This window comes from Lygodium microphyllum, chromosome 13 (genome assembly GCF_053477565.2).
Source record: "Lygodium microphyllum isolate KBCC chromosome 13, Lygodium_microphyllum_v1.1.10, whole genome shotgun sequence".
In the NCBI taxonomy this organism is placed as follows: Eukaryota; Viridiplantae; Streptophyta; class Polypodiopsida; order Schizaeales; family Lygodiaceae; genus Lygodium; species Lygodium microphyllum.
In genome coordinates, this window is record NC_141147.1 from 18,825,130 (window position 1) to 18,897,218 (window position 72,089).

Below are 72,089 nucleotides of genomic sequence, written 5' to 3' on the forward strand. Positions count from 1 at the left end.
TGACTGATTTTTGTTATTTTTGAGGTCTGAATGGTTGATTTTTTATGGATTTAGAGTGATGTATGGTTGATAATGGAAGTATTTGAAAGTTTTTTGGATGATATTGATTATGTTTTGGAAGCTCATAATGATTCTCAGTGGAAATATGAGGCTTTGTGATATTCTGATAGGTTCTAATTGGTTCTGTATAGCTTCTGTTTTGTTCTAATTTTCTTTTGTATGAAGCACGGATTGAAATTGATGAAGGTTGAAATCTTTTGAAAGCTTATTGAATAGTTTTTGATAGTTTGGAATGGTTTTAGTATGAGTTATGAGGATTTGTGGTTCTTTGATGACCTTCTATAACCCTCTGTAAACCTTCTGTAGAGCCTCTATCTCTGCTCTATTCCTATTTTGTTCTGTTCTATAGATCTTTTGTAAGTGTTCTATGGAATGTATGTGTGACTTTGGGAAAGTTTTCTAACTTTTGGAAAGGATGAATCTAAGTTCAAAAGATCTAAAACAAATGGAAGAAGCAGTTGCTGAAGACTGAAGAGAAGATTGGAGTGGCAGAGACAGAAGCGAGATATAAAGGGTTACTATAGTGGCTATGGTGCCCTTTCATACCTCCCATACCTCTTGGGAGGTGCAACTACGACCTAAGAAGGATTATTGAGAATCATTATTGAGTATTGTAGTGAGGAGATGATGTATTATTGATAGAGAGAGAGAGAGAGAGAGAGAGAGAGAGAGAGAGAGAGAGAGAGAGAGTCAGAGATAGCCAATTCTATCAAAACGGTGTATCTGTATATGAGAGATTGAGAGAGAGAACTATGAAGACGTTGAAGATGAATACTATGTGATTGATTTCCATTCAAAAATGGTGTATTCTTTTATGTTCTTTATTCTATTTATGGATTTTATGAAGATGTTGAAGATTATGGTTGATTCTATCAAATTTGTGGGAGATATCTACTATGATGCTGCATGAAGATTTGATGTTTTCCTTGTTTTGGTCATCAAAAGAATGAAATAAAGCTTGTTGATGTTACAATATAGATTTTCTTGCAGTAGAATCCCCTTTTCCTTGGTGTTCCTCTTGGGGCTCCAATAAGAGCCCCTTGGTATCCTCACCTCCTCCTGCCAACTAGAGTTCCCTACAATAAGACCTTTCGTGCCATGATTGGTCTAAACTCGTTAACATGATTGGTCTAAAAAAGAGTTCTATTTTCGAGAACAACTCCCTTGATGGTCTTTTCTCAATGGAGTTTCATGGGTCCATGTGCCCACGATAATTTCAAAAAAAAATCTTGGTTAGTTTTATTACAAAAAGTATTCTTTAACAATTTCATCTCAAGACCTTTTATATACCGAGAATGAGCATTCATGTTTATCCATCAAAGGTTCCCTTAGATCAATACAAATAAAAAAATTTGAGTCTTTTTATGAACACAGTACCTTCATTGTACTCTCGGGTAAGTTACTCATCATGAATATATATGTGCATCACGTGGGTTCAAAATAAGGTATTTTAAAAATACAATTTGTATATATTTTTTACATACAAAAGGGTGTCATATAAAGGGGTTATTTATAGTTTGAATAGAAAAGGGTTATGTTTTATTGAGGAAAAATTCACAAATAAGGATATTTATAAATAGGCCTTGAACACACATGATGTAGAGGATATACATATAGCAACTTCCCTAAGCTTGTACTTCTCCTTGGTACATCTCGTACAAACCCAAATTATCCCTTGGAATTTGTGGTAAAGAATTTCTTTAAAAGATTTTGTGCAGGAGATTTTTAAAAATCTGATTTTACAAATGCATCTTTTTGTTGCCAACTCATAGAATGATGGCTTGCTAGCTATCTTTAATATCAAAATATAGTACTTGGGGATCTACAACAAGTGCTTGGTTGATGGCATTCACACCTTTGTTTGTAATCCTAGTACTTGTCATTCCGTTTGTAGTGGTTGTATCCACAACGTTATTGGCAGCTCCTACCTCTGCGACCTTCATAACTTTCTTCTTCGGGGCCATGGTCTTTAATTATGAGATTGTTGAGGGGATTTTGGCAAAAGAGCTTGGGGGTTGTCACAATATGATTGATGGGGAATGGCGATCACTAGGAATTAAGAAAAATCAAGTAGACGCTTGATTCCACAGGGAAGTGGGGGTAGAAGGGATGGGGGATTTGATTCCAAGAGCCCACGAAGTATCCTCCTTATCTTCGTAACAAGATTTTGCATCCTCGCACTCCTCTTTCCCCACTCCCTCTTGCTCTGTACTCTTGAGAAGAGCCTCTCCTCTTTGATCAAGCTACCCCCCAACAACTCCTCATGCCCCATATTTATAGTTAAATTGAAGAAGAAGGGTTGTGGCCAAGAACAGGAGCTCTTTGTGGAGGGTATCTTGGCAATCCAACAATCTGGAAGCTTTCAAGATGCAATCTGATCTTTGAGTTCCAGAGAGGCTGCCAGAGATGCCATGACTAATTCACCTAGCTCTCGGATGATCTTGCTTCAATCTAGGCCTCTCGTCAAATTGAGAGAAGGGGGAGATTGCTGGAGTCTTCTACTGTGAATTGAGGAGGAGAATTTAGGCTTTGTTTCGTGATTTCAGTATCTCCAATTTTAGGAGGACAGAGAGAGAAAATATGGCATATTTTTTTGTTAAAAAAAGAGGGGGGAGGGGGGATGATGGCCTGTTCGTCGTCTTCTTCTTCCTTAATCTTTTTTTAAAGCTCTAAGCTGTAAACTTAGTCTGTTTTGACTTTCAAGCCATGACTTCCATTTGTATGGTGATTTTTGTGAAGGATGTCTATGGATCTTATCGACCCTGGAAGGTATCAGGTTATGAATTTCAAATTATTTTATTAGAGACTTCTTCTATTTAATGGTCTAGAATTCTCCAAATATAATTACAAGAAGTCAAGAAGATTGAAAATAAAGTCGAAATATCACACCTACCATAGTTATATGCACATTTTCTATTCATAGAGAGAGTGTGTGAGAGAGAGAGACAGAGAGACAGAGAGACTCTCTCTCTCTCTCTCTCTCTCTCTCTCTCTCTCTCTCTCTCTCTCTCTCTCTCTCTCTCTCTCTCTCTCTCTCTCTCTCTCTCTCTCTCTCTCTCTCTCTCTCTCTCTCTCTCTCTCTCTCTCTCTCTCTCTCTCTCTCACAGGCTGCATGAATGTGGTAGAAAGCAAGCGAGCACACTCCCTGAAGCCTTGCACTCACACATATGCATGTGTGTGGGTAAGCACATAGGTTAGACAAGTGTGGCATCAAGCGTGATGATAGGTGTGTAATAGGGCAAGGATTTGAGTTTGATTGCAATGGTAGCAAGAGCCGTAGTGGCTACAAGCAATAGGCTTGGTAGTTGGCAATTGGTAGTTGGCAAGCAATAGGAGTTGAGTGGTGGGCAAGCTGGCTTGGTAGGGGTAAGTGTGCTTAACAGGCGGGTTTTGTAGGTGTGCATAGTGGCTTAACAGATAGCAACTAAGATTTGTGAGCAACCTTGTCGAGAGACAGAGGAGTTGGGCTTGGTGGGTGAGGGATTGGGGAGGGGAGGGGGAGGGGGAAGAGGGGAAGAAGAAGAAGAAGAAGAAATGAAAGTAGAGAGAGGTGGGGAGAGGGAAAAAAATAGGAAGAGAAATCGGAGAGAGAATGGGAAGAAGAAGTGAGAAAGCAAACTTTGCTTCCTTAGCAATGTCTCTTTGTGGCATACTTGTGTATCTCATGCAAGGAATGCTATTAAGTATATTGTGTGCCTATGAGTTGCATTATGCTCATGTACTTAAGACTTTGAAAATATGTATATAAATTTGAACATTTCTTACCCACTGATAATGCAAATTATCCCTTCACTAAAGATGTGATATCTTATATTACCATTATGGTTGTAAATCATAAAATATTGCAAAAGCGTTAATATTAATCCATTGATGTTGGAATGGCATGCACACAAGATCCTAGCATATATAAAAGGGAGTAGAAGACTTAGGTGCATATCACCTCTATGCCCCTTGTGTGAGATGGAGAGTGAAAGTGATTTTGTTTTGTGGGACTATAGGGAGCCTTGGAATCTTTGAAAAGAAACTAATATTGTGGATGATGATGCATATTTGAAAGGATTAGTCTAATTTAAATCCATGCTTCTTAGTGAAAAAGGAAACTTGATTAAGACTCAAGAACCATATGGAATATCATTAGGGCTATTACCATGAAGCAATTCAACTTATTAGGAATGATACTCTTTTTAAGAGAACTTGTAAAAGTCTTTGTTTGATAGACACAGTAGAGGTAATTGAGGAGGTTATGGCTTTGTCAAGTAAAATCAAGGAGGAGAGGCATGCCTATAAGGTTTATTATAGAAAGTTTAGTAAGTTGCAAAGTGATATTTTCCAAGTTTCATCTTCATGAGGATGTACATACCTTAATACAATTCTCCACTTCATAGTAAAGTAAAAAATGTTTGGATTTCTATCAAAAAAGTGAAGGTTTCACAATAAAATATAAGTCTCTTCTTGTTCTATAGCTAACCTACTTCTTGCTGCAATGTTTAAGCATGAATACACAACATATCCATAAACAAATGTCTCACTAGATATTAAACACTCAAATGTCTCTTTGTGTGCCCAAATGCGTATGTATCTACATATCTTTACATAGATGAAAATGCATATGCATGCGAAGTGTTTATTATTCATTAATGCTCATGCGCATAAGTGTGTATAGAAGGGCTAGCTATTTATATTGACAAATAAGTTGCCTTGATTGACACATTTGGTTCCAATGTGTGGTTGCACACATCCATGTGCACGTGTATCAAGAAGGGCCCAACCTTTATATTTGTAAATAACTCACTTAGATGACATATGTGCTTCAACAAACCATTGCACACCCATGTGCGTGTGTATAGAAGGGCACAACCTTTATATTTGTAGATAAAGTATTTAAATTACATGTTTCTTTTGAACGTAGGATTGCATATGTCAATGTGCATGTGTTTAAAGAAGGGCCCATGGGCTTCATGGAAAGTGATCTTCCTTCAAGTCTAAATTTTTAAGGCTTATAACCATAGAAAATATTCTACGCATAAAGTTGTTTTCTATTAAGACCAAGTTATGGTTATGCATATCTATTCAATGTGCTCTATTACATACATGGAGATGCACTACCACATATAGTGTGACATATAAAGACCAAGTTATGGTTATGCACACCTATTCAATCTTTATTACATACATGGATATGCACTACCTTATATTCTGTGACATATTAAGACCAAGTTATGCTTATGCATACCTATCCAATGTGCTTTGTTACATACATGGAGATGCACTACCTTATATAGTGCGACACATTACTTGCCATATTGTATTGTATATTATTAAAGTATACATTACAAAAGTTCCATTAAAGCTTAACGACATATTCTAAGACAAAACATGTGCATCTTGAAGAGTAGGACACCCATGTTTCATAATATACTGTATAAAAGTACTAGAGACATCCATCTTAGGGCCTTTTATGAAGATAATGACGTTCTCATCATATGAAATGGCTAAAGCAAATATTGATAAACTTTTGAAGTATCTTAAATCAACAATATTTTGGTCCACCTATGTTACTCATATTTTATGGATGGATAAACTTTCACAAAAAAACTACAAGTAGAAAAAATTGTCCTTTGTTTTGAATATGAAGACATTACTTACCTTGGCAAAAAATTTAGAGCAAAAGTTTTGAGAAGAACAAACAAATATTACAATGTGTTGAAACACTTCTACATCAAAGCTACATTTATCTATCATCAAAGAAACAATCATCGAAGCTATACGATAACTAAAGGTTGACACATATAGTTGGGAGAAGGCAATGAAGCAAGTGAGGATAAAACTATGTAGATGGTGAAACCTTAAATGCAATAGTCAACATTTGAGCATCATGCATGAGCACATCTATAAGAGGAGTGCATAATAGGAGTGAATTCAATTACTAGAATAAAAGATGCATACCATAAGAGATACAAGTGAAAGGAAACACAACACAAATAAAGATAATAATGAAAACAATTAAAAGATAGAGAAAAAGGAAGTAAACATTTTTTAATATGGAATTGATACAACAACTATAAGAAGGCTTATCCATAATTGATATAATTTTTGAGTGAAGGCTTTAGCAAATTGCGCATTCCTATGAGCTTCAAAGGTGGTGTAGACATATTTTGATATAGGATAGTGAGTATAGGTGTTAGTGCTCAATAAGTATGATATTCTAGAGGATAACATTGCCAAAATGTATAGATAATGTTAGTGGTTAGCTAATTGTATATGCACATGAGCAATTTACCTTGACAACAAGGTCTAGTTGACCTACCAACCACCACCCACATAAATGAGATTGAATAATCTAGGAATACTCAGTATCCTATAAGGCTAGGGCTCTATGCTAGGAGGGCCACTAGCCCCTTCTAGTCCCAATCAAGGCTAAGCCTCAAATTGATGTTGGTAAACATGAGAACTTGCCATCCAATAAGGTACTTTGGAGTGTACTCTATTGCCTTCATTAACTCTTTCCCATTGACCAAACAATCAAGTCCACTTTGAAAATCTTATAACCATCTAGTCTAAAAAGTTAGACTCCTTAGAATGTTTAAAATGGGAACTCTACTAATTTCTGATGAAGTTCCAATGCCTATCATGGCTTCTACTCATTTTGTAGCCTTACTTAGGTGCTTTGTTCATAAGTGAGTAAGTGAGAGTTGGGAATTTGAGTAACCTCCAATACCCACAATTTTCACATAAACCAAACTACTCGTTTAATCCAAATACCAAAGTCACCAAGATAACTTATCACTCCCATATCCTTAGCAAATAACCCAACATATTCACCTATATGTTCTCTCAATGTCTACAACTCCATCCTCAATGGATGCCCATATGTAATGATATCGAATCTCTAAGTTTTGTGCAAGTGTGAAATAAAGGGTCCTTTGCAATATCCATGCAACTTTGGTTGTCACATTTGATGATTGTTGTGAGTCTAAGGGAAACTTCGATGCTTCTCAAAATCCTCCTTAGCCAATCTATTTGATAAGAAACAAAGAATGCTATCTTGTAATCATCCTTTGTTGGAGTAGATGCCACTGCAAGTTTCTTCTTATTGATCCAAGAGAAGACTCTTGATCCTAGTGAAAAGCAATATCTAATAATTTATTTCCTAAAATCAATCTCTTTGCATGATCCAAACCATAACGTCCCAACTAATGTTATGCCCAATCCATAAGGTAATGCCATAGTCTATCGTAACCTTCAAGTACTTCACCACATGCATCCCTACTCTAATTGCTCTCTTGGGGCTTGAATGAGAACCTCCTCATGACTCCACCTACATAACAAACCTTTGGCTTGGTGTAGCATAGAAATATAAGACTTTCCATGAACTTCAACTACTAGTATCTATCTAGAAGTGCATCCTTTGATCATAGCTTTGCGTCCACTCCCACTGGTGAATTGACTGCCTTACACTTGATTATCCTAAATGCATTTATAATCTCCTAAGCATACATTTGTTGAGAAGCAAAGATTTTGCCAAGTTTTTGAGATACCTCAATGCCTAATGAAAAATGCAAAAGCCACAAATTTGTCATTTCAAACTCAAAGTAGCACATCCCTTGTCTTGGGAAGCATATGTTCATGATCTCCTATGATGACCAAGTCATGAGCATATAAGACCACCATTATGGATCCTCCATCCTACCTAAGCACATAAAATCTAGAATCAAAAGCACTTCTAGTAAACTTATTGCTTTTGAAAAACTCATGTATTTTTTGTTACCATGCTCATAGGACCTTTTTCAACCTACACGATGCCTTCTGAAGCTTGCAAACATCTCCAACCTAGTGGTTGGCTCACACATACCTTCTCCTTTAGGTGTCCATTCAAGAATGTAGACATCACATCCATTTGGAATATTAGCCACTTTCTATAGGTAGCCAAGGAAAGTACTAACAGTCAAAGCCTTCTAAATAAAGCAATGTTGAGCAACAAGTCATGCCTTATACTTGTCCAATGACCTATTTGATTTGTACTTGGCCTTCCAAACCCATGTTATACCAATTACTACTTGCATTCTTGCTACAACTAAGTCCTAAGACTGAATCTTGATGATGCTATTATAGTTTAATTCCATAGGAGCTTTTTGGATTACTCATATCTTTATCCAAACTTCCAAGCTCCTTTACTTGCATTATCTTAGCCAACAAGGACATATTGACAATGTGTTCAAAAGCCCCTTTGTGTTCATTATTATCTTTGACCTTTGAAGTCTATCAACAAGTGGTTTCTTCTCAATCGGTGGATCTAGATTCTTCTCATCAAAGAGATGCTTTGCCCACTTGGAAAGTGGACTCCCCTACAGTGCCTAAACTTGAAGTTGTGGATTGAGGAATGCCATCATCTAATATCTCCTTCTCCTCCTCACCCACATATTTCTACTATGGTCATCTTCCCATATAGATTAGTGTACACTAGCTCTATAGGAGTCTTCACTTGATTGCTAGTTTAGTTAGGAAATGACTTTCTCTGTTGCTTTGTCCATCAAACAAGCTTCATAGTTCTGCTCATCTTACCAAATTTAGGTAAGTGTGCAACCAACCTAGCCTTCTACATCTCTTTGAGTGCAATAAAGCCAATGTGAGAGAATTAATCATACTAAAGCATATTGGTATCCTTTCCAATGATGTTGTAGTGGCTTAATCTTGTTGAGAATGAAAGACATTAAGGTGAAGAAATTGTACAATGATTGGGGAGGAGATTTTCATTCTAATTTGTTTGTTGACTACTTGATGGATAACAACATTAAGTGCTAACTCATAACAGCCTGCACACCTAAATAAAACCACATTGAGTGATGCAACCATACTGCATAGAGATGGCATGTGCATGCTAAATGGCAAAGAATTGCCAAATTGTTTTGGGTGGATAGGCAAAACAACAATGTTGTTCATCAATTAGAGCTATACTAAGGCACCATAGGGAAAAGCACCTTAGGAAGCCTTCTTTGGCAAGAAGCCATCTATCACACAATTCAAAACATTTGGATACGAGTATTAAGTTCATGTTCCAAAGGGCCAAGCTAAAAGTCACGAAGAATAAGTTTATCTTTTTTGGGTGCAATTAGGAATCTAAAGTTTACTAGTTGTATTATTTTGAGGCTAAGAAGATTATTGCTAGCCATGATGTGGTATTCAGGCACTAGCTACATGAAGTGCAAGAGAAGGGGTCATCCACACTATCAACAACCAAAGAAGTATGGGGGCTCACTCAAAACGTGTAGGTGGTAAGTTTCCTTGAACCACCTACATTTGTTTATAGTGACTAATGACCCTCACACACAAGGTAAGTATGGAAAAAGACTATTAGGTAGCTTTGAATCAACATATTATCTCCATAAGCAATTTGGGTGCACATGAAGCTCATAAATTTTTGCTATAAAACGGCCACTGTCTTAGAAATGACAAATGAGAATAAGCCATGGGTCCTAAAAAACCAATCTTAGAATTGTAAGACCCTTCAACACACCTTTTCCCCATAGTTTGAGGGGGCTATCATAGTTCAACCAAATCCACTCCAAGTCTTGTCGATCAATGACCACAAGGCAATGGTCAGTTGCTATGGACTAGTGCTTTGTTAGCACATGCAAAGTATTCACCTCAACCCTACCATAGCTTTAATTGTGTGCTCAAGATCAACTATTGGCAATAGTGAAGAGGCCCTGCATTGAAGCTTGCTGTTGGGTTGCCACTGGCCTGCATGAGCTAATAGTTGTGTTGCGCTAGGGGTTATTGGGTTAACAATAAGGTTTTGTTCCCCTCACTAGCATCTTGGTTGCATTGTGCACAGGCTGAGAGAAGAGATTGTTAGGGACATTGACGAAACTAGAGAGAGAGAGAGAGAGAGAGAGAGAGAGAGAGAGAGAGAGAGAGAGGATTGGTGGATGATGGTGACTTGTCTGTTTGCATAGATGGAAAAGAAGAACAACCGTTCATTAGCATTGTAAGCCCGAAGTTAAAACATGGGATTTTTTGCGGTGTTTTTTGGGGGGGGGGGGATTTCCAACGAGTAGTGCTAATCCTTGTTGCGTGTAGGGGCTAATAGGGGGAGGAGTGATCAATATTAGCATTGGGTGAGACCTAGCTCTAAGGGTAGAAGATGGATGTGAATGTTTGCTGGCCGCAAGTTTCTTTTTGTAGGTCAAAGGTGGTGTTTGTAAAACCGCCTGTAAACAATGCGCGGGGTCCAGGGCGGCCGTCGAGAGGACGACATGTGGCAGGGATTCGGAGGCTTTAAATTGGAAAAGACGGAAAAGGAAAATGGGTTTCTAGTTTGTCTTTTTCCTTTTTATTTTTTTCGGCCGGCAGGGGCAGAGGCACTGCATATTACATAAGAAAGAAAAGGAGAGAGCATAGAAGGCGTCAGATTCCTCGTATCGAACAAGAAGAAGGAGGTCTCCCGAATCGTGACAAAAGCCCGTGCGCTGACCCTCGCCATGGTCTATACATATAGAAGGCCAGCCCCCTTCCCTCTCCCATGGCCCCTCCCCCTTCCCAAGGCATCATCAGCTGCTGAGTGCATTCATCCCTCCCAGTGGTCCATTGCATCCTCCAGACAGGATCATCATCACATTGCTATCATCACCATAGCTGGAATTGTTTCAGGGAAAGTCCATCGCTGGAATGGTTTCAGAGAGAGTGGATGGTGGATTGATTCGGTTCAGTCACATTGCTATCATCGTTTCAGAGAGCTGAAATTCATTCAGAGAGAGTTCATCACATTGGTGATCATCTCCATAGCTGGAATGGTTTCCGAGAGAGTGGACGGTGAATTCGTCCGATAGTACATTGATCCAGTCACATTGCCATCTCCATAGCTGGACTTGCTTCTAAACAGAGGGAATATAGCAGGTACATGCAGGTCTCATCTAATTTTTCGCCAATCTAACAGCACGAATTCACTGGTCCAGCAGAGATACAGTACTCTATAAATACATAACAAAATCTCACTGCATATCCCTCGTCAGGGCATTATATCGTACCTCACTGTGAGCTGGTCACCATGCTTCTGCGCTCTACCAGTGTAAATGCAGGATGTGGCTGGAGAAGCCACTGCCGCAAACCTTTGTCCAACGGTGTCGTTACTGAGAATGCTGATCCCAGTCTTGACTTGGACGACAGCTTTGACAGGTCCAATGAAAGCTTTTCTGAGTCGTTCAAGCTTCAAAGATCCAAGTCCAGCAGATGGACCGGTGATCAGGTGGAAGAGGACGCACTGGCAACTGTACTCAGCTCACCAAAGTCTGATTTGAGCTCAGCTGAGCGGCTTGAATGGCTACGCTCACAGATAGTTGGTGATAAGCTTGAGTTTGTGACTCCCTTTGGCCAGCGGCAGCTATTATATGCAGACCATACAGCCTCAGGACGATCAGTGTTGTTCATTGAAAATTTTATTATGCAATATGTGCTCCCATTCTATGGTAAGCACAGCCTGCTCATCAAAATGCTAATAGACTCAAATGGAAAGAGTTGCATACGCAGCTATAACATGAGAAACAAGTTTGTTTGATGTGCAAACCAGCTATAATGAACGTTACTCTATGGTGCAGGTAACACACATACAGATGACAGTTTTGTTGGGAGGAGAGCCAGCAGCATGGTTTACAGGTCCAGTAAGTACATCAAGAGGCGATTGGGAGGAACTAGCAATGATGCTCTCTTGTTCTGTGGATCTGGCTGCACTGGGGCACTGAAACGTCTGCAAGAAGTAATGGGCATAGCAGTTCCATCCACGCTGCGTGCGCGGGTGCTTGAGAAATTAAATGAAGAAGAGAGATGGGTCGTGTTTACAGGTCCTTATGAGCACCACTCTAATCTTCTGTCTTGGCGGCAAAGCTTAGCAGAGGTAAGAGAATTTGGGATTTCCCTACCTTTGTACCCTTATTGTGCATTGAACAGACAATGTGGTTAATACACTTCCCTCTTAACAAGAACTCCAACATTTAGTGCATGTCAGAAAATGTGAATGGGAATCTTTCACAACTACAGTTTTCTCTTTCAGCAATGTCTACCATGCTTTTCTTTTGTAAATGTGCATCTGAATGATACCGATATATGCATTCAACACACTGTAAGCTTCAGTGTATTTCTTAGGTTTGGGTACGCATTGCATCTCTACATGTCTAATTTAGACAAGTTTGTTTTGGTCATTTCAGGTAGTGGAAATTCGTGTAAATGAAGATGGGTTTATTGATTTGGTCGCATTGGAGGCAGCTTTAGAATCTCCCAAGTATAAAAGGCGCCTCAAACTGGGGTCTTTTTCTGCCTGCAGCAATGTCACTGGCCTAATCACTGACACCAGAGCCATTGCTCGTCTGTTGCACAAGCATGGAGCTTTTGCGTGTTTTGACTTTGCTGCAAGGTACTTAGCTCTGTAGTTTTGAAGAAAAATAATCTAGCTTAATCGACAGTTGGGGCTTTGAATGTTTTCTCCTGTAGCTAAAGTTGGTCTTGTTGTTCTTGCAGTGGCCCCCATGTGAATATAGATATGAGGTCAAGTGAGAAGGATGGATATGATGCTGTTGTTTTAAGCCCTCACAAATTTACTGGTGGACCAAGCACACCTGGCATTCTTTTGATGCGGAAGAGCTTGTACATGCTGGGAAAAAACCCTCCCTCTACATGTGGTGGAGGAACCGTTTCATACGTGAATGGGTTCAGTGAGCAGGTTAGTGTTTATGTTCTATGTATATAAGTTGTGTGGTTGCGGGTTTTCATGTACGTTGCAAATTATACAAGTAAGATTCCTTCATATCTGATCATTGCTGTCTTCATGTTTATCAGGATACCTTGTACAATAAGAATATTGAGGAGCGAGAGGATGCCGGTACACCTCCTATTGTCCAGAAAATTAGGTGTGCCCTTGCTTTTTGGGTCAAGGAGTTCATGGGAACTGCTCTGATTGAGCATCGAGAGTCCTTTTTTATAAGCAAAGCAATCAAGCGGCTCTCTAGTAATCCCAACATTGAAATACTGGGTAATACGACAGCCAAACGAGCACCTGTTCTCTCCTTCCTTGTTTACACCACAGAAAGGAAGGAAGATAGCATCAAGATTTCAGGGAAACCATCTATATTGAAGCCCGCTGGCTCCACTGTTCAAGGAAAACCCCTTCATGGTAGATTTGTAGTTAAATTGCTTAATGATTTGTTTGGAATCCAAGCTCGTGGAGGCTGTGCTTGTGCTGGTCCTTACGGGCATACTCTATTGGGTGTTGATCAAAAGCAATCACTGGCAATAAGAGCTGCATTAATCAAGGTACTGATTAATTCCTCTATCTCGATTGCATTTATATGAGTTTCTTTAGTTGAGTACAGCATTTGTTCAGATCTTAACACTAGTTGCAACTATTGTACTTTTTTCACATAAAAAACCCTAGGCTAATTGTTGGATGGCCTTCTTGCAACAGGGGTACATGGGGTTGAAGCCAGGCTGGGCAAGGTTGAGCTTTTCATATGATATGACAGATGAAGAGGTAGAGTATGTGCTAGCAGCAATTGAGATGGTGGCAAAGTATGGACAGCGTTTTCTATCACTCTACGACTTTGACTGGAAGACTGGGGACTGGACATTCAAGCATTGTAATAGTCTCCCACTGGATGACATTGATTTTTCACTCAGTATTCAATGTGGGAATAATATTGAAAATCAGCATGAAAGATTCAGGCACTGCTTGAGGCTGGCGAAGAGCATTGCCCACTTGCTTCCGAAGTTTCCTCCTCCCAGGAGTATGCCAATGGATTTGGATTCAGGAATTCTGCTTTTTCGCGTGTGATTGATACAAAAGCTGGAGGCGGAAAGAGGCTAGAGATGACCTTTCTTCCTAGTGATGTTCCATCAGAATGAGGGTGATATGGCCAATGCTAGGGATGAGCTTTGTTACAAACAAGGTTCCATCCCACTGCAGTCTTGTTGCTGATTGCTGTGGCCAAGGCCCTGCATTCCATTTGACTGTTCAATAGCAGAGGCTGAAACATCCTTAACAGGTGGCTCCATTGGTGATGGTTTTGACCCATTGAGTCAGACTCCTTAGGCGTTTTCTGTTGCAGTGACATACTCAGACTGCACAACAGCCTAAAGGATTCATTTTTGTGATGCTGTGGCCGTGATGTCTAAAGGATATATCCTTCTGATCAATGTCAACAAGCAAGCTGTTACCATAGCTTCAGCTGCTTTCACATTCAGAAATAACAGATTGATTCTGACTGTTCATACATTGGTAAGATTATTAGCACTCCCAAGTACGGTAGAAAAAAGCACAAACCAAGGGAGCTGCATCTCTGTTTCCCACTCCCCACAAATTTCTTTATTCTTTTACCTGGATTTTGGAAAAATCCCTCGGAGGATTTGTTGCCCATGCCATTGAGAACCATTGGCCACATTTTGGCTCCTGTATATGCTCAAACTGTATGTACATTGGGCCACAGTAAATTTACCCATACAGTGACATCCCATTATTGTCAATCTCTGGACCCTGATAGATTTTTCCTTTGTCTTATCACAGTTACTAGCAACACAGTTGACACCATAATGCATCCAGTTGTTGCATCAAGAGAACAAATGGTGCTTGATCAGTATGGATGCTATTGAAGATACTTAACATTTTGGAATAAATGGAAAGGGTGCACTCAACTGATTCTTAACAGGATTGTATCTGGACTTGCAAACTCTTGCTTAAAGGTTTTCAACCTAGGGGGTACTTCAAACATTTAGATCACTTTCTACTATCTGCATGTCATGCATAATCTAAGTTTATGTAACCCATGACTTCAGTGTCCTAGCTCCTGTAGCGAAGGCACAAGTTTGCAATGCCCTTGAGGTATCTCATGATATCTTTCATGGCATCTCAATGTCTCTAGCTAGGTGTTGCCATATAATAAGCCACAACTCCCACTGCAAATGCTATGTTAGGTCGGGTGGCTATCATGGCATACATAAAGCTGCCCACTATGGATGTATACCAGATGTTGGCCATCTTGGTCCGCTCATTGTCTGTTGATTGAGGGAAAACTTTCTGAACCACCTTCATATGAGAAGATAAAGAGGTCCTGATTAGCTTACTACCTTGCATATGGAACCACTCAAGTACTTTGTGCTTGTACTTCTTTTGTGATAAGTAGAGTCTCTTAGAGCGAGTGCACATAATGCACATACTAAGTATATGAGAAGCATGCCCCATATCCTTAATCTCAAAGCTCTTCTTGAGCTAAGTCTTCAAAGTATCTAGCTCATCATGGATACTTCCAACAATCAATATGTCATCTATATATAGTACCAAAATGATAAGGCCACTATCATGGGTCTTCTTTGTGTAAAGATATAAATCTATGTCACTACAGGGATATGACTATGAATGCAAGAAAGCATAATGCTTGTGATACCATTCACTAGGTGCTTGCTTAAGTCCACAAAGATTCTTTCTCAACTTGCACACTAGGTGTAAGAAAGCATCATGCTTGTGATACCATTCACTAGGTGCCTGCCTAAGTCCTAAAGACTCTTCCTCAACTTTCACACTACATGTTCCTTTCCATTTTTCACAAAGTCCTTAAGTTGTTGCCTATATATGTTCTCATATAGGTCCCCATGTAAAACAACCCTTTTCACATCCATTTGGTACAAGTCTAGATCTATGTGCATAACTAAGGTAAAAAACCAAGCGAAGGGTAGTTATCTTGACCATAAGGGAGAATATATCATCAAAATCAACTACCTTTTTCTATTTAGAGTCTTTAACAACAAACTGGGTCTTATACGTTGGCTTAGGGTTACCAGATCACTCTTCAACTTACACACCCACTTGCATGGCAATTCATATTTTCCATTTGCAAATGGAACCAAACCCCTTGAATGATTCTTTTGTAGTGAATTAAACTTTGACTCCATAGCCCTCTCCCAAGAGTGACTCCCCTCTGCACATATCCTCCTCATAAGTAAGAGATTCATAAAAAAATTTCACCATGATATAATGCATAGAGGGCTTATAAAAATTTGGGGGGATATGTACATCCTGTCCTCTTTATCCAACATCATGATCTTGCATGATAGACAAACCATAGGCTGCTACATCATCAATAGCTGCAAGCTATCTGACCAAGGTTGGCTATATGGTAACATGAGGCTTTTTTTGATAGATTACCTTGTGCATCTCAATCATTGGCTTTAGTTTCTTATGCATATTGCCCTAATAATGAAAGGTAACATCATGGATGTCAATAACCTTTTGAGCGAGCAGATCCAAAGTAGCATTCGCCAAAGGAGAATTGGAATGAGCTATAGCCTTCCAATTTGGGTCTATAGGAGTTGTAAGAGAATTGCATCCCTCCATTTCACACATATCCAAGAGCTCCAATACATACCGTTGTTGGGAAATAAAGATTTCCCTCGGAGTCTAATAGATCTCATGACCTAGAAAGAAGTGTAGAAGTCCCATATTTGTCATCTCAAATTTCTCATGAAGTGCTGCCTTTGTTTGCTTGACCATCTAAGTATGGTCACTTATCACAATCAAGTTGTTCACATAAAGGACAAACAACACACGACCTCCACCTAAGGTGTGTATGTACAAGTGAGGGTCAGCTTTGGAATGTTGATATCCTAATTTCTCTTGGAGGAATGAGTCAATCTTCTCATTCCAACCACAAGGACCCTATTTATTAAGGCCCTAGAGAGCCTTCTGCAACCTATACACCTTACCATTAGAAGAACCAAAGCTTGGAGGCTGCTCAACATAGGTCTCCTTCTTCAACTCCCCATTAAGAAGGTAGACTTTCCATCTAGCTAATAGACCTTCGGCCATCTCCTATGGCTAGCCAAGGCAAGAACTATGCAAATAGTGGCCATCCAAGCTATAGGGGTAGAAGTATCATGGAAGTTAATGCTTGGGCGCTATGCAAAACCTTTAGCAAACAAGGCGGGCCTTGTCCTTGTCCAATGTGGAATCACTGTGGTACTTGGTCTTGAAGACCCATTTGACTTCAATGATATTCTTATGAAAAGGCTTTGGCACAAGATACCAAGTGCCATTCCTCTCAATTGACTCTAGCTCCGCCTCCATCGCTTTCCACCAATCATCATGCTCTAAAGCCTCCTTCATGGAAGTGGGATCCCGATCCTGCATGACATAAGTCATCAAACAATAATTAGTATAAACAAGTTCAGTGTAGTGTGCTTGGTTCCTCTGAGAACGCCGTGCAGACCATTCTACAGTTGCCACTCCTCAAGGACCCCCTCAATCCCTACATCACGAAGAGTGTCACAAGTCCAACAAAGAGGAGGCCGGATCTTGCCTCATTGTTCTCCATCTATGGAAGTGTTTGGAAGGTCCACAAATGGTGAGTGAGCAAGCGATGAATCTAGGGGCTAAGAATTAAGCTCCTCATATGAAGAAGAGTCCTCAAGAGGCACAGTTTCCAGAGGAATAGTCGCAGGTTCCCAGTTATCACTAGGATCTCCAATAATAGGTTGTTCCTCACCCCCCTCTATTGTTGGAACTTCCAAAATTGAACATCATAGCTTGTGTAGATATCTTGCTTAACAAGATCATGCAATCTGTAGCCTTGGGACTTGGAGCTATAGCCCACAAACACCTATCTTTTGGAAGCTACTTCAAATTTGTCATGTTGCGTCTTCAAGATGTAAACATAGGCATCACACCACCCAAAAACCCTGAACTAAGAAAAATCTAGCATGGACCCAAAGTACGCCTCATATGGAGTTATACCAACAATAGTGGAACTAGGGTAATGATTAAGGATGTGAACTACAATAGCCTTAGCCCATAGACATTGAAGTGTCTAACGATGCTCCATCATGGTACATGCCATCTTGATCACACTGCAATTATTTCGCTTCAAGATGCCATTCTCCTGAGGGGTGTTTGTATTTGCAAACTCCTGGTGAATACCACCATTCTGCACAAAAACAAGCAAAACTCATTCGAAACAAATTCTCTGCCCTTATCCGATTGTGAGGTCTTTAGCTTTTGGCTTGATTGGTTCTCCTCAAAGAGAAAGCAATCCTTAAAGTTGGGGAAAGCCTCTGACTTCAACTTCAAGAAATAAGCCCATGTCATCCTGCTATAATCATCCACAATTAGCATGAAATACAAGGTCCCTCTAGGGGACTTCATCCTCATTGGTCCACAAACATTGGTAGAAACAAGCTCTAAGGGTGTAGAAGACTGCCACGAAGCCTTGTTGGGAACGACAACATCATGAGTCTTCTTCCCACGGATGCAGGATACATAAGGCTGTTGGCTCACCACAATATCCAGCAAACCTTGAAAAGTCATCCCTTTGACACCTTTCGAAGGTAATCATAATTGATGTGGCTCACCACAATATCCAACAAACCTTGAACAAGTCACCACAAACCTTGAACAAGTCATCCCTTTGACACCTTCCGAAGGTGATCATAATTGAGGTGGCCAAACCAAGCATGCCAAAGCTCAGATTGAGTTTGGGAGGTAAGAAGAAGAGAAGTCAAAGTAAAAGAAGACCACAACTTGTAGACTCCATTCTCCTCATAACCTGAAGAAAGAAAAAGTCTCGATCCACGATCAAAAATCCAAAAAGAATCCTCATCAATTTGACCAAAAGGCCAAGGGAATAGATCTTGTGCCTTGAAAGGAGATGGTATCCCAAAGTCGGTACATAAAGTACATTTGACATATGTGCACCACTTCATCCATCTGGAATAAGATGCATGTTGCCCGGGCCTTGTGTATAGGAATACACAAATTGTCACCAATGGGAATTAGGCCATGTGAAGGCCGCAAATGAGCAACGTTTCGATTGAAAGAGTCATATGTTGGAAAGCATCATTCTCAATAATCTAGTCTTGAGTGTATGGGGCCATCAGTGCACCATTCAGAAGCCATCAATGTCTAATCTTTAACCATCTCCAAGTGGAGGAAAGCAACTGATGAGGGAGTAGCCAGTGCTTTGGAATCCTTGGAAGATTTGTCATTCTTCTCCTTGTTGGGGCAATCCTTCTTCCAGTGACATGTTTTGCCACAAATGTGACAAGTAGACTCCTTTTCTTTGTCCTTCTTAGATTTTTCCTCCTTCTTCTTTTGTTTCTTCCCTTTCTTCTGAGAGGTCTAACCAACCAAGGCCTCAAATTTCAAAGCATTGGTACCTTTCAATTGCTCCTCTTGGTCCAAGACCATAAGAATCAACTCTTCCCACCACCAAAGAGTCTCAGACCGCCCTGAAGCAATCAAGGCGGAATAAAAACCATTGAAGCGGGGCAGTAACTATGAAAGAAGAGTTATCACTATGTCTTCAAAAGTGATCACCTTCCATTTGAAGCTTCCTCAGCTTGTTGATATGCTCCCACATAGAGGATGACTTGCTGATACTCATGGTCCGCATCTACACTTCCAAAGAAACTCTCTTCATGATGGTCATCTGATTGCACATCTGATCAAGCTCCAGCCATATCACCTGAGCCACTATCAAATGCTCAATATGAGAGATAATAGTTGTAGTACATGAGAGCAATAAAAACGAGTGAATGCAAGCATTGAGTTTATCACAATGCGCCTGAGCCTTTGCTAACTCCATCTTATCACTAAAAGAGATTCTGGACTCGTCTCACAAAGAAGGATGATGAATATCCTTTGTAACAAGCTTTGCTAAATCATAGGACTCTAGAATGGCAAGAATCATGACCCACCAAATGTGGTAATCCTTGCCATCAAGCTTTTGATCTAATGGAAGAGCCGGTAAGATGCTGCCTAAAACTCATTCTTGGTCGCTTTAGAAGACATCTTCGCTTACAATGCCTGCACAAAACACAAAGAGTAGCCCCCCTCTAACTGTGAAAATACAGCCTATTAGGGCTCTTGGTCACTTGTCATGCTCCTTCACCCGTCCAAGGCGATGAAAAGGTAAAATCCGCACTTGAAAGCCTAAAACACAGTCTTCTTCCTTCTCTAATAGTAAAAACCAGTAGCAACTTTAGTAAATATTCTCTTGTCTTGTATGCTCACGCTTGCCTTAGCCTTGTTCTAATGCGCAACCCACCTGCTCACACGAACATTGAAAACACAGCCTTGTGTCATGATGAAATCTCCTCTTCAGTTGAGTCCACCTTAGGTCAACAGTCCTTCAATGCTCTGATACCATGTTAAAGTGAAGCAATTTGGAAGAAAATGACCAAGACAAAGAGTGAATAGAGAGAGAAGAGAGAGAGAGAGAGAAAGAGACAGTGAAACACAAAAAATCTACAGTGAAGAATGTTATATAAGGATGCAAAAGTATACACGAGTGCAAAGAGAATATTTGCGTATGTCTCGACCTCAAAGATCTCATACTCCGTCAGTCTCAAAGCAGTCTCCACGAGGTTTGTAGCCTGAAATCTATGAAAACCAATTGACCAAGATTGCTAGAGTGAGGGCCTATAAATAGGCTGAAAAGGACACAAAAAGCCAAGCAGATCAAATGCATTAAATGCAGCTAATTGTTGTTTGACTATTGCTGTTCAATTGCCTGCCACATGTCACATGCATTGCTATTCAACCTACCACATCTCATCTGCCCTACTACCTGCGCTCTTGCCATGTGAACTACCTGCTGAAATTTGCACTTGATGTCCACAGAATGTCACTCTTTAACATTCATGTGGTTGGAAGCAAGCTCTTAAGGCTTGGTATTAGTAGATTGATCAGTTTTTTCTATATAGTGGCTTCCATTGATTAACTCATGATCCAAAACTTTATTATAAGACGTGTTTTTGTCATCCTTAATGTGGATGACCTACTCATTAGGGTGCGACTCACACAAGGTGCATCAAACTAGAGAGATTTTGAGATAGGAGTTTGACATGACTAGTCTTGAGATTCTTCACTTCTTCCTTAGTCATCCTATCAATTTGCATGTGCTGTGAATTTGGTATACGCATGTCATGAGGTAGTCCTCTCTTTCCACTTAGTATATATGAATATATGTGTGTGTATATATACACATATGTGCATGATAGGAGGGGCCATATAACTGACATGCATAATAAATTTGGTATATGCACATTTTTGGAAGGGTTTTAGTTGAAAGATCGTATCCACTGGGGATCGGCGGAGAGAGAAGGAAGTAGAGAATAGGAGATAAAAGAGAAGAAAAAGAATAGGCAAGAGATTTGAATGAATCCCAAGAATGTTGGAAATCAAGTTCTCTTCAAGACATGTCTATACATCATGAATCAACAATAAAATCTTTTATCAAGTCTGCCAAAGCCTTTACACAATATAAAGACAAAACTCAATGACTCGATGCACTATGTATTGATAGAACCTGAGAAGGTAAACAAAATCCTTGTATGGAACTCCAAATACACTTCAACCCTGTGTATTTGTGATTAATATAGCACTCATAAGCTGATTGTTTGATGGCTAAAATCCATGACAAATGGTTCTTGGATTATCTAGACAATGTGTACTACTACTCAGAAGCAATCTCCAAGCATTAGATCTCGTAGAGCTTCTTGTTATACCCAAAAACATGCAACAAATACTAGCTTCTCCTTTGCTACTGAAATGGAAAATTTGATGGTCCCCATGACGCCTTATCAAAATTATGTCAGATTGCTCCTTCTCCTCTTCTCTTGTTAGAAGTGTTGTTTGTTGCCTAAAAACTACGATCACACGCTGCTTGAATTCGGAATCCCTTCCTTTTGCATGAGATCTCCTAAATTGGTTGCAAAGCAACTTGATTTTTTCATGTCACCCAATTCGAGAAGCTCTCTACTCCTTTTTAGGATATTTACAAGAAATAATATAAAAAATAGGCAAAAATTATCCAAAAATTCCATCTTTTTGAATCATCTATACTATGGACACTAACACTAATGAGTAATATGATATTGACTCTCTAGATTAATAATAAAGCTAGATGATGACACACTCTTGGGTTTTTCACACTGTGTTCATGTAGGCATGATATCTAACCCCTCTAAACTTGCACATCCTTCAGTATGTGCTGAAGTCCTAGTTGTATTCAGAGTCCTCATCCTCTGCACCTATTTCCTTTTCTTCATCATCTTCTATATCTTCTTGGCTAGCCCTTATATCATGGCCACTATTTTCATATAGTTTTGGCAACTCATAAGCAGTAGATTCCCACCTCTTAAATAATTTGATTTCTTTCTCTGCTACCAGAATTGTTATGGCTGTCCCAATTGATTCAACCCTCGGTAATCAATACATAGTCGAAGTGTCCCATCTTTCTTTTTCTGGAATAGTACTGGAGCTCCCCACGGTGAATTGCTAGGCTGGATGTAGCCCTGATCTAACGGTTGCTTGAGTTGTTCCTTCGGCTCAATTGCTTCTGGTATGGACATTCTATAAGGTCTCTTGGCAATTGGCGCAGCTCCAGGTACTAACCTAATCTCATGATCCACTTCTCTTTGAGGCGGAAGTTCGGTCAACTCTTCAGGGAATATGTCCGCGTATTCCTTTAGCCAAGAAGGTCCTTCATGAGACTCTTGCTTTTGATCTAACTTGTTGAGTTTGATCAAGTAAATAGGTAATCCTTTTCTGACTCCTTTTATGATCCGAGATACTTTGGCCAAATGGATTCTTGGCACTCCTGCCTCACCTTGAGTTGTGACTAATTCCCTTTCAGAGTCTCGAAAGGAAAATTGACCCTTTTCACAGTGAATGTGGGCGTCGTTGGGCTTAAGCCAATCCATTCTAAGTAGACACTCATGGATACCTAAATTCATGACTCTAAATTTAACCAAAGTCTTCTTTCCTCCCAGAAAGAATTCCACCTTAGCAGTTTGCCTGGTACTCACTTAATGCATAAATAGCATTATCAAACACTTATCTTACCACATAGGGTTCGAACCAATGTTTGGAGACTTTACATATGGCACTAAGCTGGTTTTCCAAACTACTGTCATAAACTAGTACCCAATCTCCATCTTGTATGGTTCTTGGCCTCAATCTATGTCTTTTGTCAAACAGTTTCTTATTCTGTATCCTTCTTGTCCTTAACTTTGCAACTCTTGCATCTATGTCTTCTAACTTTCTTTTCAATGTCTAATACATGAATTGTTTTTTATAAACTTGAATTCCCTCAATCATGTAATGTAGGGTTGCTTCAAAATCACTGCATATGAGGAACTATCTTGGACAAAGAAGTTCTCCTCTTCTTGTCATCACCAATCATCACTTTTACATTAGGATATGTAGCATAGAGCTCCCCCAAAGAATTATTTGTAGCCCTCATATGCCAACCATGATCAATGTCCATAGGCCCTGTACAATTCTCATATAATCCACATTCAATGACATTAATCTTGGAGCCTTCGTCAAGCAAAGAAACACAAGGAGTTTCATGCTCCTATATTTTCACTAGCTACTATGTTAGTAATAGCCCTTGCCTACTGATTTCTTGTATATTGACTCCAATGAATAAATCCTAGAGTCTCTTCCCCATATTGGTGCATTTTCCTTACTCCACAATGCATATTGCTACAAGACAATGCATTTTCAACCACTTTCTTCTCTTTTTCACATGTAGCCCACATCGATTACCAGCATCCTCCATTGATAAACCAACACTTACATCATGCTCATATTCAGGCCAAATTCCCGACAAAATGATTTCATTTTCAAATTGCAGCAATGCACTAGTGGTATCACCAAGAAACTGATGCTTTCTTCTAATTATGTCAATGATTTCATCATGAAATTCTCGCTTGGCGATATCAAGCACCTCTCCCAAGGTGAATTCCATCTGGCTATTTAAAATACATTCTTTAAAAACCTTCTTAAGATCCATGGTTGTCTCAATATTAGACTGCAACTTATATCCTGACTGCTTGCCCTTCTTTTTTCCCTCTTGTTTGGTATCCTATTTTGGCTCCTGTCCAACCTCTTCCATAACATGCTCGGGAGGTGGCTTTGCAACTTTAGGTTGATCCACACTTCTTCTTGTCACTCTTTTAGATGTCCCTACATTATCTTTATCTCTATTTAGTTTCTCTTCCACAAGTACATGCATGTTTTGTACTTTTGCTAAATATGCATACACTAAATATGTATATACTAGTGATTCCTATTTAATTATATCTGAATGTCTTTCCCTACATGAGACATTTCAATATTACTAGCTTTCCTATTTTCAAATGCATGCAAATCATGTGTCCATATCGAAGCCTTTTAGATGCCAAGCATTCTATCCAATTGTAGACCAAAAGTAATAGCATGTACAAAACCATATAAGCATTTTGGACAACCAAGTCTTCTAACAACTTTTGCATACCTCCCTTTTCAAAATTCAAAGCAAGAGGCAATCCTATTTTTTATGCATAGATCTTGCCATCTTTCCAAAAGATGAGTTGTTGTGCCAAGGCCAATAGCACAATCCTTCCTTTCATTCTCTAAACTATCACACCACATACATATTTTCCCTAGTTTAGGGGCTATTGCCTGTCCCCTTTCGTCTTGTCCTTTCTCATCTAATTTTGCAACCTTCAACTAAAGATCTCACATGCCTTTAACTAATTCATCTAATACATATTCCCTAATAGTGAGAATAGTAGGTGCAACAACCATAGAGTTAGCCATAGAAGCAAGTAGCTTGCTAGATACATCAATTGTTTTACTTGTAATATTGGGCAATCTTTCTCTTCTTCTATGCTTTTTCACCAGGGCAATAATAATATGCTCAACTTGTCTCCACTATGTTTTAAACCTTGTCTCTGTAGTTTGATCCTCTAACAAATCTTAATAATGTCATGTAATTATGTTTTGAACTGAAGATATAATGAAGAGTCTCTCTTCTCTCACACACACTCTCTCTTATTTGTTAAATTAATGACCAATGACTTAGTACAATTTATGTTATATTTCTAACATATTTTATATCATGCAATTGTATATTTTACTTGAAGATTGGATGCAACATTAATATAGTTTTAACTTGATATCATGCAATTGTATTTTTAATTTAACTTAAAATTAAGAGCATGCAATTGTGTTTTTGAGTTCAAAACTGTAAGCAACACCAATTTAACTTAAAATCAAAGATAGAATTAGGAGTCTCTTCTTTCACACACACACACACACACACACACACACACACACACACACACACACACACACACACACACACACACACACACACACACACACACACACACACACACACACACACACACACACACACACACACACACACACACACACACACACACACACACACACACACACACACACACACACACACACACACACACACACACCCACCCACACGCACACGCACACGCACACGCACACGCACATGCACGCGCACGCCCCCCCCCCCCCACACACACACACACACACACACACAAAGCCTTCACCACTAGTTTATGTGCATGTGATCTAATTTAATTTGTTAGGTTAAACCTTAGCCACTATGCTTATACACCAATTTTTCTTTCTTGTAGAGTTCGCGATTTATGAAGATGGCCCTTAACATTGCCAAAGCACTCCACATGTGCTTGATAGAGGCAATCCTGTCTAGCACAGGTGAAAAATATATCACACATCAACAACAATGATGGTAAACAATTTCCCATGTACCTAAGGTGGTGGATGGGCCATTGGAGAGACCACTCACCATGTTGGGCTTCGCCTACAAGGTCCCTACTAGGCACTCATTTTAAGTTGTCTAGGGTTGTCCATCCTTGTCGTCATCATGGTTTTGTATTGGTTGTAAGTTACATGACCCTACCTTGAGTCTTTGATGTTTTAAGCTTGTAGGGGGACTTCCTCCTAGTCAATATGGACCTAGAAAAGGTCTATGATAGTGTTAGCTAGTCCTTTATCGTCTCCACATTACTTGCATTTGGTTTTGGGCCAAATTTCATTCAGATGGTGGGAGATTTATTTACTAATTACTCAACTTCTTTTATCATCTCCACATTGCTTGTGTTTGGTTTTGGGCCAAATTTCATTCGAATGGTGCGAGATTTATTCACTAATGCCTCAACACCTATTTATGTGAATGAATTGATAACTACTCCCTTTGCACTCAAACAATCCATTAGGCAAGAATGCCCACTTGCACCCTTCCTATTTGTAGTTGTGATGATCCCTTACTGAGGAAAATTGATAAGAAGGTTCATGATGGGGCCATCAAGGCCCTCCCATTTCCTCTTTTGTGGATGAAAATGGGATCAACGTTGAGAAAGAGTCCATTGATAGCTTCCTCAAGTTCTATGCAAAGTTTTCTCTTTTGTTAGCCTCACAAATCAACATTCAATTTAAAAGACTAAACTTGTTCACTTGAGTTGGGAAGATCCTTTGAAGTGGCTCTTAAGGTAAGGATTGAAACTTGTGGAGCTAGGGAAAATATTCAAGTACCTTGGATGCCCTATGGGAATAAGAATCTCTATGAGGTAGAAAGTTTGCAGGCAAGGCAACAAGCTTTGAAGCTTCTTCTTGAAGCTTGAAGCTTTCCTCTTTATGTGAGCTTGTTTTGGCAGCCATCATTGGCCACTTGGGGGCCCTCCCCATCATCTCCAACACTTGGACCAGCATTCCAATCTCTTCAAGGCTAAAGGTGCCATCAGCGTGGGTATGCAGATATAGTTTTTCGCATGCTTAGGACCTAAAGTAGTTGCTCCTTTTTATTTGGTATCATGGTTATGCTCTAGAATTTGGATCTAATGCTTAGCATTGAGCATTGAATACATTTAGCTTCGGGTCTAAAATACATAGTATTTAGATTTGAAATAAACAAGGAAGCACATATCTTTGTGTGTCTGGTGCATACAGATCATGCTCATTTGATGGCTATTGGATGTTAGTGGATGTTGGATGTCTCAAGGATCATGTGGCATTGTCTTGAGGTCATTTGGAGCTAATCTTGGCAATCATTTTGCTCAGTTTGTAGACTTGCTTATGGTTGGAATACATAGTCCACAGCGTGCAATTTACAGGCAGCTCTCTGTCCTTTAATGACATTGGTCCTTGGACATGCATGTTGATGTGTATACATGGTCAAGTGATGTCAAGACATTGAGGAATGATATGCCTATGTATTGAAGTGCATTTAGGCTGATTTTGACTAAGATTTCACTCAGTTTTGATAGAGATTTGGTTGCTGGAATAATATGGCTAAATGACATTTTGACTGTGTATGCATTATGTCTTGCTTCTATACTTGGTCTCAGGTATTCTAAACCATGTATTCATGCTTATGGTTGATGTTACATGCTTGGATTTGATTCTAGAATGCATTTGAGCAGTGATTAGAGCTCATTTTTTGGATCAAATTCACTTACAAGTCTGTTGCTATACATTCGGGATAGTTTCTTGCATATCTAGGACAACATACCTCACTGTCAGGAAATTTGATATCTTTCTATGCAAGAACATTCTGGTTATGTTTTGAGTAGCTTTGCATGGTCTTTGGAGCTCAATCTCAGATAGTCTGAGAGGTTATTTCAGTTCTGAATTTTCAAGATAGATTTTTCTTGAATGTTTGGAGTCCTACACTCCTGAATTGCAGGACATCCACCTGTATTGTCAGGAATTTTACAAATGTACTCTGTTTTTGTTAGGAAATTGGTATGTTTACTGTCATTGAATGCTTTTGAGGAATTTTGGGCAATGAAGTGGTGTATGTTCTTGCTGGTACATACTTGGGGATATTCCTAACATACTACTAAGTGGATTTTGGAGCTTTCATTGCTTGACATTAGCTATCATTTACTGTCATATAGTTATTTGGCTTTGAATCATGGTTAGTAGCAGTGACACCCATCTTATGCATATCAAGAAGCTTGAAGGAGCACACAACTTTTCAGTTTGGCAAAAGCAGTGCTATAACATCTTATTGTAGAAGAAACAAACAAAGCCGATTAAAGTAAAGGAAACAAAACCAGCTGATGTAGAGTAGGACAACTGGGATGAGTTGAATGAGCTTGCATGCTTGATCATTGAGCTATTGATTTTTTATGCCTTGTTATTTAACATCATTGAAGGGTTGGATTCTGCTTATGACATTTGGAAGCCATTGGAAGAACTGTATGCCCAGAAGAGTGCTGCAAGAAAAGTCTACTAGCTGAAGAAACTCATGGATTTGTGTATGAAAGAGGGTATTGCAATGTCTACTCACCTTAGTGAGTTTAACTCCATTTTTAGCTAGCTTGCTACTTTGAAGTTCAATATTGATGATAAGTTCAAAGCTACATTCTTTCTTTGCACTCTGTTAGAGAGCTAGGATACCTTCAGGACTGCTATGAGCAATTCTAATGCTATGCTTTTGTATGATGATGTAGAGAGTGCTCTACTCATGGGAGAAATTAATCAACAGAACAATGCATTGAGTAAATCTTCTAGTGCTTTGGATGCTAGAGATAGATCACAGTAGAAAGGAAGCATAGTGAATCATGTAATAAGGATGTTGAATGCCATCACTGTGGCAAGAAGGGTCACTTCAAACGTGACTGCTATAATGGAAGAAAGAGAAAGGGAAGGACAAGAAGATAGATGACAGCAAGGAAGAGAAGAAAGAGAGTCAGTCTGCTAAGAAGAGTAGTGTAAAGATCGAAGAGGTGAATGTAGTTAGCCATGAAAGTGACAATGAGAATGATGTACTCTTTGTCTCTTCATGTTTTAGTGCATATGCTTTGCACACTTCGATTTTGGATTCAGGTGCCTCTATTCATGTCACCCCTCACCATGAGTGGTTTACATACTATATTGGAGGTTGACATGGTGTTGTCCATATCTTTGGGATAATTATCATGTGACATTGCATGCATTGATAGTGTGTAACTGCAGTTTCAATATCTAGTGTGCTGACCATGTTGTCATCGTGACCGAGCAGCCAAGTGTTTCCTTGTGGCATGGCTAGTTGGGACATACCAGTCAAACATGAATGAAAGTACTTTCTTGTTTGGGTTACTTACCTTGTCTTCACTATGCTAATTTTGAGCACAGTGATCATTGTGTTTATGGTAAGCATGCGCAAACATCTCATAAAAAGTCTCTTTCATTGAAATCTTTGCCTCTAGAGTTAGTACATTCTGATGTATGTCAAATGCTAGGGTTATGTCTAGGAGGAAAGAAATACTTTGTCACATTTTTTGATGATGCTACTTGGAAGGTATGGGCTTACCCTATTCGTTAGCAAGGACGAAGTGCTTGATAGGTTTCAAAAATTCTTGGCATTGGTAGAGAATTAGATTGATAAGACACTTAAGTGTCATCACTCTGACAATAGTGGGGAGTATGTGTCCAAAGCCTTTCAGGCATTTTGTGATAGCAAGGGGATAAAGAGGGAGCTCAATGCCCCTCATAATTCACCCTAGAACGGAGTTGTAGAGCGTATGAATTGGACCGTACATGACAAGGTCCATATGAGGGTGTCTCATGCTGCATTACCCCATGGCTTTTGGGATGAGGTTGTTATGACAACTGTTCATCTTATTAATAGGTCACTGAATAGGTCTTTGGGGTGGAGAGTCCCTTAGGAAGAGTGGTCATTAGCAAGCCACCTTCTTATGCTCATTTGCAAGTGTTTGGTTGCGAGGCTTTTGTGCACATACAAAAACAAGAGCATTGCAAATTGGAACCAAAGTCCTGTAAATGCATATTCCTAGGATATGGTGATGAGGGTGAGATGGGGTATAGACTTTGGGATCTCGAGAAAAGAAAGATAGTATTTAGCAATTACATCATCTTCTGTAAAGATCACATGCATAAGCAGCCTGAGAAGACTGAGGAAGCCAAGAGGGTTGTTTTCAAGGAGGATGTACCTTTTAGACAGTCATTTGTGCCCAGTGGATATCAGTGTATACCTGTTGTAAATACTCCTAAAAATGCATGAAATCATGCTGGAAATGATTAGCAAGGTATTGCCCATGATACACCACAGTTTTAGCTTGAAAACATGCATTTAGGACAGCCTGAATTGTCAGGATGACATGTTGGAATTTCAGGACACTAACTTGTACATGCATAATTGTAGGCCCATATTTTAGGACATCATCATGTAAATGCAGATTTGCAAGCCTAGTAGCCAATAAATGTAGAACCTTTGCTCCATATGTCAACCCGACTATTGATACCACTTGATATGTTTGTTCCTGGTGTGCAGTATGCTACAGATTATGTCATGTTGGCAGATTCTGGTGAGTTGTCATGCTTCAAGGAAGCAATTGACTAGATCGGATAGCAAGAAGTCTTTCAAGGCCATGCTATTGGAAATGGAATCACTTGATAAGAATGGTACTTGGGACTTGGTGCAACTACCTAAAGGGCAGAAAACTCTTCCATGCAAGTGGGTTTACAAGATGAAGGTCACTTCTAATTCTTTGCCAAGGTATAAAGCATGATTGGTGGCAAAGGGGTACAAGCATGAACATGGAATTGACTTTGATGAGATCGTATCTCTTGTATTCAAGATGACTAGTCTAAGAACCATTTTGGGCTTGGTTGCAACTAAAGATATGGAGCTCATATAGATGGATGTAAAGACTACATTCTTACATGGTGATCCGCATGAGGATATATATATGTAATAGCCAGAGGGTTTTGTTGCTAAAGGCAAAGAGACAATGGTCTGTAAACTGAAACAGAGTTTGTATGGGCTGAAATAGGCACTGCGGGAATGGTATCATAAGTTTGATACTTTCATGTAGCCTCAAGGCTTTTAGAGAAGTCAAGTTGATCACTACTTGTACACCAAGAAGGTAGTAGATGGCAGCCTGATTATCTTGGTTTTGTATATTGATGACATGCTGATTGCTGGCAAGAATACTCATGCCTTGGATTCATTGAAGAAAATTCGTCATGGCAGATTTGACATGAAGGATCTTGGTGATGTCAATCACATTCTTGGGATGCGGATACTCAGAGATAGATTGAAGGGGTTACTCTATCTATCTCAATAGGAGTATGTATCCAAGATTTTGCAATGTTTCAATATGGAGGGGGAAAAGCAATCGGAGTTCCATTTCCTCCATATGTGAAACTCAGTGCAAAGGACAACCCTACATTTGATGATGAAAAGGATGAAATGGCCAAGATTTTGTATGCTTCAACCGTTGGCAGTTTCATGTATGCTATGGTTGCTACACATCCAGACATTGCCTTTGTAGTGGGAGTGGTTAGCAGGTACAAGGCAAACCCTGGCAAGAAGTATTGGGAAGTAGTGAAAGGTACTATGAGATACCTCAAGGGAAAAAAGGATTTGTGCATTTTCTTTGGTAAGCAAAAAGCATCTGTCATTGGCTTTACAAATATAGACTATGCTAGACATGCAGATTGTAGAAAGTCCTTCACAGGGGGACCTGTCTCTTGGATATCTAGGTTGCCGAAGTGTGTTGCACTGTCTACTACTACAGAGGCAGAGTATGTAGTTACCACTAAGGCATCCAAAGAGGCCTTATGGCTATCACATTTTGTTGCTCAGCTTGGGATTACTGAGGTTAATGTCCTCCACTGTGATAGTTAGAGTGCTATCATGTTAGCACGGAACCCCGTCTTTCATGCAAAGACAAAACACATACAGGTGAAGTATCATTTCATCAAAGAGGTACTTGACATCAAGAGCATTGAGTTGGTCAAGGTGCACAATGATTATAACCTTACAGACCTTCTCACGAAGGGTCTTCCAGTAGAGAGGTTTGCCCATTGCCTGCAGATGATGGGTATTGGATAGGTATAGTTTCTTCAGCTTTGTACATACTTAGACTTAGCTGATTCCTTTTTCTCTACCTTTGGGCACATTGCCTTTAGGGGGAGGTTGTACATAGTACATATACCTATCTAAAATCAATATTGACATACACTCTTTAGTACCACAAATTGTGAGTCTCTATCTCACTCTTTAGTACCACAAATCGTATGTCTCTATCTCTTTTCTCTCTCTCAACCTGCATCTCTACACAATAGCTTCATTGCAGCTAACTCAACAACACCTTCATAGATAAGGCTGATGGTGGATTCAGACTAGAGCTTCTATAAGAGGTATCTAGTAGACTTTGTCTCATGTTCTTGAGACAAATTGATGAACCTGAACCATGGTCTAAATTGATGAAGCATTTGATTAAGAATGCCACTATTCTAGGTAGCATTTGGTTTGAACTTAGGTAATAAGATATGCCTTGTAGTGGATGTTTTATCAATATAAACAATCTCAGATGGCACAAGATTTAGTGAATGTTTGGATTATTGTTCTCTAAGAGGGGAGCCCCAAGCAATAATTAGCAAAGGGGACCCCTATTTCTTGACAAATATCTAATGGTTCCCATTTTCATATGACCCTCTACTTGCCTTAGGTACAGAATAGCCAAATATGGTCAATGTGATCCATATGAAAGGGCTTAAACAATGGATTGATGTTTGGGACAAAGAATCCCACTCTTAAAGAGAGTTGGGATAGATTTAATAGCATTTCAATATAAATAGCTGATGGATTGGATCACTAAGCTTGCATAAAGAGTCAAAGGAAGCTTGCCACTATGGCTGAACCCATGGACATTCATCCCACTAAGGTACTTAAAGGCCCCTGTGGAAAAATGCTATAACATCGTAAAAAGCATAAATCTTTTTGTGGCCCCTCACCTCATCTATTCATGCAAGCATGGTCTTCTTGGAAAAGGCAATTCCCTTTTGCTCAATTTTTCAATTTTGGAGGAAAATAATAACATGTGTGGAAAACCAATCCATTAATTAACTTAACATTTTCCAATTGAAGGTGGTCGCTAATAAGTTCCTTATTAGGATCCAACTCACAAAAGTTACTATGATCTTCTCTTTAGGTAATGTAAGTATATTTGGTGACAAAGAAGGTCTTGATGAATGATCAATCTTTGAAAGTCATGGATCTCATTGAAGCCATAACCTTGAAGCTCATCAATGGATATACATCCTTTACTTCTAGCAATAATATGATAATACCTTTGCAGTTAAAAAAGGACCACCAAAAGGGCAAAGCTCAAGTGCACTACATGTACCCTCATTTTAGCTTAGAGTGAAGGAATATTTTAGACATTTGCATATAGCTAATGGTATTTTATTAGATTTTATTATTATTATTGTTATTGTTATCTTCATTATTAGTACATTATTTGTAGTTTTACGTAGTCAAATATGGAAAATAGTTTTTTTTTTAAAAAAAAAATCCAATTACTTGGAAATGCACACTAGTAGTTTGGGATTTCCTTCAATGTGATAAAGCCAGGCAAGGTTATTGACTAAGGTGTCTTAGAGCAGTGTGTTGAAGTGACCATAGACAAAGTTAGTTATTTTTCCTCAAAATTGAAACATTGCAAATATGTACATGGGCTTCGACAACACAAAGTTGCAACAATTCTAGGTGGACCACGGAATGCAAAAGGTCAATGCATCAATATTTCACAATGCATTGCCTTCACTTATGGTTCCCCTTGGGTAACAATCTTTCCCCTCTTCAATGACATCACGCTCAATGATATCTTAATGTGGGACATGTAAGTATAAATGATCAATCAGGTGCTTGCACAACTAGGAATATGCTTCAAGCAAAATCGTGACATGATGCCAACAAGGAGGGGAGAGCTAGAAATGTAGGTGTGCTCAACAATATGCTACACATAATTCATGTGCGAATAGATGGGATGACACCATTCATAGTGTTGACATCATCCATTTGGAAAGGTGAGTAAAAAAGAAGAAAGAGGCCATAAATTGCATTGGAGAGTTACGACCCCATATACCAATCTTCATATAGCAAGGAGTTTGATGTATACATTGTGGGGTGGGTCATCATGTACCTCATCGAGTTCTAGAGGTTAGGCTAATGCTTATGTCTATGAAGGGAGTTGAGGGATGCCCTAGGTAAAATGATAATGCACTTGATCAAAGTCTAAGGCTAGGGAGTATCTGCTAGTAGGTGATAAGGCCCTACGATGTTCTTTGCAAATCTAAAATTTGAGGGTGGAATGTGGCATTGACCTTGCAAAATGCACAACTACCCCTTGTAGAGCTTGGATCCAACCTTGTAAAGAGCCCTACTTTTTTATAAAATAACATAGCAACCTTTTAGAGTCTTTATGAATCACAAGTCCAATGGTGGCTTATAACAAGTCACAAGTTTTTGGAAAACAATGCATTATAGAATACAACTTAGCAACTTTCATTGTTTCTATGAGTCCAATAGTGTGTGCAACTATATTGTGAATCTAACAACTTTATTGTATAATTTGTATCTCTAGCTATTTTTAATCACCATTAGGACCCTAGTTATTGAGACTAGCAAGTCATACATGTGTTATTGTGTATATTGTGTGTTGGTTTAAATTCAAGGCATTGTGCAATCTCATGAATTTACCTTTTTTAAATTGGTTATGGTCTGTTTTTAAAAGATATATTATATAATTGAGCATAGTCCTTTGTCTCTTAATGTGCTAAGTTTTCTACCATTGTGTTGTGATGCCATGCAATTGCTTATAGCCTCTTCATCCTTATGGCTCATTTGCAAAGAATGAAAGAAGTAGCTGCTAAAGACTCAAGAGAAGAGTGGGGTGAAGTGATAGTGATGAGCTATGAAGAGTCACTATAGTGGCTTTGGTGACCTTTCATATTAGACACACATTTTGGAAAAGACATCCACGACCAAAGAAGGATTATTATGAGTGATTATTGAGTATTTTAGTGAGGAGATGATGTACTATTGATTGAGAGAGAAAGACAGAGTCAGAGATAGCCAATTCTATGCCAGACAATGTATCTTTCTATGAGAGATTGTGAAAGAAAACTATGAAGATGAATACTATGTGATATTTTTCCATTCAAAGTGGTGTTTATTTTGTGTTCTCTTTGTTGGTTGATGAATTCTATGAAGAATATGAAGAGAATGATCAAAATTTTTGAAGTTAAAGCCGTGGGAGAATTATTCTATGAAGTTGCATGAAGATTTCTTGCTTGTGGTGTTGTTTTCCTTGTTGTGGTTCTCTAAAGAATGAAAAAAAAAACTTGTTGATGTTACAAGATAGATTTTCTTGTAATAGAAACCCCTTTTCCTTGGTGTCTCTCTTGGGGCTCTATGTTTTTGGTGCGCAAGCATCAAAAGAGGCTGAAAATGAAGGAAATGCCATTGCTAAGAAGAGAAGAATTCAATGGATGCTTGCAAAGTTCCTTCTTCCATTGAAGAATTGGAGATTCTTATTACCAAAGCCACTTTCCACAAGAATTTCATTCCACAATGGTGGAAACATATTGCCATCATGATGTAGGCTCTATGTGGTGGACTATTTCTTCTTTCAGTTGAAGCAATAGAGACATGCATCTTAGTGGCAAAGTGTTTGGTAACAAACTAAAGTGTAGAAATAGAGAGAATGACCATCCATGGAAGATTTTGCATTCATTGAGAAGTTTTTAGACATCGTCAAGTGGGAGATCGTGAAGAAGCTTCAGGAGTTGTGGTAATGCTGCAGGTTCACAAAAATAAGAAAGAAAAGAGTTGGATTTTGTTTGTAGATGCTCAATAATAGGACATGTAGGATGCTTGGTGCATTGACAATCTCCTATTTGTCCAATTAGCAACCCACTAGAAGTTGGTAGATAGAGTGTTCTTCATAACATATTCTATTGAAACCATCAGAAGTTGGCATAATTATGATGATGACACAACAACGATCCTCAAAAGAATGAGTTTTGATACCTTCAAAACGTAATACCTCCCTCTTTGTAGTGGTTTGAAATTTGAATTTAGAGATGTAGAAAAGAAGGAAGTAGAAGAGATGTTGACCAGCGAGTCCTCTAGATACTGAAGCCCCTTTGATTCTATTCTGTTGAGTATAGATCAACTGGTTGGAGCCAACCCCTTGATGAATGATGCAATCAAGAGGCAAGTACTAGAACGAGCCGAGAGGTATGTGAGAAGAGAGAAGGCAAAAATCAAGGCTAAGAATGAGCTTGCAGCAAAAGGCTCCTTTGATGTTCTAAAAGCACTCTTTACTAAAGTTCCCATGGCAACTCAAGGTCCCCTTCCTAGTCAAATCCGTCTTGGAAACATTGATGACAGACCAGCAAATGTAGTCCCATTGCCCATTTTTAAGGGAGAGTACAATGAAGATCCTAATCTTCATGTAGCAGAGTTTATAGTAGCATGCATGGATAACAATGCTAGAACCCCTAAGCATTGGTTAGCAATATTCCTTGCCACTTTCAAGGGCATGGCATTTTAGTGGTATGAGAGACAAGCAAGAGGAACTTTTGGTACATGGGACAAGTTGGCATTCCTCACTAAATTCAAGCGTGAAGGTTTTGAAGAGCGGATGTGAGAGGAGTTTATGAACCTAAGTCGGTCCTCTGGAGAAAGAGTAGAAGCTTATGTCTCATGAATGGAATCCATCCTGAAGAGATGGACCAATCACCATTTGGATGAAGGCATCCAGAAATGAGTGTTTCTCAGAGGCCTACAACTAGAAGTTTGGAATTGAGAGAAGACCAGTTAATGTGCAAGCTGCAGTGGAAGGTGCAAGACTATATGACAAAGTTGAAGCAAGGTTGTCAATGACCTTAGGAATAGGAGTCTTATCTCCTCCCATGCCAAGAATGGTATACCCACCAAATGCAGTCCCAGGGACAATTCCCTACCCCTACCCCCATATACAAATAGTGCTATAGTACAGTGCACCTATTTCATAATGGTCGCAAATGACAATGCCTCAAATGATGGTTCAACCACAACAATAGTGGCCTCAAACATTTTCTCCAATGGTGATTCAACAATAGTGGAACCCTACCAACTAGAATCAACAACCCCAAGTCTCAATAGGAGCTTTGAATCAGAACCAGAATCAAGGACCCTCTAGATCAACCCAACCAATGTATGTAGTGATTACAGAAGCTTCTCAAAACCCTACTACAAGTACTCCAAGAGGTAAAAATCTAAAGGACTACCTATCCAACTCAATTGCAAGTATCAAGAAAGAGCTTATAGATGTGATTATAGAATAGCTACAAATGCTAAAGGTGAATACCACCAGTATATCCACTCCTGTGGGAGGTGAGAGAGATGTGATACGTTCTAACTAATACATGGTGCAAAAAGTGCCATCAAGCGGAACATTTAGCCATTGAATGTACCTCAAAACTAACCATTCATGGAGCCTTTTATTCATACTTTTTGAGAAAGAACCATACAGAGGATATTTTCTCTCTAAAAGAGATGCATGAAAGAAGAAAAAAAGATGAAGATGTAAGATTCAACTTGTTAGAATCCAAAATGACAACATAGGACATTGGACCAAAGCCTAGGGAGTTTGGCCCTAATTTTGGTCCAAGGAGGTTTCCCTTTCAGAGTTACAGAGCACGATACTCTACTGGTGGTAGTTAGAGATCAGAGGTGGAGTGTTACAAATGTGGAGAAAAGGGTCATATCTCACCGAATTTTCCAAAACCTAGAAGGCTTGTGGATTACAAGCCCTTATGCAGTTGATGACCACACTACAAAATATTGTCCAAGTCTACCTCTAGTGAAATCTACTTCTGATTCTCAACAGAAAACTCAAGTACCTACTTCCAATTTGGTGGAATCGGAAGTGGCTGGAATAATCGCGGGCAAAGAAAAAATTGTAGTTCCAAAAGAGAATGTTCCCTTTACCAAGACTGTGAAGTTCAACCTTCCTTGGGAAAATTAGAACAATGTAGTCTAGAATAAGGAAGTACAGAGCACTAAAGAGCCATAGAGACAATTGCAGAGGCAGGACCAAAGGTCCAGGAGATAGAGGATGCCAAAGTACCTCCTCATGGAGAAGAAGCATAGATGTTGGTGCTCCTAGAAGAAAAAGGGAAGATAAAAGTGGGTGTGGCCCCATTCCCTAGCCGATTGGAAAAGCCTGTAGATTCTATCAAAGAGTATGATTTGGTCAAAGATCTAGACACTTTTAAACCAAACTTAACATTTCAACACTTGTTGATGTTGTCTCCTAGTTGTTAAAAGATATTCAAAAGCATACCGACTAGAAGAAGAGGCCTAAGAATTGTTCCCCCTGTGGTGACCAAGTCCAACAGAGCCTCACAACTTGTAAAGGAAGTAGATGTGGCTAATGCCTTCTTGGATCCTGGAACCCCAAAGATTGGTGTATGGATTGAAGGATGCTTCATTGCAAATGCATTGATTGATGGAGGATCATCAGTAAACATAATGATGGATGTGATAATGAAGGATCTAGGCTTGCAAGGAATGCAATCTACACAGTGGCTTATCAGATTTGCAAATCAAAGCAGAATTAAAGTGTTTGTACGTAAAGACAACCCTCGTAGGAAGAGACTATTGGTTGACATATCTAGTGGTCAAACTAAATTCCTACGGGACCTCATATCCTCTGCTATTGGGAAGACCTTGGCTTTTTGAAAGTGTTTGTATATAAAGACAACCCTTGCAGGAAGAGACTATTGGTTGACATATCTAGTGGTCAAATTGAATTCCTAACGGGACCTCATACCCTCTGCTGTTGGGAAGACCTTGGCTTTTTGAAGCAAGAGTAAGGACGGACTGGTTTAAAGGAGCCCTAACCCTTGGCATAGGACCCAACAAACTAGTGTTGAAGTTGTATGGATCACAAAAAGGCAGTGGATCCATGTCCATCTGTAACAAGCGGGTTACACATCGACTAGGGTGGTTTAGACACCTAGTTACACTAACGAGGGTATATAAGCTGTAAGAGCCCCAGATTAGGGCAAGCAATTATTATTGAGATCATACTCTTCACCTTCATCTCCAGCTTCCATGGCTTCCTCCTCCCTTCTCTCCTCTCTTTTGTCTTTCTCTCTCCTCTTCTAGTCTTCTTTTCTCTTCTTCTTTCTCCCTTTCTCTCTCCTAAACTCTTTCCCTCTCTCCTCTCAGATTCATTCATTACAAGTGGTATCAGAGCTTCAAGCTTTGGTCCTTTTCTCCTTTCCCCCTTCTTCCTTTTCAAATCCCAAAAATCCTAAAGACTCAGACATATCTCGAGGTAAAACGGTTAAAATAGCATGTTGTCACTTCTTTTCATGCAAATTTTAAGGCCAAGTTTGGAGTCTCAAGGGTTAGAGGAGGACAAAAAATCAGCCAATTTTTGTTTTAGCCCCTTTCTCTCTCCTCCCAGGCAAGCTGCCATAGCCACACAGAAAAGAGAACTCCTATTTTCCCCTAGAGAACCCATGGGAGTGTAAAACTAAACCCTCAGGAGCCTTCCCCACTTGCCCTTGACCATGGGCCATACCCTTGAGAAGGGTCATAAGCCAGGAGAGAGCCCAAGGAACAGCCCATAATTTGCGGCGCATTTTGCGATGTTGTTTCCTACTCTGCTTGCCTCCCCCTCTACTCTAGTCTTCCTTCCGTGCTGCTCTCTACCACTCCAGGATCTTCATCAGTAGTCTGACATCCTCATCCTTGACAATCTTAGTCCTGGGATTCAGCCTCCAAGGTGGACAGCAACTGGACAGTTTGGATAGTTTGGGGTAGCCATGGATTCCTCAAGCTGAAGCCATCTCTGACCCTGAGAGCTCAAAACCCACAAGTCCTTTAGTCCGTGAATGATTCTCTCTCACCCAGATGAAGACATGGAGATCAACATGCATGGAAGCCTTGTGGGCAGCCATGAAAGCTTCACTTGAAGCTTTCCATCTTTGAAGCTCAAGCTCGGGGACAAGCATAAGAGCCTTCCTCATCAGTAGGAGCATTTGAATACTGAAGTGTTCTTCCATGGATGCCCCAACCAACCGGACTTGATCGATGGAGAAATCAAGCATCATGATGATTTATGCTTCAATTGTCTTCCCAAACATTAAAGAGGTATGCCAATCTGATCTTAATCTCTCAATTTAGCCACTTGTTGAGCTTAATCCTTATTGGAGAGATTCAAGATTGCATAGGTTTAATAGTTCAATCCTCTTCATGTGCATGTATCATACCTCTTTCTGAAATTTATTGTAATAGTTGACATTAACCCCCATTTTGTCTTGTGATCTTGGATGAGCCCAAAATGAATAATAGACATTGTAAATTGGGTAAGTAGCAGCCAGTGAGTCACTGGACTGCCAAGGTAATCCCTACCCCAACCTTGTCATTCCTTGCATTGATAGATGATTTTTGATGCCAAGAAGTGCTTAATAATAGCAAAAAATTACGAATATTAGGGGAAAAATAGACTTCGTCGAAGGTGACGATGGCAATTAGTACGATTTTAAGCGGCAATGCCTGGAAAGTACTTAAAAGAGCCACTAAACGATAGTTGAGGGAGTGCTGGGAAGGCCAAAGGCCAAAATGGCAAGTGTGAGAATGGACTTTAGGAGAGCCCAAAGGGTGTGACCCTTTGGGGCTCCCTTTGGGGAGCCAAAAAATTGAAAAATGTGGTGGGGGTGGGGTGGGGGGGGGGGGGGGGGGGTTTGCGTTTTTTTCACCGCTTGACAGGGATGGAAGCGCCATATCCACGTTTGGTAAGAAGGGGGGTTGGAGAACCTATAAGGAACCCACCTAATCTCATGGCTGTTCTTCTTCCTATCTTTGCTCTCCATCGCCGGTCTCCACTCCTCCATTGGCTGCCTGGTTGTGGAGATCAAAAACCATTCTTTCTCTCTCCTCCATCTCTCTCTTGCATAGAGGCAATTCATGTGCAAGGAATCAAGAATAAGAGGGGCTGAAGAATGCTTGTCCGACTGTGATCGAATTGCTTCAAGATAAAGAGGAGGCTAAGGAAAGAGGTTCAGCACTGAAGAATGGTTGTTGGTTGGTCTGTGGGCTATCCGTAATAATTATTAAAAAACCCACAACATGCAGGACACGTGGTATGCTTCAATTTTATGAAGAATTTTGCTTGTTTTTATTGTTTCATGGTCCAAATGTTGTTCATATGCGATGAATTTTTGTTTGAACCTTGTTTACATCATGTTTGAGGGATATAACTACAGAAATGCAGAACCCATAATGATTTAGAGTCATTATTAATTCTTTAAAACCCGTAAAAGGTCATTTTTAATGGAAATTAGTGGTTTTTTCTGTTTTTGAGTTGGGAAAAAGGAGTGGAAATGGGATAAAATCAGAGAAAATGTTAAGTTTCAGTCAAAATAATAAGCCAATATAGATAAATTAGAAAATACCTATTTTTCATGAATAATAAATAGAGAAAAATAGCCAAAAATAGAGAAAATTGGGGTTTTCGCGCTAAAAAAATATGGAAAAATAAGATTTATGTGCGTGAATGTTTGGTGAGGTTAAAGCATGAGGTTAAGACTCAGTTTGACCTTGTCCTTTGTGTTATGGTATGTGTTTATTATTTTTTATATACAAAAATGACACAAAACAACCATTTACACATATGCACCGCAGCAACATCTAAACGGTGAGGGGGGGATGAAGTTTGTGTGACGATCTTAAAAAAAAGATACAAATTCTGATTTCCCTCTTTGTGCATAGATAAACTTTGACCAACGCTGAGAGGACAGGAAACCTAAGCTATAGGTTAGACAGGTGCTTTTGTTGGGGAAAGTTTTGTGAGGCAAATCAAAATCTCCTGGAATGCTGAATTATGAAAGACTGGAGTTTGTGCGAATGTTATATGTGTTAGCGACACATCTTGGGACCAATCCCCGAGGTGTAGGAGAGGCGTAGTGGAGCTGCGGCAATCATTCGAGAGGTGCTTCCCTATGTGTGTATTACGAGGCATTATGCCTATATGTTATGGGATCTCCCTCTGAGGAGAAGGGAAGGTGAACGTTGGACTACATATTGGATACAAACGCAAAATCCTCATAAGAATTTAGTGCAAAGTGAGTTTTAGATGCTCCTGGCCCATGAGGCCGTGTGGTGGGGTTGTCTGTTGTATGCATGAGGTCCGGCTAGTGCCATAGCTAGTGTCGGCCCATTTTAGGTCCCATCAGTGGTGCGTCTGCCGAGGGCCACCAACAAGTGGTGGCTCTCGAATCTAGGGTTTTAGGGACCAAATAGTTGGTTTATGTCCTCTGATAAGGACCGTCAAGCCGAAATACAAAAAGCAGAACGTGCTGAGAGGGCTAGACAGCGGTTGGAGATTGTAAGATGCTATTCTCCTCAAAGGAGCAGCCAGTTATGCATAAGTGGCAGTGGTTCTAGTAACCTACGTGTTACGAGTAGCTCTTTGAGTGCAAGGGAAAGTCTTGGTACTTCCCTATTTCCAGTTAATCAACCCACGTAGTGTTGCCTACACAAACTCTTGTTGTCAATCCGATTGTAGCCATGGCACAACCTATCACAATTCCAGCAGGTACATTGGATTTACCGGCGTTAGGAGCACCATTGCCCATTTTCCATGGGTTAGCAAAAGAAGATGGAGAACTCCACATTAAGGAGTTCCAAACGCTCATGTTCAACTATCGAATCCAAGATGAAGGACACCTAATGATGTTCTTCAACATGACGTTAAAAGGAAGAGCGGCAGTGTGGTATCATGGTCTAGAAGCCGGAACCATAGCTAGCAGTGCCCAATTCTTTACGGCTTTCTGTAGGGAGTTTGCCCCTGAGAAGGGTGGACAATATTGGTTGCATGTGCTGAATGTAACATGCCAAGAGCCAAATGAGAATGTCCAGGCATATGCCAAGAAAGTAAAGCAAGTTCTTCGCAAACTTAACGCTTATATTCCCATTCTAGCACGGCTGCACAGTTGCAATATTTTCTACATGGATTGGATTTTAATATCCAGGTGCAGTTGAGTAGTGTTGCTTTGGCCGATATTGACACTGCCATTACCCAAGCAGAAGGAGTAGAGTTGCGTTGCAAGCGGCTTATGCAGCAATGATAAATTGGAATGGTAATAATTTGGCCTTGACCAATGGGAGTCAAGGGGACCCCATGTTAAATACAAGTGGCAGAGGGAGTATTATGTCGAATTTGCCTATGTTACTAGCTCCTCCTAGAATGACTATGCCTATGGCTAGTCAGGCGGCCTCACTAAATAGTGGTGGAAACCAAACAATGAATCCTAATGTTGTCCCATGTTGAGATATTTGCAATCACACCTACTTTAGTCCCTTTGTGAGAAGCAATGAGGGCTCAGGACCAAAATCCCATATGCACAGTAGGAGAAAGTACCACCACTCAATTCCTATAAAGCATTGTACTTGCACTCTCTTTCTAATGCAATGATAGTACTCTTTTCTTTCTAGTAAAGTGTCATGTCACTATCAATACACAAGATTGTGTTTATGAGTCCAAGTCTCGAACTTGGAACCTAATTCACTTGTGTAACAATTTGTCCTAGTCAGGGTCAATGTCTTCATGAGTTTCTTTTTCCTCTTTCAACCTCCATAGCTTCCGCATCTGCCATGCTCTAGATCCTGCTTATTTCACATGGTATCAGAGCCCAATTGAGCATGGCCCAACTCTCCTTTCACTCCTCTTAGCTCCTTTCCATCTTTGCTCAGCTCAGTTTGAGTATTGGACCCTATCTCCAACTTCATTTGCATTCCTACCTTCAATGAAGCTTCCATGGTAGCCATAAACAGCAGTACCCTGTCAGCTTGAAGCTTTCATATCTCTCTCCACAGGCCAAATCTCTCTAAAATTTATTTTGGAGAAGTGTTTTTCTACTTCCAAAGCTCCTCCTTGGCACCTCAATCATTGAGATTGGGCAACTATAGCTTCAGCATTTCCTCTTTTCAGAGTTGTTGCCATAACTGTGTTTGTGGACAGCACCTACCTACCTCTGTTGGAGCAGCCGTATCTCATCAACTAGGCCATATCTCTTCAAGATTTATCCTCCAGAGTTTCTTTTCAGGTCAAGGGGCAACTTCTTGGCACAAAAATCAAGGAGATTGATGCACACCATGCCCGGCATTTGCATTTTCCCAAATCTGGGCGTAGTTTTGATAGGGACCACTTTGAAGGCTTAGATCTCTCAACTTGGGAAAAATCAGTACAACCCCTTTTAGGGAGACGTAGATCCATTAGTGAGGGTCCTCCCTCTTAAAGGGTTTGAGCAGATTCAACCTATGGAGCGTGTGGGAGCTCATTTACCAATCATTGGTCCCTATTTTGACAGGACAGTCATAGCCACTTACATTCAAGCTCATTTTTCCTTCATTTTCTCTCTCTTGCCACTTAAACCAAGCCAAGGCCACTCTAATCTGAAGTTTTCAGCAAGTGTTTAACCATCAAATCAGCAAGGAGGGAAAGCTATGAAGATTGTTTGAAGATCATTAAGTCAAACTCAAGCAACAAACATCAAATTTCAAACTAGTATCTTTTGATACTTCACTGCCATTGCTTGTGTCTTTTGACACATACAAAGATCAACTCATTGTTGGTTATTATCAATCATTTGAAGCTGATTTTCTGCTAGTCTCTCAAATCAAACATGGGCAAAGATTCTCCAACTGCCCGTTTCAAAGGAGTCGGGTTTCATACCTGGCAGACCTGCATCAAACTGATCCTGATGAAGAAGGGCCTCTGGGCCATTACCATTAGAAAAGAAAAGAAGCCTTGTGATGCGGATCTTGCTATCACTTGGCAAAAGAACGATGCGGATCTTGCTATCACTTGTTGGCAAAAGAACGATGATAAGGCTTAGGCCATTATCAAACTAGAGCTAGATGATAGCTATATCCACCATGTAGATAACTGTGAGACCTCACAGGATACATGGAAGAGACTTGATACCTTGTTCGGTGCACAGTCTAAATCATCAAAGTATGGTCTCCCGATTGAGTTTTTCAGGCTTGAAATGAAGTCCAACACATCACTTGCCACACATCTAAATTACATAGAAGGACTTCTAACTTAACTTGCAAGAATCAACATTAAAATGGAAGAAGATGTTTATATCGGTGTTCTACTTAAGAGTTTGCGTCCTGAATATAATAATGTATCAACAAATTTAATCAACATGCCAAATCCTAAACTTGTTGATATCCAGGCATCACTGTTAGAGGAGGAAAAGAAGCTAAAAAGTAAGGAAGAACCAAGTACCTCTAGAGATGAGCATGCAATATATGTTGGCAACAAGTACAAAGGCAAGAAGGATCAGCTCTTCTGTGACTTTTGCAAAAGAACCGGACACAAGGAGAAGTTCTACCACACTAGAAAGAGGTCCCAAAAGGCCCATCTAGTTGCAATCAAAGAAGAAGAAGAAAATGGAGCAAAGGAAGAAGAAGAAGAAGAAGAAGAAGAAGAAGGCCACCAGGAGAAGGACAAACCTCATCAATCCTTCTATTCAGATAGACTTTTTTAGTTTTGTATTTCCTATCCCTAATGCCTCAAACATAAACTTGTAAACTCCTCAGTTATCCTTGTACTATAGCCTCTATACACTTTGTGACGTCCCTGCTACAGCCTTTGGGCTGTCCATCATGTTTGTGGTACCTTCCTTAGCCTTTTCTGCAATAGCCTCCAGTGTTTTTGCCACGTTTATGGTGTGCCCACACTTTGCAGGTGTTGCTTTCACTAAAGCCTCTACACACTTTGTACTTTTGGTTGTGATTGAGGAGGGGTGTTGAGATATTTGCAATCACACCTACTTTAGTCCCTTTGTGAGAAGCAATGAGGGCTCAGGACCAGAATCCCATATGCACAGTAGGAGAAAGTACCACCACTCAATTCCTATAAAGCATTGTACTTGCACTCTCTTTCTAATGCAATGATAGTACTCTTTTCTTTCCAGTAAAGTGTCATGTCACTGTCAATACACAAGATTGTGTTTATGAGTCCAAGTCTCAATCTTGGAACCTAATTCACTTGTGTAACAATTTGTCCTAGTCAGGGTCAATGTCTTCATGAGTTTCTTTTTCCTCTTTCAACCTCCATAGCTTCCGCATCTGCCATGCTCTAGATCCTGCTTATTTCACATCCCAGTTGGTTAGCGGCTAATTTCTAATCAAGTGGTTAGGCCCATGGGGTGACAGACAGACGACCGTGGCTATGAGTCGAGTGCTTCTAATGTCCTTCGTGAAGTTAAGGATATGATGAAGCACTACACTGATATGATCTCTGAACAGTAATGACAAATAGATGTGGATATCAATTTTCTTAAGAAGCAATAGAATTTGATAGGGAGCGGACGCCCTGAAGAGGATGGCTTCACAAGATTCAACTGTAAGTGGTGTGGGAGCCAACATTTCCCTAGGAATTGCCCGAATGTCAAATGTGATATTTGCGGGAAGTCTAGCCATTTAGCTGCTACCTATTGGAGTAAGATCAGTTCTCTCCAATAAGGGAGTAAACAACCAGGTCCAGTTAACCATCGCGCATAAGGGAATAATCTCCAGCAAGAGAACTTTGGCTAATTATCATGACTTTGACCTAGCAAGTTCCCTTTATGAAGTTAAACCAGACGTGAATCTCCTGCAATTGATTAAACTTTCTCCAGGAGTATGCAAGAAATTCAAGAAAATCCTGCGTATAGGGTATATAGTAGAACCGTTGGGCATAGCTAGAGTGGGGGAAGATTGGTTCGATCATGCTGAAAAGCATTGGCCTAGGGTTCCAGCATATGTGGATGGAATATTAGTGGAGCACACTATCGTGGACACTGGATCCTCTGTCAATATCATAAGTTTAGACTTGATGGAGAGGTTAGGTCTAGAGATCCAAAAAGACGGCTCCACACTTCTTAGGATGGCTAATGATAGTCTAAGACAACTAGAAGGTTGCATTACTAAGGTCCACGTTACAGTTGCGAGTGTGGAAAGCTATCTGGACTTTAGGGTGATAAGATTTGCAGGATGTCCTAGCTATCGAGTTTTGCTAGGCAGGCCATGGATTCTATGGACAGACTGTCAAGTCGACATACTCACTGGTTGAGTGATTCTAGGTCGAGATGCCCATCGTGTAATAGTGGATGCTTACCCCGAGTCTCCTTAGAGTGAGAGAGCTCCACTATCCTCCACTGAACTAGAAACAGTAGATGATCCATCTAGTAGTGAGACGTCATCGAGCGATGGATCTAAGGAAGGGTCCACTATAGAGGATATTTATTAGATAACCTTGAATGAGCCGATAGAGCCTCATGATCGAATAAGAGACGCAGACATTATTGATTTGGATCTTGGTACGCTAAATGATTTGTAGCCAATTAAATTAGGGTTCATTCTCAGTTCGGAAGAAAGAGAGAATTATGTGTCCTTAATTCGAGAGTTCTGCGATGTCTTTGCTTGGAGCTATGAAAAACTTCGGGGTATTTCTCCCAGTCTAGATGTTCATACTATTCCTGTAAAGGAAGGTACCCGCCCTGTACGTCAGAAAGTAAGGTGTATGCCTTTTGAATTAAGAGACAGGTTGTACAAGAAACTACATAAGTTGCAGAAAGCGGGTCTAATATTCCCTGTTCAGCATACTGAATGGTGCTCACCAGTTGTGATCAGGAAGAAGAAGAATAATCAAATCCGTCTTTGTGTAGACTTTAGAGAGTTGAATAAGTAGATTGTTAAAGATTACTACCCGTTGCCATTTATTGACCAAATTTTGGATCAACTAGCGGGTAGGGAAATCTATTCGTTTATGGACTGCTTTGCAAGGTATAACCAAATGGCGATCACTAAGCAAGATAAGCTAAAAACGACGTTCATTATAGTCTTCGGTACCTTTGCGTACCATGTGATGGCATTTGGGTTGTGTAATGCACTTGGTTCATGGCAAAGAACAGTTGACAAGACCTTTGGTGACATCTCTCTAGAGGAGCTGAAAGTATTTATTGACGATCTGGAGGCAGCCACCGTAAGGGATAGACAGTTGATCATTTTGTGGAAGTGTTTTGAGCGTTGCAGACAATTTTGCATAGCTCTTAACCCACGGAAGTGCGTCTTCGGAGTCCCTTATGGGCTCTTGTTAGGCCATGTGGTCAGATCTGTAGGGATTGCGACTGATCCTGAAAAGATCAAGGTCATAGTCGCCATGAGTCCGCCACATACTCCAAAGGAAGTGCATAGCTTTCTATCACTACATTCTTTATGAGAGGGTGGTTTTTTATGCGAAGGCGGAAGGGCTTCGATTGTTGTTGAATAAGTTACAGCCGCCTGACCGTTTAGCAAAGTGGTTAATCACTTTGTAGGAATTTGATTATGAGATTAAGAGCAAGCCGCCGAGGCTTCAGGGCATTGTAGAGTGTCTTGTGGATTTCGGAGAGCCAAAAGAGGTCATGGCTGAAGGAAGTGACATGGAGACTTAGAGGGAGTTCAATATCATGCTGATTTTTAGCTGATTACAACAAAGCAACTCAAAAAAGGAGTTTAAGAAATGCTCACAAATCTTTGTCTTTCAATTGAATAAGGGCAACTCTGATCAGCCCTCTGCAACAAGCAGTATCTAATGACTCAGCCTTGCAAGCCTTACTTGAGGAATACACTGACCTATTTCAGATGCCTACAACCCTCCCTTCTAAGAGACAAGTGGACGACCCACTTGACTTAGAGCCCCATTCCAAGCCAGTAAACAAGCCCCCTTTATAGACTCTCCAAGTGTGAGCGTGAAGAGGTTGCAAAGTAAGTCAAGGAGTTATTAGAGATGGGTTTCATTGAACTAATTTCTTCCCCCTATGCATCCCTTGTCCTGTTAGTAAAAAAGAAAGATGGCTCCTTTCGCATGTGTGTTGACTACAGAGACTTGAACAAAATCATGGTCAAGAATTGCTACCCCATCCCATGGATTGATGACTTGCTAGATGAGTTGAAAGGGGCATGCTTTTTCACTAAGGTTGACTTGCGCTCTAGCTACCATCAGATTCATGTGAGGGAGGGAGATGAGATCAAAACGGCCTTCTGAACTAATCGTGGACTTTATCATTTTTCTTGTGATGCCTTTTGGGTTGACTAATGCCCCCCCGCCACATTTCAGAGCCTCATGAAAAAAATCCTAGAATCCTTTCTGTTCAAGTTTGTGCTTGTTTTCTTTGATGACTTCCTCTTTTATAGCAAGTCATCCAAGGAGCACTTGACACATGTCAGAAGAGTGTTTGACATATCAAGAGAGCATCGACTCTTTGCTAAGGAGAGAAAATGCACCTTCATGCACACATCTGTGGAGTACTTGTGACACATTGTGAGCAAAAATGGCATATAGGCTGACTTGAAGAAGGTGCAATGTGTTAGAGATCGGCCCACTCCTTCCACAACCACTTCCTTGCACAGTTTCCTTGGTCTCTCTTCATTCTATAGACGCTTCATTAAGTACTATGCCACCATTGGAGCACCTTTGACTGATCACTTAAAAGAGGAGTTATTCTTTTGGGATGCCATTTGCTGATCATAGATTCAAATAGTTAAAGGACACACTCACTTCAGCCCCATCCTTGTTTGCCCTAACTTCTCTAAGCTGTTTACCATTCATTGTGATGCCAGTGACTGGGGTATTGGTGTAGTATTATTGCAAGAGCATGGTGTGATTGCATTTTAGAGCCGCAAACTTGATGAGAAGGAGATGCAAATGAATGTATATGACTAGGAGATGTTGGCCATCATCCATGCCATCAAGAAATGACACCACTATTTGTATGGCAGCCACTTCCAGGTGAAAAGTGACCACCAAGTCCTCCAATACTTCTTGACTCAGTCCACTTTGACTCTAAGCAAAGGCAATGGGTGGCAACCTTATGAATTGACTTCTGAAATGACACCACTATTTGTATGGCAGCTGCTTCTAGGTGAAAAGTGACCACCAAGTCCTCCAATACTTCTTGACTCAGTCCACTTTGACTCTAAGCAAAGGCAATGGGTGGCAACCTTATGAATTGACTTTTGAAATCACCTCTGATAGTGAGATAGAAGCATGGATGTATTGTTATCCCTGTTACATGGCAATCACAGAGATAGATACACCGACAGAGATAGAGATAGAGATAGAAACAGAAGCAGAAATAGAAAACATAATAGAGAGCTTGTTCTTCTCTTATAGAGGCCCCACATAGATAGAAGTAGAATCTGAAGAGGAAAAAGGTGATAATGCAGAATAAGGTTATGAAAGTGAGCTAGAAGGATCTATCCTACTCACAGAAAGTAGAGATGAGGAAGAAGTTCCTGAAGTTCCTAAAGCCTTAGAAGCAGAAGATTCCTTTCTTATTGACATAATGATTATGGCACCCTTTGGACTGATCAATGCATCATGTCATGAGCAAAGCCTTTATAAGAAATGGATTAAGAAGAATCTATTTTCCTTTAGTAGTGGCTCTTGTCACCCAAAGTTACCTCTCTTATGAGAGGATGATGACGATGCACCGTACCAACAACCCCTAGCCCTGTAGTTCAAACTGCACATAGAAGGTTCCTGTTATGTGACATTCTTGGATGCATCTTTAGAATACAAATCCTTGAGCCAAGAAGTAACTCATCTCCAACCCAAACCCAAAACCTCAATGATACCCTTTCACCCTCCCAAAGAGCGAGCTAGGCCTCCATTAAAAGAGGATAGTAGTTCTAGTACATCATCAAAAGATGAGACCATTCCTTTGAAGGAGTCGGTTTACCCAGAAGCAATCTGTGGTACATTTATTTGCAAAGTGGAAGGTGAAGCAATTAATGTTTGTGGATGCTAACGGTACTAAACATCACCTAAAGGTGGGACTAAATCTTCCAAAAGAAGAATTACTAGTTCTGTGTGACCTACTAAAGGAGAACCTAGACGTGCTTGCATGGTCATATAAAGATCTAATGGCGATTGATCCCATAGTATGCCAACACCACATCAACCTAGATCCTGATGCCAAACCAGTGAGGCAAAGATAGAGGCATATGAATCCCAATTATTCTACTTTGGTGAAGGTTGAATTATTGAAGCTCCTTGAAGCTGAGTTCATTTATTCAATGGCTAACAGTGAATGGGTTTTGCCCATTGTGGTTGTACCCAAGAAGAACAGGAAACTTCAAATATGTGTGGAATTCCGAAAGCTAAATTCCAAGACAAAGAAGGATCATTTTTCTATCCCTTTCACAGGATGATCGACTTATAGAGGCCCTCTGGGGGTATAGAACCTCCCATAAGGCGGCTACATGACAAACTCCTTTCCAGTTGGTATATGGAACAGAAGTCATCTTTCCTATTGAACTCGAGCTATCCTCTCTACACATGGCCATCAACGAATTCCTGGGAGATGACGAGTCCCTGCAATGCCATCTCTTGCACTTGGAGTGTCTCGATGAGATCCGTAGGATGGCCTTGCAATGCATGGAAGCCACGCAAGCTTGCAGAAAGGTCTATCATGACAACTTCATCAAGCACAAGTAGTTCAAGGAAGGCAACTTAGTCCTCACTTACGATTTTTGATTTGGCAAGTTTCCAGGAAATCTTCAACAATGCTGGAAGGGTCCTTATAAGGTACTCGTCATCAATCGGAATGGCTCAGTCCAAGTCCAAACAATTGATGCTTTGGATGATCCCTTCCTTATTAATGGATATCGCCTCAAGAAGTATTACCCTCCATGGGGATCCTAACAAGCACTGTCAATAGCTTCCTCATTCCTTGTCGGACGACCGATACGCCTTTACCTAATGCTCTTGATAACTCTCTTGCTGATTTTGATGATGTGGTTCCATTCTGATAGCCCCTCGCAGTCACCTTCCCCTCCTCCTTAGCTTCCTTTCCGTCTGATACAGAGGTGGCAAGGATGGTTTTGATACCTAGTGTTCCTATAATTTGACGCTTCAACCATAATAAGAAAAAAAACAAAAAAACAAAATAAAAATATATCGATCATGGGAGAAAAGGAATTCGGTTCCTGTCATGTTGACCTATTCTTCAAGAAAAGGTGGAAACATCCTCAGGAGTAGGGTAAAAGAAAAGAAAAGAGGGAAAAAGAATTTTTGTTATGGGAGAAAAGGAAGCAATTCCGTGTCATAACATGCCTCATTCCAAGACAAGGTGGCACATACTCTTGGCCGCGAAGCTGGTTGTGGAAAAGGTGGTAACATCCCACAGTCAGGATCGCTGAATCTCTAGCCGAACTCTTGCTACAGATGAAGTTTTCAAGCCACCTCCCTTGGTGCGCTTGATCCTCCACTTCTTATGGTTCCTACAACATATGAAGTTTCCAACATGTAATCCCAGTGCCGAACTTGTTGACTACCTTCCTGGGTATGCCTCTTCATCAACCGATTCACATTGAAACCATCAACTAGATGAAGTTGATCCTCAATGACAAACCTCGAGCGTCGTGAGCTTTCATCCTAATTGGATGGGGATGTGAGTATGGGCTACCCTCTGTATTCATCAATAGAGTGCGAGACAGAGGGTGGGGTGCGTGACCAGTCCTTACCCTTGATATTCAACAGAGAGGTGAGATGTGTGAATGGAGTGTTGCACTCATGGGATGGGCCTCTCAATGCACAAAGCACAAAATTGTTCTTGTGCATGGCACTATAAGGCTCCCTGGCCTTCCTTTTTGCATTGTATGTTGGCACATGGTGGGATGCACAGTTGCACCATCAATTGTGCACAAGGCCTACACCCTCGGCACAAGTGAAAGTGAGGATAACATCAATGGGTTTTAGGAATGTGCTGCCCTTCTGTGTCTATCAACAGAGCATGGGATAGAGGGGGGGATTGAGCGTGATTGGTGTTTCCTCCATCAATTATCAAGAGGTTAGGATTGAGGGACGTTACGACGCTTGGAGTTAGGTACGTTCCCGTTTCCCTATGCACACATGGGATGGGTTTCTGCCATCACCACAAGACACATCACCCTGTTCTGTACACTGCACAACAATGCTCCATGGCCTTCCTACTTGCACCTATGCTAGATGGGGTGGAACACACTAATGCATTATCAATTGTGCACCTTGGCATAGTCTCCTTCTGTATCCTCTCTCTTATCAATTTTTGAATCGAGTGTGAGACTAGGTTTCCATCATTTTTAAGTCAAGTGATGTCCATAATGGGGCGAGTGACTGTTCTTTCAATTCATTTGAGTCATGAGCTGAGTGCAATATCCTTCGCCATCAACAATTTCATGTGATTCCCTCAATAAAGTTGCCTCCCTAGGTGCTTCTACGTGGTCCCTACCCCATTGGACGTGTGCTGTGAAGATACCTTGGTACCTCTTGCAGCCAACAACGACCAAGGACGCAACATTGACAATTGTCTTCACTTTTCGACAACCTAAGCCAACTTTTTCTAACCCTACACATTCTATTTATTTGTGACGGGTCATGTTTTAAGTGTCGGGACATCCATGGTTGGTGGTCTCATGTGGGGTCCTTAGTCCTTGTTGTTTGGTTTACCTTCCGGTTACGATTTTAAGTGTGGGGATGTGTCCCTGCACGTCTACGATGCATACCCTTATACATAACCCGATTCTGATCATGCACCTGTCCTCTCTCACCCACCTGTCCTCTCTCACCCCACTCATAAGGACGTTCCTTCCCCGTTTCTCTTTATCCCTTGATTTGACAAGTTTTTAGGTGAACGCACCCTACGATCATTGACACCCATATCCAACCTTATAGCCCTGAATGTACATTTTTTACTTTGAAATAGCCAATGGATGTGACAATCATGACCTATACCTTCCATTTGATATTTTTACTTTTTCTTGCCAGTCATTCTGAGGTACGGTTTGTCCATGATTATTTTCTTGTGTTTTCGTATCTTTTTCATGCGTCTTTTTGTTCTTTTTCCATGCGAACCTGCTCTATTCTCCTCAAAATTATTTTTCTAATTTGATAGCCTTGCTCGACCTACCTTTTGGCCCATTCTTCCTTTTTATTCGGTCCTTTTTTTACTTCCAAATTTTTCGTTATTAATTTTTATGTGTTTTCGGGCTCCATTTTATTATTATTTCCATGTGACTGTCTCCTCATGACCCAAGAAATGCGTTCTGACCTGATAGCTTGTCACCCATACTTGTCTTGACATTTTTCCTTTGTATTGTCTTATGTTCTGATGCATGGATCTTCCCCAATTAATTTCCATGTCCCATTGTGTGTGCATTTTTCTTGTTTTTCCCATGCGAATGTGCCTTCCCATCCATGGAACCACATTTGATCTTTTCCATCTTGTTTGTCCTATCCCTTCAAACATTTTTCGTTTTCATTTCATCGCGATTCGACCGCCGTATCGTTTTCTATTAATTTTTCTACCTCGTTTTGGATATGTTTTTTCGGTTTTCTCCATGTGAACGTGTTCTATCCCTGACGGAACTACATTTTGATGTGATAGCCTAGTCTAACACGTCAATCCTGCACACTTTTCCTTTTTTTCGCACTTCATTTCAATGGATGGATTTTTTGCAATTAATTTTTGTCTATTTTTGCTTCACGAAGTTGCGTAGGTTTGTGCATGAATGCCCTCGTTTCCGTCTTTTGACGCACATGACGTGCTCGAATTGTCGTCCGCTACCCATTCACTCCCCATTCTCGACACCGCAAATTTTTTTACGCCCCGCCCGTGCATGCACGCGGGATGTGGGGAGGGTTTCTTTGTTTCTCTTTGATTGCTTTATTTATTTATTCTTATTATTAAAAAAGTAATTCCCCCTTGTAACTACCTCTCTCGCGTCCCCTCACCCCCCTCCCTCTTCCCTCTTATCTCTCCTTTTCTTTCTCTCTCTCTCTTTCTTCTTCTCTCCCTGCCCCTCGCTCTCTCTCCCCTCTCTCCCTTCTTCTTCTTCCTCCTCCTGCATTTGCTTATCATCATCATCATCATCATCATCATCATCTTCTTCTTCTTCTTCTTCTTCTTCTTCTTCTCCTCCTCCTCCTCCTCCTCCCCGCCTTGCAACCACCTTGCACCTTGCCATTCGCCAGGAGCCAGCCGTCGCTGCCTGGCATCGTCTGCTGCCCGCCCTGGGTATCTAGTTGCTGCAACTAGCGCTCGTTCCACTGTTGCTAGCGCCTTATTGCGTCACTACTTTCATCTCTGTCTCACTGCCCGAGTCATCCACCGCTCTCCCTATTGCATTGGGCTATCGGTCTGCCACTGCCCTACTACATGGGGCTTCCTGTCTTCCATCGCCCCTTGGCCCTCCCCTCCTGCCACTAAACCCCCACCACTCCACCTTATCGCCCCCCCCCCCCCTTACCACCCCTTGACCTTGTTCACATAGTTGTTCATGCGATGGTGCATGCTCAGCCATTTCCACATAGTTGTTCACGTGCAGACTCGGGTACCTCCTTTTTATTCCAAAAATCTGATAAAACTCGAGAAAACACTTAAAAACACTATCTAAAAAATTCATTTAAAAAATAAAAAATAATAGCTAAAAAATTCTTTGACTAATTGAATTTTTTTTGGATTTTTTTCTTGGTTGTAATGTAGAAAATTAATAAAAAGAAATTAAAAATATTCAAAATTCTTAAAAATTCATTGAAAATGAATAAATTTCATTTAAAATCCATAAAAATTAGAAATAATTTTAAAAAATACCACCACCTTTATTGCATATTTTTGGAATGTTCCATATGTTGAAACCACTTTACCAAATGGTCAAACTATTATTTTAAGATCAAAATGCTAATTAAATACCTAAATTCATGGAAAATTCATTTTAAATTCCGAAAATAAGCTTAAAAATCTGGATGAATTCAATCACATTTTTGAACTTGATGGTTCCATTTTCACTCGAGTTCATTGTTGACAGCTCATCATTCAAATTTGAAAAAAAAAAACAAAAAAAGGAAAAAAACAACAACAACACACAAACACTAATAAGAACCAAACAAACCAAATACGACCACACTAACCTTGCCTTGATATTTTCTTTTTTTAAAAAAATGAGGTGTCATATCTCTTTCAGTTAGTGGCTTTTGTCTTTTTGGACTCATTGCATCTTGGGACTGATACGTGCACATTCAGTTTTCTTGCATACACACACGTGTGAAGTATTTTTTATATTTTCTAATTTATTGAGTTTTGGTTACCCCACAACCATGGTTAATTCTCAAAATGAAATTTAATCACCCACTTTTCCATGCGTGCTCGTGCCAAACACACATTTTTCTAATAAATTAAAATAAACTCGCCATTCACTTAGCACGCGCTTTGTAGATTACAGACACGTGTAATTTTAATTACAAATGAACTAGCCGTCACAAAAAGCACGCGCTAGCAAAAAAAGCCTATACACACCGTTAATTTCTAATGAATACATTTGCATTTAGAGTCCTCAGTCTGGGAAATGGAGTCCAAGTTTCGTTTAAAGCACTGCTTCACCCTAATAATTTGTAATTAACATTTTAAAAAGGAACCACGGTTTTCTTTTTAAGGTTTAATACCTAATAAAATTTCACCTATTTTTTAAATAATTTCTTAAAATAAACAATTTATTAAACTAATTTTCCTAACCACACTTTTTTTCCTTTTCAATAAATACGCTTTGCATGGGATGGGCACTTGCAGTCTTTCAAGCTGGTTCTATTGTCCAATATGATTACAGAAGTTCTGGTCATGTTATGAGTGGGTTATTGTTGTATTATGGTTTGGTTGCTATTACATGCTTACAGGGTACGGTCTGTAGTTTTCTTTTTTGCCTGATATGAAGATCTAAGGTGTCTAATTGTCTTGCATTGCATGAAGCTTTTGGTCATTGCATATGCGTAGAGATCATGTCGAATTTTTCTAGGATGTGGACTCTTTGAACCAAGTGCAGTATTGATTTGCTTCGGATTGGGTATCTCTATGTAAAGTAGGATGTGTAAAGTAGGATGTCCAAAACCTAACACTAGAATGTTGTTAGGAGACCTTGGCCACCCTAGGAACCCAGATTTCAGGTCGATCCTAGTGGGTTTGGCCGTGAACGTTCCATTGCAAGGCGGACTTGGGAATCCCTAGGCGACCAACCCCGAAACATTCCCTGGGAGTGTCGAGCAACGACGCTTAGATTCGTTTCTCAATAGACCACTAAAAGTATACCTGGACAGTTGATAGGCAAGCATATTACATTTTGCAACAATTTAAGGATATCCTCATTGGAGAATAGTTGTCTAGCAATAGTGAAAGAGTCTCCCCGATAGGGTAAAGACAGAGCCTTGCCTAAACTTTTCAGCATCAATTGGACAATTGTTCCTCTGACAGGGCTAGACCTCTTACTATAAGAGGCTAGAAATTGATCACAAGTATCAGTATTCTCCAGGATGAGTGGCAATGATAGTGTGACGAACTTGGCTAAGCCTACTTTTCCAATAAGTTCAAACTCCAGTAATAAAGAATAGTCATGAGACACCAATGGGACGTACTAAACTGGAGGAGGAGTACAAGGCGCCATTCAGATGGACTACACACACACGCCACATACATAGACAATCACAACGAGTGCCTACAAAACAACAGGATAGCCATAAATAAGATATCGATCAAAATAGATACACACCTATATCGTCAATGCCAGAGGAGACAGACAACCTTCCCGACTTGCCTACAATCTTGGAGCCTGAGATGGAGGCAATGATCGATGCATTGATTCCCATGGATGTTGAGACATCTGACCCGCTTAGAGAGGAAGCATCCATACCATTATATGATGGGTGCCGAGTATCTCGGTTGAAGACATTGCTTGCACTCTTAAGTGTGCAAGCAAAATACGGTTGGAGCGATACGAGTGTGACTGAGTTATTCAGGTACCTTGCATACAGACTTCATTGTTTTTTTTAAAAACAGTATTATTGTAAATATGGATGGATTTTTCAAGGTGTTTTATGATTTTTTCAGGTTATTGAAATATCATATATTGCCACCTGCAAACACCATGCCTGAGTCTCGTGATGATGCACGACATGTTTTACGGAAGCTTGGCATGGACTACAATAACATCCATGCATGTATCAACGACTGCATATTGTTTCGAGATGAATACGAGACTATGGAGACATGTCCAAAGTGTGGTGCTCACAGGTATCGACAGGACTTGCAAGGGCAGACCATCCCTCAAAAAGTCCTCAGACACTTTCCGCTCATCCCCCGCATAAACCACATGTTTCGCACGTCTGCCATTGCAAGCTTGACAACGTGGCATGTGCAGAATAGGTCTACGGATGGAGTGCAACGACGATCCCCTAAAATGGCATGAATCGTAGTTCTATCATAACGATTTCTATGGTCAAAGACAATAAAACCTTATGAAAAGCCTCCCAATTCTCTAGGACCGCCTTGTCATAGAACGGACCCGTCGGGGGTTCCGCCCGCCCGCTTCCCTCAATAGCTTTAGTTTTCTAATTAGATCCTACCACATTTATGTGTGACACTTAAAGTCAGCTTCATTAATTAAGCCTTTTAGGGAACATGGTTCGTTTGCATAACTTACATCAGCACAGACACGAAAATAGAGCAAACAAGATCAAACAAATTCCTTAACTTATCTTCATGTTAATCTTTGTCTCTCGCCCATACAGGAGAAATTATGTACCACTTCTGTCCAACAGAAGTAATTGGTCCAAATCACATGGCACCACAATTCTATCCTTTATCTAGAATAGGATATCCCAACATGCCCAGACGTTGGGAGCCACGGAGGTCTTCAACTCCTTTCTAGACCTAGCTATTGGAAGAGAGGGAGAGGGACAGAGTGGAGTGGAAGATGAGTCTCAGCTCATTGTTATTCTTCTTCCATTATTATTCCATCATACTAACTAAAAGAGAATTACACACATAGGTATGAATAACCAAGACTAACTATGGTTAAGTCACTAACTACACCGACTTATTGAATGTCACACACATGTACAGTTGTATCCAGATAATGTCAATCACACACATAAAGATAGATCGACTGAAGAGTAACGGGATCTTGATATTCTAACACTCCCCCTCAAGAAAAAACTATCTGCTAAACTCCAAGTAGTTTCCTTAAGTATATGAACTTTTCTTTACCAAGAGACTTGGTAAATATGTCTGCTGCCTGGTCTTCAGTCTTCACATGAATAAAGTCAATTTGCCCTGTAAGAACCATTTCTCTGATGAAATGGTAGTGAGGGTTATATAAAAGAGGGTTTCACTTTCTACCTTATTCATTGAGTTCTCGCATCTTTTATGCACGAAAGATGGCTAGGTGTAAGGTAGTTGCAAATAAGCTTCCGCTTAGAGCCCCATATCGTGTTCAGCCCCTTGGAGCATCTACTAGCTCAGATGCACCCCCTTCTCAACCTAACCCACCTTCCTAAAGCCACCCTCACAAGGGTCCTCCTCAGCATCCCCACAAGAAATGCAAGTGGAAGCCAGGTACAGTGGCCTTAAGAGAAATTAGAAGGTATCAACACTCTTTTGATCTCATCATTTCGAAGGTGAGTTTCTCGAGACTTGTTCGTGAGATTGTGCAAGGTTAAGTGCAAGTCATATGGTTCGTTAGAACACTATAAGAGCAAGCTAGTTGCAAAAGGGTATGCACAGTAATATGGCCTTGACTATGAGGAGACTTTCAGTCCGGTGGCTAAAATGGCAATAGTCAGAACTTTCATTACTTTGGCAGCATGCAAAGGCTAGAAATTATGGCAAATGGATGTCAAGAATGCTTTCTTGAACGATGATTTGGTTGAGGAAGTATATATGGAGCAGCCTGAAGGCTATGTTCACCCGGACTTTCCTACACATGTATGCAAGCTGAAAAAGGCCTTATATGGGCTAAAATGAGCACCTAGAGCATGGAATGCTTGGATCAGTAGTTATTTATAGCAACATGGATTTAGATTGGGTGATGCTGATCATAGTCTGTTCACGAAGAAGACAGATCATGGATATGTGTTTTTAGTGGTTTATGTAGATGATCTTATCATCACTAGAGATGATGAAGAGGGCATTGCTGAAATTAAATCATGTTTACACGCTAAATTCAGAGTCAAAGACCTTGGTGAACCAAAATAATTTTCTTGGGATTGAGGTAGTCTCTACGTCTCAAAGTATATGGCTGCTACAAAAGCAATATACTCATGACATGTTACAGAATTATGGTATGGCTGAATGCAAGCGTATGGAGACACCTCTTGATCAAAATGTCAAGCTACAGATTGATATTGGGAATGACATAGAGAATGTGACGATGTATCAACAGATGGTGGGCAGCTTGATATACTTGACTATTCGTCCTAAGAACTTGTCTGAATTGTTTTTGTGTCAGTGCCATAAGTTACGCAAACGAACCCTGTTTCTTAAAAGGCTTAATTTAGGAAGGTATTTTTAAATATCCCACAGAAATGTGATAGGAACTAATAAGGTAACTAAAGAATGCCCATTGAGGGATGCGGGTGGGTGGAACCCCTGACGGGTCTGTCCTACGGTGGGGTGGCCCTAGAGAACTGGGAGGCTTCTCACAAGGTTTTGACCCTTAGAAAGTGTTAGGATAGAACCCCAATTCATATCATTTTAGGGTACCGGAATGGGACTATGCCCTATGGGTAGAGAGGTTGAGCAACGCATCCCTCTCATTTCCCATTCTCTTTGAATCAAGTGCGGTATGGGTCTGCTTTGGGTTGCGTATCTTTGCGTAAAGTAGGATGCCTAGGACCTGACACTAGAATGCTATCAAGAAGCGTTCACCTCTAGGAACCCAGATTTCAGGTCGATCCCAATCGGTTCGGCTACGAGTGTTCCACTGTGAAGCGAACTCGGGAAACCCTAGGTGGAAAACTCCGGAACATTCCGTGGGAGTCCATGCAATGATGCTTAGATTCATTTCCCGATGAACTGCTAAGAACATGCTTGGATAACCGTTAGACGGGCATGTTACATAGCTTGCACATTTGGATTCTTTAATAGACATCAATATTATCAATGATGCTATTTTGGAAATAATATGTTCAGCAGAAAAGTAGTGTGGTAATTCTTGCCCATAGAGAATAGTGTTACTTAGCGGTTTGTGGAGTTGCAATGCCAATGTCCATATACAAGTTGTTTCGTACTTAACTTATATATATGCTTATTTACAATCAAGAAAAAATAAAAAATGTTACTTGATTGGAATACTTTAGAGTTTAAAAAATACATAATTAAAGAAAAGAATTCTAAATGGAAGACAATATAAAAGCTTAAGTCTATATGAGTGTCCAGCCACACAAGATGGGACATTAGAACTAAGGTGTGATCTTAGGAGATGGTGTGTGTGTGCATGACTAAGTAAATTCCCTTGTATGGGTGACGGATTGGGAATCCAATAGAGCTTAATCCGCATATTTTTATTTCTTTCCTAGCGATTTTGGATAGCTGAGTAACAAGATTCTCTCCACAAAATTTTGACTAGAAGTAGTGTGGATGAGAGATGTTGATCTAGTAGGTCTCTTTATCTTTCTTTTTCCTAGGTAGGGTAATTGATATTATGTGCTAGATTAGATTTCTTGAGCAAAATTATTAAGCAAAGATATTTGAAAGTTTAATTTAGTGATGAATTCCTAGTTTTCTAGTCATTCTTATAAGTCAAGGGACCCAAAATTAAATAAAAATCACTTAAGTTCAAGAGATTCTACCTATTTATTCTTATAGAAAAAAAAACACCCTAAAGAATATTTGAAGAAAAAGAAAAAAGAAAGACAAAATACCAAAAGAAGACAACCATCACCTTTGAGATCCTAGTAGGTTGTAGGGATTTTCCTGATGGGTGTCATGCATCTGATGCCCTTCATCTCTTTGCGGTTGGACATTTTGGGTAGGAGAATAAATATATATATATTATTTTGAATCTATTTTTTATAAACCTAATTTAAAAAAAAAAAAGGACAATTGGGAGGTAGGGACCATTGATGAGTTGTTTTAGTAGGACATGGAGGGTTCATAGTTAAATCATAGGAGTCTTATTTGGTATTGTAGTATTAGCTTGCCACATTTGGATTCTTTAATAATCATCGATCTTATCAATGATGCTATTTCTGAAACAATATTTCCAAGAGAAAAGTAGTGTGGCAATTCTTGCCCATAGAGAATAGTGTTACTTAGTGGTTTGAGAACACATTGGAGTTGCAATGCTAATGTCCATGTACAAGTTGTTTCGTACTTAACTTATATATATGCTTATTTACAATGAAGAAAAATAAAAAATATTAATTGATTGGAATAATTTAGAGTTAAAAAAATACACAATTAAAGAAAAAATTCTAGATGGAAGAAAATATAAAAGCTTAAGTCTATATGAGTGTCCACCCCCACGAGATGGGACATTAGCACTAGAGTGTGATCTTAGGGGATGGTGTGTGTGTGCATGACTTATTAAATTCCCTTGTATGGGTGGTCGATTGGGAATCCAATAGAGTTTAATCCCTGTCTCTTTGTTACTTTCCTAGTGATTTTGGATAGCTAAGAAACAAGATTCTCTCCATAAAATTTTGACTAGAAGTAGTTTGGATGAGAGATGTTGATCTTGTAGGTATCTTTATCTTTATTTTTCTTAGGTAGGGTAATTGATATTATGTGGTAGATTAGATTCCTTGAGCAAATCTATTAAGCTGAGATATTTGAAAGTTTAATTTAGTGATGAGGTCCTAGCTTTCTAGTAATTCTTATAAGTCAAGGAACCCAAAACTAAATAAAAATCACTTGAGTTCAGGAGAGTCTATCTATTTATTCTTCTAGCGAAAAAAAACACCATAAATAATATTTGTAGACAAAGAAAAAAGGAAAAAAAATTACCAAATGAAGATAACCATCGCCTCTAAGATCCTAGTAGGCTGTAGGGATTTCCTTGATGGGTGCCATGCATCCGATGCCTTGCATCTCTTTGGTGTGGGACCTTTTGGGTAGGAGAATAAATATATATGTTATTTTGAATCTATTTTTCCTAAACCCAATTTTAAAAAAAATCAAAGGACAATTGGGAGTTAGGGACCATCGACGAGTTAGTTTAGTAGGACATGGAGGGTTTGCAGTTGAATCTTAGGAGTCCTGTTTGGTATTGTAGTATTAGGTTGTGACATTTGGATTCTTTAATAGGCATCGATCTTATCAATGATGCTATTTCAGAAACAATATTTCTAATAGAAAAGTAGTGTGGTAATTCTTGCCCATAGAGAATAGTGTTAGTGGTTCGAGAACACTTCCTCTCACCTATATGCTCCATGCATTGGATGAAGCATGTTATGCACTATGGTGAGGTTAGTAAGTAAGGGGAAGGCTAGCTTGACATGTTTTAACCTCTTTAAATGCTAGATCTTGCTTTCTTGTTTACTTCATGATAAGACGCTGTTTACTAGGATTCATTGTGCTCTTGTGTAGGTCTTGCCAAGGAGCTCGTGAGGACTCTTCACAATGAAGTGGGGGAGAGTATTTTCCTTTTTGAACTTGGGTGGTAGTGCTCATGGTAGCAACGTTCGTGATGCTAAATGTTCAATATGTATTTGAGGTGCTCGTGTTGTAGTTGTGCTTGTGGGGACACTTTGCATCTAAGCATGGGAGAAATGACAACCCATAAAACATGTCAAAATTTACATGAATTTTCAAACAAATTTGTATACATCTGATATACTCTTACCATATTTTTAAATCAATTTGATGTAGCTATGGTTGTCGTTGTTGTCTTTAGAGGGCGTGTCTTTATAGCATGGAAAGTCTACATTTTAGATTCAAAGGAGTTTCATACTATAGGGAAGAATGAACTTAATTGTGGTAGAGAGTGCATGCATAAATCTAGAGGCTTTGTGATGTTGTAGATGGTTTATAATATAGTTGGGTATGACTTTGACAACAATCATATAAATGAATCAAATGTTATACACTGGACAAGACAATGATGTTTATAGAGGATGATCTTAGGACTTTGTATGTTGGATAGACATATTTTTAGGGTAGAGAGAGAGTTTCATTTTTAAGACATTTATATAAGTTTTAAAAAAGGGAGACAAATAGTAACTTAGTATGTAAAATAGCTCATATTGGCACATTGACAAAATGAAGCCTAATTCTCCTACCTTGTGCATCAGAAAAATTCTTTACTAGGGTTTCTATGAGACTGATAAGTTTAGATAGGGGAACAAAAGTTCCCAAGGATGACATCTTTTACCTTAGTATGGATAGAGCATTCTAGTCACTCAACATGCGAGTACTTGGAGTCTTGTTGTCCAGTTTTCCCTTGTTGGCTAGAAAGGCACTCTTAGTTCTAAGGACTTTTGTGAGCTTTAGATTATTTTGTGGTTATGAGTTTGATCTTTCCAAGCTTGTTTCTTCAACAATGATCTGTTATTTTGTGTTGTCAAGGTATTTCACAAATACCAAATAGGGGAGACAATAAGGTTTAGGGGGGTAAATTTTTCTTGCAAAAACAAATTAGACAAGAAAGAAAGAAGGAAAAACAAAAGTTCGTAATTTAGAGGGGTCATTTTGGAGGTTGGAAGGGGTGTCCATGCCGATTGGAAGGGGTCATTTTGGAGGTTGGAAGGGGTGTCCATGCCGATCGAGAGGAGTGAAGGGGGGGCATATTTTTCATTGAGGAGAGGGGTGCCAAGTAAGAAAAAATTTAAAGAGGGGGGCCACCAAGAAAGGAGAGATAACAGAGGTCACCATGTTGAAGGGGGGGGGGCATCATCACTTGGACTACTCCCCTTGCTCATCCTTTACCATGTCATCTATGATCAAGGCATCACCAATTTCAAAAGGTCGACAACATTCTTAGCAATTTGTCACCATGCCAACCATTTTAATGAAGCCATGGAGAGAGAGAGAGAGAGAGAGAGAGAGAGAGAGAGAGAGAGAGAGAGAGAGAGAGAGAGAGAGAGAGAGAGAGAGAGAGAGAGAGAGAGAGAGAGAGAGAGAGAGAGAGAGAGAGAGAGAGAGAGAGAGAGAGAGAGAGAGAGAGAGAGATAAAAGTAGTTATCTTAATAACCTTTACAACTAAAGGTTAAACTAAAAGCCTTAAGAGCCTAATTCACACAAGCAAGAAGAACAATAGTTCAGGTTTGTAGTATGGAGTGCATATATGAGAGATGCAAATTGATTGCTAAGTTATAGTGCAAGTAGATCAAAAGTCCCTTGCTAAACTACAAGATGCGTACCTCAGAAGACTCACGACAACCTCGCTAAATTTCCAAGGGTGATACTTCTTTATCAGTTTTTTAAGTATGGAAAGTTTGAAATTCCTCATGTGTAATATCTCTAATCATTACATACAAACTTTATTTTTCACTAAATATATACAAAATGATTGTAAGTCTAGTGGAAAATTTAAAAATTAGAAAAGTTTCCAAATAGCTTTAAAAAGATGTAAAATTTATTTTTAAAAACTTTTAATAAAATATTAAATTAAGAATACTTAGATGCTATATTTTTATTGTGTATATTATGCTATGAAGAATCATTGTAATTTTTTTCAAAACTTTCAAACTATGATTATTATTTTTTAGAAATAAAAAATCAAGTTCTTTCAATGAAAATCACACTATTTATTATATGAAAATTATGAAACCAATTCATAAAAAGTTGAAAATTTATGAAGATGATAAGTGATAGGGTTGTGACTATCAGTAATTTTCTTGGGTCCATAGTTAAAATTGACCTAAAACTTATTGAATTAAGGAAATGGATATATTATTTATCACATGTTTATGTGTTAGAACAAAGGAGTAATGGGTTTTGAGAATCCTTGGTGAGCCCTAAATTCAATTAATGGATTTTCTTTATAAAGAAACCATTAGAGATATTTTAGGAATTAAAAAAATTTCACATCTTTATTTAATGATTATTTATAAAGAATAGAGTGGTGGTATGAGGATAAGCCTCAATGCCAACTTTGAATGTTGAATTCAAAACTCTCAATTTCATTGATTAATAAAGAAATAAAGTGCATGACCAATATATTAAGTTGTTATTTAGGTAAAATTTTAGGATTTAATAATGAACTCTGTTTGTACAACGTGAGTGCAATGAAAAAGATGGTTTTATGATGTTTGTTGAAAGGAGGCTGCAATGGAACTTAAAATGAATTAGTTATTTAAAAGTTTAAAGTACAATGAGAAGCTATTGTTATGGAGTGGGATAATGCTTTTACAAGGGGATAAAATTTTGGTCTTCATGACAAATGTTAGCTTATTTCATTTTGAATGTTTGTTTTTAATTTAAATAAAGAAATTAATTCATAAAAGAAAGAGATATAAAAATTCAAAAAGGAGCTTAAATTGTGAACTTATAGATCGTACAAATTTATAATTTGATACACTGTTACAAAAGTCAAACAAATCTTGGATAAACCATTGCAAAGAAACATGAAGAAAATTATGAGGAGCTACCTCTACAAGATGGGGGAAGCCATAGCTAGCCTTGGATTAAAATTTTAGTGTCTATTTTAGAGACCCACATGTGAGTTATAATGGAAAGTAACACGAATGAAATTGAGTAGATTTATTAGTTCATAGGCATTGTGACATGTTGGTTGGAAATTGATAACAAAAGCTTGGAAGATTAGTTAAAGTGATCAATATTAGTGATAAATCCCACCTATCTTATATAACAACTCTTAGGACTTGGCTTGAAAACTTGGCTAAAAGTGGCTTGGGTGAACATTAAATTACTATCGTATCTTAGTCTACCTTAGTCATTTTAAGTCTCATGTAATTTGTAGGCTATTATATAGAGATGACTTGTAGATCAAGACTACCTTCTTGATTAGAGTAATGTATGGGAAATCATAATGAATATTAATGATGGATGCGCCTTGATTTTTATGCCTATTCAATAACTATATTTCATTCTATGTTATTCTTTCTGTTGTCTAGTTTCTCTGTGTGAGTTCATAATGATGCTTTACTATTAAGTTATAATTATTCATGTAGGTTTTTAGTTTTACCTATAGCAAAAACATAGTTCTTTATGTATTCTATTAGAATTAGGGCTGCAATAAAATATTTGGATTAGACACATCTTGGTTGATTTGGGTGTTGGACAACCATCTATGACCATCATCTCTAGTAATAGTTAGAGAGGATTAGTGGTTGCATGGAACCCAATGTTCCATGATCACACTAAACATATCAAGGTGCATTAGCATTACCATTATATGAGGAGGATACTCTCTATATGAGAGATGAGATTAGCCTATGTACAAACACAAGATTTGTTGTAAAAAACTTTTCATGAAGTTTTTGCCTTAGAAGTTTGAAGATTATAGAAAATATTTGGGCTTACTCTTCTTTGTGGATTGATCATAGTTCACTAGGTTTTACACTTCCCTATACAGATTACCAACTCTTGTTCACTACATCAATTAAAGGGGGGCTTGCCATCATATTTAGCACTAATTTGTGAATACAAATCAACCATTTATAGAGATTTGCATATATCTCCATGCACTCTAGGGCAAACTTAGTCTTCTAAATCTTCTTCTTTGATTCTTCTCAAAAAATGTTATATTGTGAGATCTCAAGCTTCTTCTGCTTCAAGCTATGTATGTATATTTCTCTAACCCTAGATTGAACATCTCTTTCATATTTGCTATAAAGCATGACATAAAAATTAGCTGTGGTTTGATAAGTATCTAGCACACATTAACTATTGTATAACCATAGTATATAATGCCAATGCTCTTTGAAATCAATAATAGTCCATATAAAGAAGAAATGTAAAATAAAAAACACTCACAACTATGTGAATTTTTCTTGAAAACAAGTATCACTCAAAATAGGATAGGATGCCCAAGAGTGAAGCTTGCCAAAACACACATGCAACTAAGATAAATCCAGTCCTCAAGGATTACTTTTTCCCAAAAGGCTATGTAAGAATAAATAAACCAAAATTGTCAATTTATTAAATTTGATTCTAGAGTACATACTGTAATTTTGTGGTACCCTATTGGTGTTTTGTATTGAGTATGCTTGTATCTTTATAAAGTATGAATATCAAGAAACGGATGGTAATTCACAACCTATTTTATGAAATGCTAGATGTTGGGCTAAACACACAACACTCACGACATTGGATAAACTCCATTCATTTAGAAGTTGCAATTCACTTTGGCAACAATCTCTCACCTTGGTTTCCCAATACTCCACTGCTAACCATGCATCCTTCTCTCCAACCCAAGATAGAAAGAATACAAGTAACCACATTAATGTTAATTGAGTTATGGAGAAAAATAATGGAACATTGTCATGACAAAATGCACATGAGACTTGATTGCAAATGAGATGGACTAAATCAAAATCATTTTAAGTAAAAGTTGATACAAATGATGTATGCTCACTCTCACATCCTCTCTAGTGTGTTGAGACTGATTCATTGATGTAAGAAGATGGGAATAGTTAGAATGCTAATAATATGCCATGTCACATAGACACTGGTATATAAGGAGAGAAGTTGTAATTTTTCATATCTTTTTTGACAAATCAATACATTTACAATCTTTCTCTTCCTTCTTGCTCTAAGCTTCCATGGCTTCTTCATCTTTCATGTCTTTCTCTCTCCAATTCTAGTCTTTCTCTCTCCTTGTCACTCTTATTCTCTCTCCCTGCAGTCTTTCTCTCTCCTCTTTCTCTCTCCTCTTTCTCTCTCCCTGGTTCTCTCTCTGACAAGTGGTATCAGAGCTTCAGTCTTTGATCCATTATTTTCTTCCATTTTCACTCCTATTTTCCTATTTCAAAACCAATTTCAGACAAAAATGGTACAAGACAGTGACTAGTGGAGTGCTGTAGGACAACTACAGTTAGCAAATGACTACATCTGGAGATATCCAAGGTCAGATATGGCGGGTAAAGGCTTAAATGGCTGGACGTCATCAAATTTCATGCAAAAATGGAGGTAACTAGGGTAAAGGATGGTTAACCGGGCTTAGCTAGAGACTAAACTACAGTTACTTTTCAAAAGAGAGCTTCTCTTCTCTCTCCTTCAAGATTTTGGCTGAAGCTTTCATGGTGGTTGTCAAGAATCTCTTCAAATATCTCTCTCTATGCTGAACATCTCACTGCGAAAGCATGGGGCAAAGGTTCTTTGTTGCCTAAGCTTCAGGAGGAGCACCATACTTGATGTTTGCTACTGATGATCAACCCAGGAATAGCCCGAAAAATGCGTTGAATTCCCTGCTCTCTACTCCCTACTCAGCCTGCTCCACATCCTCAGTCATTGATCTCAGCTCTTAAAGGACTCATCAAGCACTTGATTGGCAACAATCTTCAGCCTCTAAAGCATCCTGATCAGTCATTCTCTTGCTCAAACCCTAATACACAGCAGGGCAACCATAGCCACAGACATGGAAGCTCAAATTTCTCAAAATTTTGGACTTCCCCGACCTTCAAGGCTTCTCTAAAGCTGAATACAAGCTGGATAGACTTCAAGATTGAAGACATTGAAGAGATTTCAGCCCGTGCATGTCAATGAAGCTCAAATGGAAGGATTATTTTGGGGCTTTTCATCAAGGAGCTTGAATCTTTGAGGTTCAAGTGTTCAAGCAAGGCTGGAGTATTGATTCTTCAAGGATTTCATTATATTGATGCATGTATGGACTGATTTCATGGAGATTTCAAGCTTTATGATGGATTTATGATGGATTATGAAGAACTTTTGCATCAACGGGGTTGAAGCTGCCATTCATCATAATTTTCAAGCTTAATGGAGGTATTTTCCTTTTACTAATCTCTAAAATCTCTCAATAATCCTATTGCTAATGGCCTTCCACTTGTTGATGAGAGGTTATTGATCAATTAATTCACTGGATTGATCAATAGATCAGAGAATAGTATTAATTTTCTTCAATCTCAGCCAATTTCATTGAATTCCTTTTGATTCAAACCATTACTCATCATAGGTATCATTTGATCAGCTTGCTGCATAACCTTGATTTGTTTTGTTGAAATTTTTTCTCATCCAAGCTGAAATATTGTAAAAGGGTAAGTACTAGCAATCAGTGAGTCACTGAATTGCATAGGTAAACCCTTCTCCCATCTCAAGTTCTTTTATCTCAATCAATTGCATCTCATGAAAGGCTGAATGAATATTTTTGGAATTGCATATCATGCTGATTGCTTAGCACACTAGCCTCTGCCATGTTGATATTCCCACCGAGGAAAAAGGTGGATGCCGGGGGAGATAGTGGGACAAAAGAGAGGTGACCCTCCCTCACTATCGAAGATCCCGAAGGGGTGCAACCAACCGACCCGGGGGGAACTTTGCCCACCTCCCGGTGATTCGGAGCCCGTGTAGGGAGCCTGTCCTGCCGTTTTATCCCTCACACAGGTACAACGAGTGGAGAATTGAAGATTGAAGACTTTCCAACGATTCAAGTACCTACTGGACTAAAACAGGGTAAAACAGGAAATTTACAGGTTACCCACAGGGTATTTACAAGTGGATACAAGTACACCCTTTGTTACTGAAGCACAGGTGCAGGTACTACAGGGTACCCACAGGTTATATATACCCCTTTGCAGGGTTTGATAGCCATTTGAGGTTACTCTCTTGCATTACAGGGTCAAAACAGGGCACTTACAGGTCTAAACAGGGTGCAGGACTGGACAGTTCAGACTCTGAAATTCAGTTACAGAATTTTCTATCCTAAACCTATTATAGAGTGCTATAGCTCATCTTGAAGAGGGAATTGTTAGCTTCGATTCACACAAAAAAGTTTTGCAATCGGAGTTTTCTAGCCAAAGTTATAGCCGTTTTACTGACAGGGGGTACTGCAGGACTGCACTAGTATGGCAGGACATAAAGGCAAAAATAAGGTCCAGGAGGATTATGCACAGCAAATCAGGGATTCCATGATGGAAAGTACACTTCAAGAGAACCCTGAAGAGTTTCAACAACAAGGAGAAATTAGTATACTCAATGATACTTTGTGTGCCCATGAACTAAGGCATAGAGAGCGACATGAGGCCATGCTGTCAAGAATGGATCAGATGGTTCAATCTACTGATCAGACCAAGGCTTCTATTGATAGGATTTCATGGAGATTTCAAGCTTTATGATGGATTTATGATGGATTATGAAGAACTTTTGCATCAACAGGGTTGAAGCTGACATTCATCATAATTTTCAAGCTTAATGGAGATATTTTCCTTTTACTAATCTCTGAAATCTCTCAATAATCCTATTGCTAATGGCCTTCCACTTGTTGATGAGAGGTTATTGATCAATTAATTCATTGGATTGATCAATAGATCAGAGAATAGTATTAATTTTCTTCAATCTCAGCCTATTTCATTGAATTCCTTTTGATTCAAATCATTACTCATCATAGGTATCATTTGATCAGCTTGATGCATAACCTTGATTTGTTTTGTTGAAATTTTTTCTCATCCAAGCTGAAATATTGTAAAAGGGTAAGTACTAGCAATCAGTGAGTCACTGAATTGCATAGGTAAACCCTTCTCCCATCTCAAGTTCTCTTATCTCAATCAATTGCATCTCATGAAAGGCTGAATGAATATTTTTGGAATTGCATATCATGCTGATTGCTTAGCACACTAGCCTTTGCCATGTTGATATTCCCACCGAGGAAAAATGTGGATGCCGGGGGAGATAGTGGGACAAAAGAGAGGTGACCCTCCCTCACTATCGAAGATCTCGAAGGGGTGCAACCAACCGACCCGGGGGGAACTTTGCCCACCTCCCGGTGATTCGAAGCCCGTGTAGGGAGCCTGTCCTGCCGTTTTATCCCTCACACAGGTACAACGAGTGGAGAATTGAAGATTGAAGACTTTCCAACGATTCAAGTACCTACTGGACTAAAACAGGGTAAAACAGGAAATTTACAGGTTACCCACAGGGTATTTACAAGTGGATACAAGTACACCCTTTGTTACTGAAGCACAGGTGCAGGTACTACAGGGTACCCACAGGTCATATATACCCCTTTGCAGGGTTTGATAGCCATTTGAGGTTACTCTCTTGCATTACAGGGTCAAAACAGGGCACTTACAGGTCTAAACAGGGTGCAGGACTGGACAGTTCAGACTCTGAAATTCAGTTACAGAATTTTCTATCCTAAACCTATTATAGCGTGCTATAGCTCATCTCGAAGAGGGCATTGTTAGCTTCGATTCACACAAAAAAGTTTTGCAATCGGAGTTTTCTAGCCAAAGTTATAGCCGTTTTACTGACAGGGGGTACTGCAGGACTGCACTAGTATGGCAGGACATAAAGGCAAAAATAAGGTCCAGGAGGATTATGCACAGCAAATCAGGGATTCCATGATGGAAAGTACACTTCAAGAGAACCCTGAATAGTTTCA

At 39.6% G+C, this 72,089-nt stretch overlaps 1 protein-coding gene across 2 annotated transcripts; it reads left to right on the plus strand.

Annotated features, from left to right (window-relative positions):
- Positions 1-10,495: 10,495 nt before the first annotated feature.
- Positions 10,496-15,103, plus strand: LOC148026389 (uncharacterized). 2 transcript variants are annotated; one of them, XM_087690440.1, is made up of 7 exons: positions 10,496-10,956; positions 11,073-11,525; positions 11,655-11,950; positions 12,261-12,466; positions 12,571-12,772; positions 12,889-13,362; positions 13,514-15,103. In XM_087690440.1, the coding sequence occupies exons 2-7, from the start codon at positions 11,108-11,110 to the stop codon at positions 13,877-13,879; spliced, it is 1,962 nt and encodes a 653-aa protein (XP_087546566.1). In that variant the 5' UTR covers positions 10,496-10,956; positions 11,073-11,107; the 3' UTR covers positions 13,880-15,103. The 2 variants fall into 2 exon arrangements, with proteins under 2 accessions (XP_087546566.1, XP_087546565.1); XM_087690439.1 differs by having other exon boundaries at positions 10,496-11,525.
- Positions 15,104-72,089: the final 56,986 nt, after the last annotated feature.

Coding starts and splice junctions, on each gene's coding strand:
- LOC148026389 (XM_087690439.1), top strand. CDS start 11,108: ATGCTTCTGCGCTCTACCAGTGTAAATGCAGGATGTGGCTGGAGAAGC. Junction 12,467..12,570: donor TGTTTTGACTTTGCTGCAAG/GTACTTAGCTCT, acceptor TTGTTCTTGCAG/TGGCCCCCATGTGAATATAG. Junction 13,363..13,513: donor TAAGAGCTGCATTAATCAAG/GTACTGATTAAT, acceptor TTCTTGCAACAG/GGGTACATGGGGTTGAAGCC.